General features: G+C 38.7%; 3 protein-coding genes across 5 annotated transcripts; 2 read left to right on the top strand and 1 right to left on the bottom strand.

Moving 5' to 3' along the window:
* Positions 1–13,380: 13,380 nt before the first annotated feature.
* Positions 13,381–17,296, bottom strand: LOC137197428 (D(1)-like dopamine receptor). The gene has a single exon (XM_067610830.1). It carries the CDS (start codon positions 15,257–15,259, stop codon positions 13,760–13,762), a length of 1,500 nt encoding a protein of 499 aa, XP_067466931.1. The 5' UTR covers positions 15,260–17,296; the 3' UTR covers positions 13,381–13,759.
* A 20,699-nt stretch (positions 17,297–37,995) lies between these two features.
* On the top strand, positions 37,996–42,874 carry LOC137197426 (G-protein coupled receptor 4-like). Its single transcript, XM_067610829.1, has 4 exons — positions 37,996–38,075; positions 39,750–39,966; positions 40,517–40,701; positions 40,836–42,874. The coding sequence occupies exons 2-4, from the start codon at positions 39,796–39,798 to the stop codon at positions 41,341–41,343; spliced, it is 864 nt and encodes a 287-aa protein (XP_067466930.1). The 5' UTR covers positions 37,996–38,075; positions 39,750–39,795; the 3' UTR covers positions 41,344–42,874.
* A 7,813-nt stretch (positions 42,875–50,687) lies between these two features.
* On the top strand, positions 50,688–67,781 carry LOC137197425 (ovarian cancer G-protein coupled receptor 1-like). Of its 3 annotated transcripts, none has more exons than XM_067610827.1 (4): positions 50,688–51,171; positions 64,817–65,054; positions 65,626–65,810; positions 65,945–67,781. In XM_067610827.1, the coding sequence occupies exons 2-4, from the start codon at positions 64,863–64,865 to the stop codon at positions 66,450–66,452; spliced, it is 885 nt and encodes a 294-aa protein (XP_067466928.1). In that variant the 5' UTR covers positions 50,688–51,171; positions 64,817–64,862; the 3' UTR covers positions 66,453–67,781. The 3 variants fall into 3 exon arrangements, with proteins under 3 accessions (XP_067466928.1, XP_067466929.1, XP_067466927.1); XM_067610826.1 differs by lacking the exon at positions 50,688–51,171 and adding an exon at positions 63,654–63,870; XM_067610828.1 differs by lacking the exons at positions 50,688–51,171; positions 64,817–65,054; positions 65,626–65,810 and adding exons at positions 52,657–53,063; positions 53,722–53,906.
* Positions 67,782–72,089: the final 4,308 nt, after the last annotated feature.

Raw genomic sequence — 72,089 nt, 5'->3', positions numbered from 1 at the left:
ATGTGGTGTATGTGCAGATTTAAGACATATGATAATACATGGAGCAGGGGTTTGTTTGCTGGTGGCTCAATTGCAACACCTACTTCTCCCAACATCTTCTCTTCTCTTAACTAGAGATGAAAATGTCTCCCACCAGACTGAGAACCTGACATAGTGTCTGCAGGGTCACTATGTTGTCTGTCTATGTGTGTGTGTCTCAATTTTTATGTGTGTGTGTGTGTGTGATGAGCTAGTGATGACTCGGAGTCCTTGACAGCGAACAGAGGCGTCCACTTTCTAGTTTTGAGCGGTCGTTGAGAGGAGGCCGCAATCAGCGCTCCATCGTGGCCGTCATCTCTTCTGCCGTGATTACCATGGTGATTATGACACCACGACCTCCAGTGTGTGTGTGTTTTTGTGTGTGTGTGTGTGTTTTAGAGAGACAGAAGGGCAATAGACAGAAGGTGAAATAGAAAGAGAACGGGATGAGACTGAATAAGAGATGACTGTCATCGAAAAACCATTTAAAGCTGAGAGCCGGTCTCTGTTGGCATGTTTAAACTGCTAATGGTGTAAAGGATGATACATGTGTTAGCTGGAGAGCAGGTTTTCATACATTTTTTGTCTTTTATATGCACAGTGGTGGAATAAGTACTCAGATCATTTACTTGAATAAAAGAACCAATACAGCAATGTAAAAATACTCCATTACAAGTAAAAGTCCTGCATGAAAACCCTACTTAAATTAAAGTACGTAAGTATTATGAGCTTGATGTAGTTAAAGTATTGCAGTAAAAGTACATAAGTATTATGAGCTTGATGTAGTTAAAGTATTGCAGTAAAAGTACATAAGTATTATGAGCTTGATGTAGTTAAAGTATTGCAGTAAAAGTACATAAGTATTATGAGCTTGATGTAGTTAAAGTATTGCAGTAAAAGTAGTGGTTTGGTCCCTCTGACTGATATTATATATGACATCATTAGATTATTAATAGTGAAGCATCAGTGTTAGAGCAGCATGTTACTGTTGTAGCTGCTGGAGGTGGAGCTAGTTTACACTACTTTATATACAGTTAGCTAGTTTAGTCCAGTGGTTCCCAACCTAGGGGTCGGGCCCCTCCAAAGGGTCAGCAGATAAATCTGAGGGGTGGTGAGATGATTAATGGGAGAGGAAAGAAGAAAAAACAAAGTTCTGATACACAAATCTGTTTTCAGTTTTTTGACTTTTTCTCTGATCTTTGATTTTTGCTGAAATATTGGATCATTTGAACATTTATTGAAATGAAAGCATGTGAGAAGTTTAGAGGGAAAAATCACTATTTGGTGGAGCTGTTAACAACTCATAGACATGTGAAATGTGACCCCGACTACACACTGCTTTTTGTAAGATGACAAAAGCCAAAAAGGTTGGAAACCACTGGTTTCATCTTTAAGAATGTGTTGTATTTTAAAAGCTTGTTATATTATCCATTGTGTCAAATCTGCATCTGAAAAGTAACTAAAGCTGTCAAAGCCCAGAGTTGCAGCGTTTGGTTGGCTCCATCTTTTCCGTTCGTTGCCAGGTCCTTCCAAACAAGGAGTTCAGGGTGTTGCCTTTCATGCTCTGGAAACACGCCCTGCTACCTCAAACCCAAGCTAACGCTAGCTTACTGGGAACACAGTGCGCTTCATAGCCTACTAGCGCTAACGTTAGCTACTTAAACTAAACTGTGCTAAGAGGGCAGGTATCGTAATCAAGTAACACTACACTTAGTGTAATATTGCAACAATAGTCCAACTCAGTACGAGTACAATCAAAGTTACTTGAGGCTTTTTGAATGAGAGTCAGTTGGAGCATCTAGCGGCCGTTGGTGGTACACAAGATTAAAACTACAAAACACACAAAACACTGGATAATTATTTGTTTTCTTGGGCTGCAGTATATCATTTAGTGAAGGATTAGAAATGCTGATCTCCTGTCTCATGTCTGGTAAGATATGGACCTGACATTTTATCATCTTAAAAAGCTGTGGCTAACATGTTAGCAAACATTTGTCTTTTTATACATCCAGCAGGCACAGAGCAACATTATTACGCCATTAGAGCTGTATTTGTCCCAAAAAAAAAATCTTCACCAGCTAGTTGCTAATTTTGTCTGTGTGCTGTTAGGAGCTGAGCAGAGAGTGTAAAATGGGGGATTTTTACAGTTTTTTCCCCTGAAATTAGCTGTCTGTTGCAGCTGGAAATGGGTTTGGTGACACTGAACCATGCAGTAAATGTGTTGTAAAGCGAAAACTATGAGCTAAAGAGGCTAAAAAGCTTAAGATCACTCACACTACAGCAAGAGACCCCATTTGATTCATTGTTATTATTGAAAATATTGGTTAGGTGAGCTTTAAGTGGTTGTTGTTGTTTTCATTTCTGGTGTTTTGTGTGCAAACAGTAGATGGCATTTCACTCATATAGACACATGCAGAAAAATATGAATGGCTTAGAGATTAATAAGTGAAGTATAACTGTTCATGCTGAGGATCTGATGAATCGTTTCTATGACAACTGTCTAACTGACCCTCACTGCCTGACAGATCTCTGATGAGTTGGTTCATTGTGTGTGTGTGTGTGTGTGTGTGTGTGTGTGTGTGTGTGTGTGTGTCATGTGACTGAAATACTAAATTAGCACAGAAATGTTAAATCAGGGATGAGGGCTTGGTGGTTACAGAATGTCCTGATAAAGATTCATTATCAGCTGCCAGCAAACCTGCAGCCAGATGTATCCTTTCTAAAGTCATTCTGTTCACTTTTCCATTTCCATCTTCTATACTTGCAGATGTTCTGATATTTATCTATAACTTCTGTTGTAGGGGGTAAGATAAATAAAAAATAGCTTTGCTGCAAAATAAATGGATCAAACGAGGCTTCTGTAGCAGCCTGTGTTGTAGGAGTCTCATAAAGAATATTAACAAGAATAACAAAAAAGAGTCTTCTCCTTTGAACAAAAGAACATTGTGAATAAAGCCACTGATGCTTAAAAATGACGTTTTATTAAAGTTTATTTTTAAAAAATTAGTTTCACAAAAGTATTAATCCCTTCTCGTCTCATCTGGCCGACAGGTGAGATGTTAAAACCATCTGACAACATTGACTGCAGGACGCATAAATCAATAACATTGAAGAGGCAATGACATGTTTTAAACTCTGGAGATAAAGGTGTGTGTGTGTGTGTGTGTGTGTGTGTGTGTTCAGCCCAGTCTCAGAGGAATTAAGGTCATATTGAGCGATTCTGCAGCCAAAAGATTCAGTATTCAGTATAAAAGACAAGTCATGTAACATTCATAAAGCAGCAGTGAAAAGTAAATCCCCATTTGGATGGGATTAGAGTCCAACTGAAATCACATTTTAATCATCCCCCTTGCAGTTAAAAATAATATATTTTTTAATGTTTTGCTAATAGTGTCTTTTTTTTAAAATGAGGAAGAAAAAAAAGTCTTTGGAAAAATATCTGAACTGCTTTCAACCAATCAGAGGTGCGTGTCGGTGTCTGTGTTTGATTGAAAGCAGCTGACAGGCTACTAGTGTACCGGGCTAGCTATAAGTCATGAACAGACAATGTGTCACTTACAAGGATCTGAAGAGCAATGATGTGAAGTGACATCTGCAGGTATGATTACATGCTGTTTAATGTGCTGCAGCTGAGCAGCTAATTAGCCATCTAGCCTGCTAACTGATGTTTGCGATGCACTTTTCCCCTTGTGAATGTTTGCTTTGTGGCTCGTTCAACAAGCTAAGCTGCAGGACGAGACATGTGTTCGTGTTTGTAATTTAGATAAGAAGGAGACTTTAGCAGGTAAAGCTAATGTGGGCTGTTGTTCAGAGTCTTGTGTTGCGTAGCAGGATGCAGTCAGGCTCAGTGCGACCGTCTGCTCTGCCTGTGATAGAACAACATGTTATCACTTTATGCAAGATTTTATTGCTGTATGGAAATAAGGACTCCAGCTACATAAGCAGATGATGGAACAATATTTAATCTAAATAATAAGTAAAACTAGGGGGCAACATCATGAAATCTAAAAATTTAAAACATTTTTTTCAAAGGAGAACCCAGGACAAGTGACTTACAGAGCAGATATGTTGCTGTAGTTGACAAAAGAAGGTAATTTAATTTCAGATGGACTTAAACATAACGGGGGGGGGGGTGTGTGGAATAAAATATGCACTGTGCTCTGTAATTTAACTCATCATTCTAGGTGGCGTTTCAACCATTTTGAAATTACAAAGCCAAAAGAGAAAGCCAGTATATACCGACCTGTAGCTGACGTCACAACAGCTTATTTGATGATCGACATTGTCTTGCTCTCCTGGTGGCTTAATTTTTGTTTGTTTTGTTGTTGTATCGCTTCCCAAATAGGCCTAGATGTTGGCATTTGGCTTGTTTCCCTCTGTCAGATTTATGATTCATCACAACTCATCATCATTTTCACCTGAAAGTCAAATTCAACACCAACCTGATACGATGCAGTAAATGGAGAAGCAGAAAAATTAAGGAGATCCACTTCAGACTTGATGCAAATTAACAAAGGACAAGCAAGTTCATGGAAAACAATAGGTTATTGCAGCTGTAATTATTACTGGGGTTGGAAGGAAAAATTACCCACATAAACACTCCAGGTAACCTCCTCTAGAGACATAAATCCAGTCTGAATGTAGACTGTATGTTATACAAGGTTATTTTAGGAATTATTAATAAAAAAAAAACATGAAAAAAACAGTATTTTTGCAGAATCTTCCAGTGTCGTCGTTCTGTTTGGAAAGATTGATGTATAAACACGATTTTGATCTTTGCTGTGTCACCAAAATATAAAGTCTGACACACACACACACACACACATTTCCTGTTGTGGCAAGACTTTGGTGTCACCTTCGGGTGTAACAATATGAAAGTCACATATTATTAATGCCATTCTTTCAGCTGCAAGAGATGGAGACGAAAAGAAGAATACCTGGAGCAGAAATCAGGAGAAAGAGAGACCATGAAACAAAGAATAATCTCTGTGTTTAACCAGATTTGGGAGATTTGTTATTCTATCTGCTTGTCCATATAAAACCTTGTCAAAACTTTCTCTTTACAGGGCGTCTTGAGAGAAAGTTTTGCTGTTTCGACTAGTTGTTTAAAGGCAACTTTGACAAAGCTGATGACTGAGTGATGAAAGTAAAGAGTAGCCTAATGTACCACACCTGTCAATGTCATTTCTTTTATAATGTGCAATGTGTAATATGTACAATTTTCATGTAACTAACCCAACAGCGGTCTCCTCCTGTAATTCCACTCATAAGTTTTGAATTGTTCCTCCCCAAAAACAGAATTAAACCAGCATGTGGACAGTGCAGACATGGAGGCTAGGGATGTGCAGAGGGTCCAGTATTTGTATTTGTATCTGTATTTGTTGAGGTAGCAAAATTATTTGTATTTGTATTCTAATTCAAAGTGGAAAGAGTTTTTGTTTTTATTACGCTTTTAATTTTAGAAAATTAAAGTGTTACAATAAGTGTTCATGAAGTGTTCCCTTCATTTGTGTCAGTAGTTCAGCTTTATCTCTGGGGAACACCCCCAACTCTGGGAGTGATGTCCAAATTAGGAAATGTGCGTCATGTAGCAGGTGGATGTGACTCCCCTCGTTGAGATCTGCTGATAGACATCACAGCGGAGCAGAGGAGAGAGACTGAGGTAGTGATGTAACCGACCTGTGCGCTGGTATTTAATTTTTTTTTTTCTTCCCGAACACAAACAATTTTTAAAATATTTGTATGAAACAAATATTCATAAAAAAAACCCACTATTTGTGCTTTGCCGAATGATATATTTGTATTCGGGCACACTCCTAATGGAGGCTGCAGACAAACCCAGGTTTAAATGCAGGGCAGTGACCTGATCATCAGCATTTTAACACCAGGAGTAAAAGGGTTATGTAAATGTAAATGAACAGAAAAAGGGAGAGAGATGGTGTGAGTGTGTGAGTGTGTGTGGGGGGGGGGGGGTTGAGCTAGAGGGAGAAAGAGCTTGTTCTTGTCCCGGTGTCACGATTCAGAAGATAATTATAGAGTCTTGAAAATTTAACATCAGAATTGGATTATTCATTGTTACTGCAGTCAAAAATAGCAGCAGAGTGGGAGTTACATAATAGTTTTAAGGTTTTATGCTCGACCTCCAAATGTACCGGCGTGCTAGCAGGAAGGATAACAGTGTTCATCAACAGTGTGTGTGACATCTTAGGAGAGATTTTACGTGAGTAATGTAGACAAACGCTAGAATGCTGTTTGTGTTTTTAACAGTCACCTCTGCACCAGAGAGATCACTGATATATTTATGTCTATGCTGTTTGAACAATAATTGGTCTCAAAAACCAGCCTGTTGTTTAAAGCAGTACGAAGAAATTTTGCAATTATGTTTGATCCCCAAATCAATTATGAGCTCCATTATGGTTCAGGCTTTTTTTTTTTTTAGCTGATTGACGATGTAAAAGTCAGATCCTTGCTGCCTGCAGAGTTTCAGAGAAGACAAGTTAGTACACATTAAAAAAAAAGAATATTAAAACCCAATTTTCCCACATTTTCATTGGCATTTTGGCAGGACAGGCTGATGAAAAGGAACTTTAACAAATCAACACCCAAACAAAACAGCCAGTGAGGAGAAAGATGCTCAGATCTCTACTGAAAATTCAAACTCTTTGACTGCAGGATTTAATTTCAAGTGAAAACACCTGTTGTGACATCACTGATTGTGGGTGTGGCCACAGATACAAGTTTGATCCAGTAGGGAGCAGTGTAGCAGCAGTTTGTGTCAAATCGTTTTAGTTAAAATTACTTTTAAAATATATAGTTTATATAAAATAGAGTTTAGAGTAGAAGATACAAGTTTGAAGAGTAAATATAAGACGAAAACACTGAAACTGAGGTTGAAGAGAAGAACTTTTTAGATATATAAATGATTCCTAAATAATGCTGATAAACATCTGTATGTTACAGTAATGATGGAGGGGTCAGCATCATTTATTTTATTTTTTTATTTTTTATGATGATTCAGACTTAGTTTAAACAATGTTGGTTTAGATCAGCAACCTTCAGCATACAAAGAGCCATTTGAGCCCATTTCCCACCAAATAAAACCCACCTGGAGCCGCAAAATCAGTTTGATCCCTAAAATGACGATTACACCACTTATAGTTACATTACACTTATGAGTGAATATCTATTTAGGGGTACATATTTGCGCATAAAGTTTAGAAATTCTCCATCAGTGAATGGCTTCCTGTGCTTGGTGATCTCCTGAGCTGCCACAAAACCAGCTGAAGTGTATGAATTTGTAGACTTCATCCACCTCTTCAAAGTGTTTTAGCTACGGTCAGTTTTCCGCAGCAGTTCCGATCATCTCCAGCTGGGTATTTTTCAGCGAAAGCAGTGTGTTTCTTTTGGAAATGTCTTTCAAGGTTTTTTTTGTTGTTCGCCAATTTCTTCCCACATATTACGCAAACAGGTCAATCATTCTCGTCAACAGTAAAAGCAAATAAATCTGTCCATGAAGCATTAAAAGTTCTATTTTCATCAGAAATCGTTCTATTTTTGGATTTTTCCATCGTTATCTTACTGGGGGTAGACCGCTCAAAAAATGCACTTGCCTGTTGCCCGGCAACAGCCCAGCAGAAGACGTATATTTCGATCGACAAAATATTAAAACACATTTTATTTTTATTTTACAAGATCACCTAACTCTGCAAAATAACAACTATTACATTAAAATAAACTAACTAAATAAAATAAAATAAATTAAAATTAAATAGCCATTATTTATTGATATTTTGTTTCAAAGCCACAGGGAGCCGGGGCAGAGGATTGAAAGAGCCGCGGGGTGCCGACTCCTGGTTTAGATGAATGTATCATTAAAGCTTTTTAAAGCTTTAAAGCTAAGTTCTTCCCTTGCTGCAACACATTTGACTTTGCACCACTGGGGAATATTTCTTGCTATTTTGTACTGCCAGTGTAAACATATATATATTGTATATAGTAAGTACAAGATAAATATTGCCTCAGGTCTGCATCAGCTTTTGCATTTAATGTTGCAAATGTGTTAGAATATAAAATATCCCAAAAGGCTTCTTCAGTGGAAGAACATGACACACAAACACTGAGACGGCAGCAGGAAGGAGCTCAAGTGTTGGAGTCACAGAAGAAATATGCAAGTGTGCACAGACAGAAACAAGTTCATCCTGTCCTCTTTGTAATAATTATGGAGTTGAAGTGGGATTCATGCGTGCTTGTTACTCTGCATGTGTGTGCGTGCATGCACTCCTGCTGTTAAGTGTGTGTATAATTGCCTGGTGTGTTAATTGTGAAATATCTCTGAGCCTCTGGAACAACAGCAGATGTCCTGCAGTTACAGCCATGACCTTCAGTTTCCTGTCCTGTTGCGTGTTTTATTTTAACATGCACTAACTCTGCCTTGTTTTTTAGAGTTTCTAAGGTGATAACGTGTTTTTAGGGGATTACTCTCTGGATTCTTGCTGTGGGCGTCATGTGACGTCAGGCAGCAGAGAGTTGCATATCAAACTTCTTCTGTCTTTGCAGAGCCAGCCCTGTTGTTTCAAGTCTGCTTCCTGCCCGAGATCCTCACACAACGTGTCACCTGCTCCCCAGCAGTCATTAGTATATATACATATATACCTCCAGATCTGCCCTTTGCCATGTCGTCCATTACTCTGTCTTGTTTGTTCTAGTTGCCTCTGCTTCCTTGTGTCATCTCCCTCTTGAGAAATTTTCTGATCATTTACCATGTGAAGACTGTTCCCTACAACCTTTAACCCTCACATTTCTTACAGTACATACAGTATGTGTTGAATATGTGGCTCCACTGTTTCTGAGCCGCAGCCTAAACCAACAACACACAGAAACGCTGTGATGATGCACTCAGCTACTGAACCTGAAGAGGACACCTGTGAGGATCAGGGTGTCGTCCCCTCTGTGGCCCCTGGGTGCCTCCTCACTGTTTCATCACCACTACTGACTGAAGATGAAAGGAGCAAGAAGGTACATATTGAAAAAGAAAAACTGAACCCTGGGAGAGAAAATAGAGGTATGAGACACACAATAAGAGGAAAACCCAAAATCCCACCATGCTGTTTCATTATCAAGCATTTCTGAGAGGTGTTGCTGTTAGTGGCTGAAGATTTGGAAGCTCATTCAGTTGTATGACAGTGTTTCAGACATGTTTTCTTGACATTGACTTGCTTGCACAATCAACCGACTTTTTTTCCTTCAAATAGTTTCTTAAACCAAATAAATAGAAAAGTAGTGGCAACCCTTCCCTTTGCCACAAACTAGACTTGTACATTTGATATACTCTACTTCACTGATCAATATTTATTTTACATGTTGCAGCTTTTACTTTCATTCAGCATCCACGTTGTTTTTTCACTGATGTTTCAAAAATTCATAAATTGTGTGCATTTCTCTGCCCTTGCTAGTATTGTTCTTGTTGAATATTGTAGGACATGATGGAAATGCTGCATTCTGTATGTAAACACCTTACTGAAAGTATTTTGGCAACACTACAAGAGAAAATTTTCTGTTTTTTGATTTCTTTGCAGCATCAAACTAAACAGAATCTGCATCAGAATATAAAGGAAAAGTAAAATAAAGGAACGTCAGACAGTCTTGGATGTAGTGCTCTCATTACTCTTGAGTCCTTTAATTTTGGGGGGATGGTAAAAGATGTCGTGCTCACAAGAACAGCAGGAAGTCAGTTTGACGTATCTGCGGATGGAGGCAGGCTACTCATGAGAGATTTCCTCAGAGATTACCTGACCAGACTTTCTCAACTTCCTGCACAAGCTCAGCAGAAGTAAAACCCCTTCTTATGCAGTTTGAGAAAAACTTGTATAACTGCGAACAAGTTTCTTTTTTCTCTGAGGTGCCTGCACTTTATACATCTGCATTTACCTGTACTCAAAGGTCTGACCTTTGACCTCCTTACTGTATCTGCAGTTTTCACTAAGCATTGTCAATGTCAGAACTGTGGTATTTTCTCATTTTTATGTTCTATATTAAATCCTTGGATGAGCGTTTTGAGCTCTGGCTGCATTTATCATCCAAACACCTATAATGAAACACTTTCAGCTTTGTTGCAAATGCAAATCTTCTCCCAGAAGGTTTGTTGTGCTTTCTAAACCTGGCTGATAGCTTGACAGGTTTTTGGTTTTTTTTGCCTGCTTTTCCGCAGACGCCTGTAGTGAAACACATTTTAACCAGCTTATCAGCACTTATTGTTCTCTGCTTAAATATTAAAACTCTGCTTTCACACTAATTCCTTATTAATGACTTTCATTTTTTTTCAAGACCAATCCAACAAACATTGAGGGAGGGTGGTGAGGTGATGGAGCAGCTCAAAATGCTCAAATAAAAAGCTTTTCTAAACTGCAACCTCAGTAATCATGTCATGCAGCGAGAAGCTTCAGCTGCAACCAATAAACCAACCTTGTTGCAAACCTAATGAATATTTTAAAGGATGCTGCATTTCAGCCCAATAACTACAAACAGCATATATGTTTATTTCAATGTATAGGTCTAACAGTACAGGCTGTAGTTACATTCACACCATCTAGCGGCTGTAGTAATGCTCTCCAGCTTTCCAAAACGGTTACAAATCACTGTTAAAAATAATTATGTTTATGGTATAACAACGCTGTGGTTAAGGTCTGGTTAGATTTAGGCACAAAAACCAGTTGGTTAGGGAAAGATCATGGTTTGGGTTAAAATGATCACTTGAAATGTGGTTTATACTTCCTTAAAGTTATGTAATCTTCATCGTCATGGCAACAGTAAACACCAAAAAGTTATGTTCATTTAAAAAATGTCCCGACTCTCAGTTGGAAATGGGGAGCGAACGGTGGTCTCCTGCAGCAAGGTTCACCATCTATCTAGCCATCCACCCAAACCGCCTCCTCGTAAAAAGGTAAAATCATCTTATCAAGTCACCTTATACTGACGTCTGAACTGCGTCACTTCCCCGGGGTCATAATTACTGTGGCGGCTAGATGGCGTAAGCGTAACTATAGATTGTTTTTTCTTGTGAGGACGGGCTGGAGAATCGATAAACGGCTACCAAAAAGATTGCATTGATGAATTACGTTGAAAGAAAATCAAAACAAGAAGACAAACATGCAGAGAATAATGTAAATCTGGGCATCTCTTAATGCTCAGATGCTGGAGCGTCCAGCATGTGATCGCCCCAACCTGCAACTCTTCAGCAATAGTGTAAAATACTCCATCCATCCATTTTCCGCCGCTTATCCGGGACTGGGTTGCGTTGGCATCAGACTGAGAAAGGAAACCCAGACATTCTTCTCCATAGCAACATCCTTCAGCTCCTCCTGGGGGATCCCAAGGCGTTCCCAGGCTAGGAGAGATATGTAATCCCTCTACTGTGTTCTGGGTCTGCCAACAAGTTGGAGGTGCCTGGAACACCTCCAAAGGGAGGCGTCCAGAGGGAAATAAAATACTAAATCTGGAAATCACTCATTGCAATATTACCTGGCTTTACTAAGTCCAACCTTGGGTTTCTGCAAATTTTGAGTTAATTGATTTGATGACCTTCTGGACAGAAGAAAACCGCTTGAAAATATTATGGTGAAATACAGGCAATTTGTAGTTAAAAGGCCAAAAGAACCAAAAACACTGACATTGTCTCTTACAGCTGCATCTTAACTGTCAGAGCTCCGCTTTATTTATTGCTTTTAATCCTGTTCAAACCAATGACATGGCTGCAAACTCTTCACCTTTCAGCAGTTGGCGCCATTTTGAATGAAATTTTGAATTCTGAATGAATTTTTTAAAAATGTCCATGCACCTTTTGGGCCAATCACAGACAACTTGAAGCAGGACTGTTTTCACTTGCTGTCACTTGAATTTATGCTATTTAAGTGAGCTACAGAACGTTAGCTTGTCCTAATCAAGCTAAATTTAGCTTTGTTTGTCCCAACTTGAGCGGTTCACTTCTGAGCCCAATCTGCTGATTGGTCAGCTTCAGGAAGCTTCCTTCAACTCCAGAGGCTACGTAAACAAACTGTAGTAGCAGGATTTCACTACTTTTTCTTGTTCTTTACTCAAAATGTCAACTTCTTAAATCCATCTGTGCACGCTGGGAGCTTGAATTCGATCCAAAGTATGAGAGTGGACAACGTGAACCAACCTCAGCAACAAAGATTACAGAATGGACGGACGTTTACGAACATGTGCAACAACCCGACATCACCTCATCAGCAAGATAGAAAAAACAATGAAGGCACCAGAGTAGCGTCCCCAACACAGCCCGAGGTTATCAACCCGCCTCTGCTGGCCAAGAGAGAGTGTAAACAAACAGGGGAAGAGAGAAGGGCTAAGCTAAGGCTAACTCCTCATCGGCTATCTCTACGCAGCAGTTTCCTCGCCAATGTACAGTCTCTGGTGAACAACATGGATGAACTGCGACTGCTGATCACCACTCAAAAAAGGATTATGGACTGCAGTGTCATGATTTATACAGAAATGTGGCTTAACAACAATATTCCCAATAGCGCCATTGAGCTACCGGGGTGCTACATCCTCAGGGTGGATACAACAGCTAATGACTCCACTAGATCCAGAGGTGGGGAGTGGGGGACTGTGCATTTATGTCAATAAAACTTGGTGTAAGGACAATGCCATGCACCAATACCTTTTTATCTGCCCAGAGAGTTTACATCTACTGTTGTGACTACAGCATACATCCCCCGGATGCTAATGCTAGGCTTGCAATGAAAGAATTGCATGCTGCATTTAGCAAACTACAGACTCCACACCCAGCTGATGCTAAGGCGCTCTAGTTCTTATATAAGTTAGGGGAGGGGTCATTCTAGTATGACTCCATTACATTATGGAGCCACTATTTCAGGCCCGCCCAAAAAATCTTGAACACAGAAACAGTGAAAAACAGTTTAACAGTCTAACTACATAATTCACTATTATATAGTTAAGTCTTTTCACGTTTTCAGAAATTATTTTCTAATATATAATGTGTTTAAAAAGTAATATCTGATTTTCCTTTACATGGACTTGAACACTTCATCACAGTTTAACAAGGCCTGTCACAGTGTCACAGATGCTAGACCTTCACGAGACAGTTCTTCAGAGGAAGTAGAGCCTGAAACAACACCGATTAATGTCACACTTGTCTCAGAGATTGAATTTACTCAACCTTAAACTTCTCTCATTCATGACTAAACTGGACTAAATGATGAAATCAGTGAGGGATCTGAGCTTCACCTTGATTCACCTCATCAACCGTTTTCATGAAAAAAGCAGAAACCATTAAAACATTCAAAGATTCAGCTTAACAAATTACATTTAATGTCTGACAAAACATTGTTTTTCTAAAAATGATCATTTGTCTACAACCTTAATGTGTCAAGCAGGTCTAGAAACTAAATCTGTTTCCATTTAGATAAGTAGCAAACACAATAATGAAACAAACAATCCATCAGTCACATAGAAAAATTCAATAAACTCTGAAGCTAAATGCTTGAGTCTCTCTGATATGTTGTGTGTCTCCAGGCTTTAAAGAGCAGCTGAGCGATATAACCCTGAAAGTCCTGTTTGTTATTCCAAACCAATCAACAGCAAACATGATGAGGGACAAACAAGACAAGAAGAATAGAAGTTCATGCTTTCATTTTGAAGGAAACACTCCATAACTTCCTGTACAGTTATGGCTGACAATCAGCTCACTGCAGTTTGTGTTCTATCCATCTTGGTGGACTTGTCCAGGTATGAGTGCATCACTCTCCAGCCCCGCCGCCGACGTGAACGGTGTGATCGTCTCCAAGGAGATCTCCGGGTCGTCTTCCAGCTGCATGGTGGCAGGAAGCAGCATCAGTCTGTTGTGGCTCTGTGACCGATTCGAGATGAGCGACTCCTCGTCAAACTGTGCGCTCATGTCCTCCAACTGGTCGGACCCGACGTTAATGGTGCGAGGATGTTGCTGCGGCTGCACGGGGACCAGCGTCTCCTTGTGGAGCGTCGTGTCATGGTGGTAAGAAACCATCTCGTTGCTGAAGTTCACGGCTTCCACCGCATTGCTCGAGCAGATCCTGTTGCAGCCCAGAATGGTGGTGAAGGCCCGGCGGAAGTCGGCGTTGAAGGCGTAAATGACCGGATTGAGGGAGGAGTTGGCCCAGCCGAACCACACGAAGACGGTGAAGGTGGTGTCGCTGACACAGGGCGGGTCACAGAACGGGACGGTGCAGTTGAGGACGAAGAACGGCAGCCAGCAGAAGACGAACACCCCCATGATGATGGAGAGCGTCTTCAGGACTTTGGTTTCCTTCTTAAACGACGACTTTAAAGACGCTTCATCGTTGTTCCTGTGCTGCTGGTGCTGGTTCCTGTTCACGCCGTAGCCTTGGTTCTGCGCCTGTTCCGCTGCCCGCTCCAAAGACGTGATCCGGCGGATCTGGGTCTGAGCGATCCTGTAGATACGGGTGTAGGTGGCGATCATGATCACCACCGGGATGTAGAAGCTGATGAGGGAGGAGGAGATGGCGTAGGTTTTGTTCAAGTTGGCGACGCAGCTCTTGGCGGCGCTGCTGGTGTTGACGTTGCTGCTGTTGGTGAAGTTCCTGCTCATCATTTCCACCAGCTCCTCCATCACCTCCTCCTCCTCCTCCTCCTCCCCGGCCCGGTGCCAGTTGAGCTGTACTGGTATGAAGGAGATCAGGATCGAGAGCGTCCACGCCACCCCGATCATGACAAACGCCACCCGGTGAGTCATCTTCCGCTCATACTTGAACGGGCTGGCGATGGCCCAGTAGCGGTCCACGCTGATGATGCACAGATTGAGGATGGACGCTGTGGAGCACATGATGTCAAAGGCGATCCAGACACCACAAAATCGGCCAAACAACCACGTGCCGGTCACCTCGGTGATGGCCTCCCACGGCATCACCAGCACGGCCACGAACAGGTCGGACACGGCCAGAGAGATGACGAAGAAGTTGGTGACTTTGGAGCGCAGGTGGCGGAACTTCACCACGGCTGCGCACACCAGCGTGTTCCCGAGCAGCGTGGACACGATGAGCAGGAAGAGGACGCAGCCAACGAGGACGCGCAGCCCGCCGCTCCCTCCACCGCTCCCGGAATCCCCCTCCTCTCCCTCCCCTTCCTCCTCCTCTTCCTCTCCACCTGCCCCGTCCAGCTCCGACAGAACTTGAGTGAAATTACTCCACATCGTGTAGTTTTCCATTTTTTCCCCCCACAAAGAGAGTAATTAAAAGTAGAAACAGGCGATTAATATCCACACAAACCGCTTCTCCTCTTCCCAGCTGCTCCTGACGCACAAACCATCATCTGTTCTCTGAATGAAGAGTAAAAAGAGTGAAGGAAAAGTCGCTTTCTTCAATAAAAATCCTATTTCCTCTTTATATGCATGCGTCTTCTTATAATGAGATCCTTATCCCGGACAGTCGAAGCGCAAACAATATCCAGAAAAATGTTCCGCGTGTATTTATTCTCAGAAATTCCTCTAATATTAAACATAACACATAAAAATTGTGACAGTAAAATAATAACAGTGGTGATAATAAATCCAGCCGGCAGCTCAGCGTCTCACGGGGGTGAATACAGGTCTCTGTCCCGGTGTTTCACTCACCTCTCGGAGTGTGACGCGCTGAGATGGAAGCCGCTGCGGGGCTCGTTTACCTCCTCAGCACAGGTAGTAGATTACTGTGATCCACTTCACTGTAGCGCGTTACAGTTTTCACTGACAAAAAAAATCATATGTAAAAATTATAAGTGAGTTATTAGATCATGTTGATTCATGTCCGCGGAACTGAACCATGAGCGTTACGCGCACAGCTCGCCTCTTTCTCACAAGAGAAATATCACCTGTCATCATAAAATAACGGAATTGTTATGATGTCATTTAAAGCGACAATTTATTTCCATTAGATCTGACATAATTTCTATTTGTTTGGAGACATAATGACCTCAAGCTGTAGGAGAAGATAATTACAGACGGATGACATCATTATTGCTTTAATGTTTATTACAATTACTCAGTGGTCAGTTTATTACAGTCACCTAAATAAAACGAATGCAACAGCTGTGCAATAAATCCATGAAAGTTATAATGTTTAGTTTTTTTTGAATCTGTTTTAAAGAGATGTTTTATTTTATAGTCATGTTCAATTATATCACAATTCATTCACAGGATGGACAAACAACAGCACCACACTACAAAAAAAATCACTGGGTTAAAATTTATATATAATATTCAAAAGATACAGAAGTTTTAAACAATCAATCACAGGTAAGTTTAGAAAGAATACAGCAGATAATAAAGCTTAAGTTTGCAATAAAATAACAAATAACACTAATACTGGGTCAAAACAGCCGCTTGTCCTGAGTGGCATTCTGGGTAACATAACATAGTATTGTGTTGGTGCTTTATTGACCCTAACTGGTTAAAATTTACCCAGTGATTTTTAGAAACAAACAAACAAACCAACACCTCTCTAGAATAAAAACTGAACATTAGGCAAGTGTATTTGCAGAGCACATTTCATACATAAGAGCAATTTAAAGTGCTTTTCATAATGCAGTAAAACATTTTAAAAAGCAAGAAAAACAACATAAAAACATTTAAAATACCATTTAAAAGAATAAAAAACATTCAAAATGAAGATAAAAAAAAGAACAGAGAAATAAATACAAGATAAGCTGATGACTAAAAAAACAGTTACATTGAATAATAAGCTCTAAGTCTAATGTTGAGTTCACACCGAACACAAAGCAAATTTTTTCACACGATGAGATTACATACAAAGTCAATGCAAAAATGCACATAAATGTAAACTCACACAAGGCAACGCAAATGACACGACGCAAATGGTGCATTGAAAATATTCAACTTGAGTGACAAATTTGCATGTCACTGTGCCGTTAAAGTCTGTCAGTGTTGAGGTTCTCCTGATATCTTGACGTCCTACCTGGTAAATTCTGAAAATATGTGTCTGTTACTTGATTCCAGCTATTAGTTGTACTTTACTCTGGACCAAGTTGCGTCAGTTAGCATAACCGGTCAGAGCTGTCTTTCCTGCCATTCTTGTCTGGCTTAGTAGCCATTTAGATTGAACAGTTTATGTTTATGTGTGTTTCTTATTTCTGGTAGTTTTATTTTTTCCAACATTGAATCAAAGTAGATTTCTTCTGAGACAGAAACAGAAAAGGACCCTTTATATTCACAGTGAAAACAGACCTCTACAAACTGATTAAAATTCATTAAAATATACAAAAAAATGTAAAAAATATAAAATCCATAATCTTTTTTACTTGTAAAATGTAGATCTGAAAAGTAGTTCGTAACTATAGCTGTGAAATGAATGTAATGGAATAAAAAAGTACAATATTGGCCTCCAACTGTAGAGGAATAGTATAAAAAATACTCTATAGTACCCCAAAATTGTACTTAAACACAGCATTTAATTAAATGTACTTTGTTACATTCCACCACTGGTTATTTTCCAGTAAAAAAAAACCCATTAGGAAGACCATAAAACACTTGATAGAAAACATGTTTTTAATCAATCAGTTTCAAATTAGATTCAGTTCTCCATCTTTTTTGAGAGCATCTGCTGCTTATATGGAACCATTAATGAACATTACAATCAATGTTCCTTTAAGCCAAATGACAGATCACTTTGTAGGTTGTAATGAGGACCTCTGCTGGCTGAAACAGTTTTAACACAGCTGAGAGTGAAGAGAAGTGAAGGAACGAAAGTATTATGAGATTGATGTAGTTAAAGTATTGCAGTAAAAGTACATAAGTATTATGAGCTTGATGTAGTTAAGGTATTGCAGTAAAAGTACATAAGTATTATGAGCTTGATGTAGTTAAAGTATTGCAGTAAAAGTAGTGGTTTGGTCCCTCTGACTGATATATTATTATATATGACATCATTAGATTATTAATAGTGAAGCATCAGTGTTAGAGCAGCATGTTACTGTTGTAGCTGCTGGAGGTGGAGCTAGTTTACACTACTTTATATACAGTTAGCTAGTTTAGTCCAGTGGTTCCCAACCTAGGGGTCGGGGCCTCTCCAAAGGGTCAGCAGATAAATCTGAGGGGTCGTGGGATGATTAATGGGAGAGGAAAGAAGAAAAAACAAAGTTCTGATACACAAATCTGTTTTCAGACTTTTTCTCTAATCTTTGATTTTTGCTGAAATATTGGATCATTTGAACATTTATTGAAATGAAAGCATGTGAGAAGTTTAGAGGGAAAAATCACTATTTGGTGGAGCTGTTAACAACTCATAGACATGTGAAATGTGACCCCGACTACACACTGCTTTTTGTAAGACGTCAAAAGCCAAAAAGGTTGGAAACCACTGGTTTCATCTTTAACAATGTGTTGTATTTTAAAAGCTTGTTATATTATCCATTGTGTCAAATCTTCATCTGAAAAGTAACTAAAGCTGTCAAATAAATGTAGTGGAGTAGAAAGTACAATATTTCCCTCTGAAATGTAGTGGAAGTATAAATTAGTCGTAATTGAGTAAATGTACTTAGTTACTTTCAACCACTGATGAGCAGATGTTTTCTGTATCTCATGATGTGTTAAAGTCTTTGTATTTCTGCAGCTAGTGGATGTTTCTTTTTGTTTATTTTTTTTGTGGCCAACCAAAGAAGATGTAACATCAGATGAAATATTATCAAAGAAGAAGAAGAGTGAGTTTGTTTATACAGCAGCCTTCTGAAAATCAATGAGACCTGCAGTCTCAGAGGATCATAGACATTAAAATTTGTACATGGGAGATTTTTCTGCTTGTCCAGTGACAGAGAGTCTTTAAAAATTCAGACATTTATCTACTTTTTTTCCGAACTGTCAGAAAGTCATAAACAGAATTAACATTTATTGAAGTAAAGGGCAGAGTTTGCTTTGAAGAAAGGAAGGCGTTCGTTTTCACGCACCAAAGTTAAAAAGGCTTGCGACTTGATAAAATAATGTCCTCACATTTACACATAAAATACAGGCTTCACTTCTGTATGAGGGAACAGTAACTCTGAAAACACAGAAGTTTGACTTTAAGTTAAACCTTCCAGACTGAATGTAAAGAATGTCCAAAAACGTTACACAGATATGGATCTAGAGTGAAGTCTGGATTCATGGCCTCAGGATTTAATGGATGTTAAAAAAGAAAAGTGATGAAACTTTGATGGTTATTATTCCAAATGAAGACACTCCCATTTGACTTTAAATGCATATTCACACATTTCAAGCATCCCTCTCTGATCAGTGAGATATCCTCGCTTTTTATACACTGTAAAAAAAAAAAAAAAAAGTTATTTCACAGAAATTTACTATATTATTTTATAGTTTTTTTGTTTTTCTACATCAAGTGTAAATGCTATAAAAACACAGTAAATTATTTTTATTAAAAATATTCACCATAAAATAAAGGCTGTAATCTGTAAATTAATATAATGGAATATTATTGTTTTTTAACAGGATTTTTCAATTACTTAATGGTCTTGAATATTACATTACATTGAATTCTATGTAAAAATACAAATAATACACATCCTATTACTGAATGTAAAATCAAGGCAACTTTCTGTTTTTTTTTACTTTAAATTTCATGTAAAAAAAAAAAAGTTAAAAAAAGTTTTTAAAAAAACACTTACCGTCAAATTACAGTAAAAAAACCTTTAGTTATTCTACAAAGAATTCTTTTTTAAATACAGATATTTACTGTAGACATTATCTGCATTTTTACAGTCCAACTGTTGTAAAATAAAAACAAAAAATATATAAAATATTGCTAGAATGCTAAATAAATGTATAAATGTGCACAAAAAAATGAAAAACATTGCAGAAATACCTTAAAATTCCCTAATTTAGATAATGGCTTGTTTTATACAGTATTCTTTTGTAAATTCATAGAATTATCCAATTTATCCTTAAGACTGCCCCATCAAAGCACAAATTTCTGGATGTAAAACACAAAAAACTATGTACAATTATATTCACATTATCCTCCTTTAACACCCATTAATGGTATCTTGAGAGCTTTAGGCTTTAATTGTATGTGATTATCTCATCTATTTACAGTAAATTCCTGGTAAAAATATTGGTTTGATACTGTACAAAAAATAGGATAATGCGAAAATGGCTTACAAAAACATAATTTAACTAATAATCGACTAATTTAACTAATAATTTAACTAATAATCATTACCTTATATAAACATTATCTGAAAGTAATTACAAGCAACTATCCAATAGATCTACAGACTTTTCCAATTAATGTATGAGATTTACTGTATACAAACACTATTTGACAGTAATTACAAGCAACTATCCAATATATCCATCTGACACTCTTTTTCAGAGGGATATTTTTTATATATTGTATGTACACTGCCATCATTCTTCAGAACCTGCCACAGCTGTGAGTACTGTAGCTCCCTCAATTTGTTTTGGGAATTGCATTGTGGGAGAATATTATCCATCAATAGCACACACAAAAATAAATCAAAAGTCAATTTTGTCACTTTTCCATTATGAACATACTAAACATTTAAACCTGCTGTATACTGAATGAGTGAGTGAGTGTCCACTCTACTGCTGTGTTTTTTAGATATATATTGTATAGTCTGAATATATGTTCATATTTCTATCTCCAGTGGATTGGAAATGTGTTTTACTTCTTTAGGGGAGATGTCAATCAAAGACAGTCTATACAGGCCCACACACTGCTAAGTAGAGGGGCCCTTAAACTGGGAGAAGCAAAAGAATTTAAAAATATATTCTTATGACCCGGCCACAAAAAAAAGGCAGAAACAAGGGATTTTGCAGCCTTTAAATGTTTATTTCATAGTTGTGGTTTCAGGGTGAGTTAAGAGCAAAACAACAAACAAAAGGGAACCAAAACTAATCAACCTAAAATTACCTATTTAAACATATTATTACTTGTATAGTAGCATTCCAACAGATCCCAATTCTCTGCTCTGCTCCATCTATGTCTTGTTCCAGTAGCCCATTTCTCATCAGGGTGTCCTGGTTCCCCAACACCTGACACAGACCTTGTTGACCCGGGCGACGTCCGAGCTGGTCTGACTCTCAAATTTGCGGTTTCAGTCATACTGAGGTAGGCCAGCAGCATCAAGGACCTTGCCTAAGGGTCCACACTGGATACGTGTTACCCCGCCCTGGCCGGGATTCGGACCCCCAACCCCCTGCGCCGAAGTCAGCAGTATATATATATACTGTGTTTTCCCCCTTCCTGATTTCTTATTTTTTTTGCATGTTTGTCACACTTAAATGTTTCAAATCATCAAACAAATTTAAATATTAGTCAAAGATAACACAAGTAAACACAAAATACAGTTTTTAAATGAAGGTTTTTATTATCAAGGCAGAAAAAAATCAAAACCTACATGGCCCTGTGTGAAAAAGTGTTTGCCCCCCCTGTTAAAACATAACTTAACTGTGGTTTATCACACCTGAGTTAAATATCTCTAGCCACACCCAGGCCTGATTACTGCCACTCCTGTTCTCAATCAAGAAATCACTTAAATAGGACCTGCCTGACAAAGTGAAGTAGACAAAACGATCCTCAAAAGCTAGACATCATTCCGAGATCCAAAGAAATTCAGGAACAAATGAGAAAGAAAGTAATTGAGATCTATCAGCCTGGAAAAGGTTATAAAGCCATTTCTGAAGCTTTGGGACTCCAGCAAACCACGGTGAGAGCCATTATCCACAAATGGTGAAAACATGGAACAGTGGTGAACCTTCCCAGGAGTGGCCGGCCGACCAAAATTACCCCAAGAGCGATGTGACGACTCATCCAAGAGGTCACAAAAGACCCTACAACAACATCCAAAGAACTGCAGGCCTCACTTGCCTCAGTTAAGGTCAGTGTTCATGACTCCACCATAAGAAAGAGACTGGTCAAAAATGGCCTGCATGGCAGAGTTCCAAGACGAAAACCACTGCTGAGCAAAAAGAACATTAAGGCTCATCTCATTTTTGCCAGAAAACATCTTGATGATCCCCAAGACTTTTGGGAAAATACTCTGTGGACTGACGAGACAAAAGTTGAATTTTTTGGAAGGTGTGTGTCCCATTACATCTGGCGTAACAGTAACACCGCATTTCAGAAAAAGAACATCATACCAATAGTAAAATATGGTGGTGGTAGTGTGATGGTCTGGGGCTGTTTTGCTGCTTCAGGACCTGGAGGACTTGCTGTGATAAATGGAACCATGAATTCCTGAGGGAGAATGTCAAGCTAAAGCAAACTTGGGTTCTTCAGCAGGACAATGATCCAAAACACACCAGCAAGTCCACCTCTGAATGGCTGAAGAAAAACAAAATGAAGATTTTAGAGTGGCCTAGTCAAAGTCCTGACCTGAATCCTATTGAGATGCTGTGGCATGACCTTAAAAAGGCGGTTCATGCTTGAAAACCCTCAAATGTGGCTGAATTACAACAATTCTGCAAAGATGAGTGGGCCAAAATTCCTCCACAGCGCTGTAAAAAACTCATTGCAAGTTATCGCAAAACGCTTGATTGCAGTTGTTGCTACTGTTGCTAGAGAGGAAACATGCATCATTACATCATTTCTCCTGTGAAATCCTTAATATCAGCTGCTCCTCCTGTGATTGGCTATTATTTTCTGTTATATATCAGTGTGAATGCAGGCAGACAGCAGTGTGAGGCAGAGAAAGCTGCCATCAGCTGCTGTACTTCTACTATCAGTCCACTAGATGGCATCATAAAGCTGCAGTGAAGTGAAGAGCAGCACACATGATGCATGGAGGAGGAATAACATTCACTAACACACTGAATTTGAGGGGAAGCCTCAGTTTCATTAACCTCTTCCACTCACCGAGGACACCGGTTTCACACAGGCAAATTTTCAAAGGGCTTCTTTCACCTCTCACCTCAAGATATCTGAATGAAAATGAGTTGTATCCAAAAAATCAATTCTTATAGAAATCTCCAAATGTCAAACGTTTTTGACACCAAATCACAGCATGAATTTTTCTATGGTGTTCCTAAAGGTCATAGTGTCTTAATGTGGTATTTTGGAGGGTTTTTTAGCCATTTTTATCAATTCTCGACTCGAGTGGTCTATGCAGAATGTTTTCCTCCTCTCCAACTGCTCCTGGTGATGTCACTCCCTCAGTGCTGTGAAACATTCCGCAATACACACCCATTATAAAATCACAGGAGGAGCAAGAAAAGACTTTAAAACTCACACTCTAATATCTCAAAAACGAGGAAAGATAGAAAAAACATGTAAGTTCAAGATTTGTAGGTCAAAGTCTCGTGACTCATTTAAAGTTCAAATGAAGTTTGTATCTAAAACTATGTGGAAGCAGTAAATGTTCAGAAAGGTGTGGGTTCACTCACACTCTCCATTCAAATATATGAGTATTTTTCTGTGTCCAGCTGCAGTTACTTATTGTCTCTACACACCTGACAGTACACATGTCAATCAAACTTTCAAAATAAAAGCACACCACACTTGTAAGAAATACCCTCATTTTTAAAAAGCAAAATGATCTGATCCCGACGGGTCAGAGTACGAGGTCCCGACCAACGCTGCTTGCAGCTTTAATACTATATTGAACTTAAATGACCATCCTCTGACTGTCCCTCAACATCAGTGAATACAATACATTTGATTTTAAAAGGTGTCACAGGAAACAGTACTATACTGTTGTGTCTGACTTTACACCGGTGGAAACAACGTTAAAAAGCAGATTTCAACTCGAGTATTTCACCTGGTTCACTGTCTCTCCTCTGTTTCTCTGAGTGAAGCACATACCCCGGAGGACTCAGCCCCGCCCGCGGTGAAACAGAGGAGAGGGGAGAAACTCAGCGCGTCCTTAAACGATAGCAAAATGCAGTAGACGCTCACACTGAGCTGTAATGGAACGCGTAAATTACGTAAACAACTTAAATAAACAGTCTCTGGTGCGTTTTGATGTCACGCAGAGTGTCTTTCCTCTCCTCTGTTTCACCGTGAGCGGGGCTGATGAGCCGCCGAGTGTGTGTGTGTGTGTGTGTGTGTGCGTGCGTGCGTCGACCAGGTCGACTTGACAACTACAGGCGTTATGTGACTGTAAGTGCTATAAAAGCTTAGTGAATAAAAAGCCAATACGAGTAATTTAATCCATGCAAAAGATGGACTGACGAAAGGGGGTGCGGGAGGGTACTGCTCATCTGCCCAACCCTATCTTCCAACACGAGTTCTCCATACTGTAGCGTCCGCCAGGACGTGTTCAAATAACAGGCAACTGATCGGCACTGTACCGTTTATTTAGCTGAACAGGATGGGTTACTGTTGGCCGTAACCACGCCAAAAAAACAACAACAATAATGTAACTCGAACTCACAGAACTGTAGCTGCTGTCACTCGCGCCTCTCGCTCTCTCACTCACTCTCCTCCTCGCGCACGCGCACACACACACTCACATCCCTGCCCCTCCCCTACTCACGCCCTCTTAACATGTGGCTACCAACAAACGCTTAACAGTACAAGAACATTAACAGGGTCGCTACACTGCCCCCCCCTTACAAAGTCCCTCGCCCCGAGGGGTCACATGCAAAGTCTCTGAGGTGGGCTGGGGGCTTTCTCTGTCTCTGGGGCCGCCTTGAAGTGGGTTGCACCTGCACTCTTGGACTCTCCAGTTGATGAGCAGGAGTTGTGTCTTGAGGTGTGGGGGTGTGTGCAGGGGGATGTGAGGGGGAATGTGAGGGGTCGGTAAGGGAAACAGCCAGAGAATCTGGGGGTGTGGCTGTCTGCTTCTTTTGGGAATGTGCAGAGTGTGCAGGGCGCTGATGAGGGCGTGCGTCACCTCTATACGGGGCCAACCTATCTCTGTGGAGAACAACCCGCCTCCCCCTAGGCGGCAGCTGGACCCTATATACTACCTCCCCCAGCTTCTCCAACACCTCACACGGGCCCACCCAGTGACAGTCCAGCTTGGGGCACCGGCCCTTTTTTCTCCGTGGGCTATACACCCACACCAGGTCCCCAGCCCCAAAGTCTCCCCCTCTGGCCCTCAGGTCATAGTTTCTTTTCTGCCTCATACCCGCCTTCTGCAGCTGGTTACGGGCAAAGGCATGAGCTGACTCCATACGATCCTGAAGCCTCCTAGCGTACTCTGGGCCAGGAGGAGCTGCTGGGGCATCTGGGGGCCTGCCAAAAGCCATCTCTGCTGGCGTGCGCAGTTCTCGCCCTAACATGAGCAGGGCAGGTGTGCATAAGGTTGAATCTTGCACAGCCGACCTGTAGGCCAATAGGACAAGGGGAAGGTGCATGTCCCAATCACGCTGATGCTCTGTAGTGAGGATTGCAAGTTGTTTCGCCAGAGTTCGGTTAAACCGTTCAACTAGTCCATCACTCTGGGGGTGTAAAGGTGTAGTTCGAGTCTTTTGCATGCCCAGCCGGTCACACATAGCAGAGAACACAGCCGACTCAAAGTTCCTTCCCTGGTCGCTGTGGATGACCTCAGCTGCCCCGAACCTGGCGAACATGCCCTCCACTAGAGCATCAGCAACAGTCTCCGCCTCCTGATCTGGTATGGCATAGGCCTCAGGCCATTTTGTGAAATAATCCATGGCAGCCAAAACATACCGATTCCCTTTATCTGTGCGGGGGAATGGGCCCATTATGTCTACTGCCACCCTTTCCATAGGAGCCCCCACCGCCAGCTGCTGGAGCTGGGCACGAGACTGCTCCGGGGGCCCTTTATGTGCAGTACAGAGGTCACAGCGGCGGCAGAAGTCCTCAACATCTCTCCTGAGCTGACCCCAGTAGAAACTCTGCCGGAGTCGACGAAGGGTTTTTGAGACCCCAAAGTGTCCTGCTCCAGTTGTGCCATGAGAGGCTTTTAGCACCGACTCTCTCAGTGCCCTGGGGACTACTACCTGCCACCTCTCTTCTCCTGTGGCTGGCTCTCTCCAGGCTCTTTGAAGCACTCCATCCTTCACTTGGAGAGCCTCAAATTTTGAGACCAGTCCTTTGGTGGCAGGTGAGCATCCTGCAACCTCATTCCACCGCGGCTTTTGTCCTGACTCCACCCACTGCAAAACAGGCTGTAAGTCAACATCCCTTTCCTGCTGTACCTTCCACTCCGTGGAGTCCACAACCTGTGCACCTCTACAGAACAGCCTGTTTCCATTAAGCTCTTCCTCCATACCAAGCTCTTTCTCCCGAGCCTCTCTCTTTTCACAGTACCGGCAGCCATCAGAAGCACAGGGGCGCCGAGACATGGCGTCAGCGTTGGTATGGCGAGCTCCAGCCCTGTACTCCACTTTAAAGACGTACGGTGCCAATTCCTCTAGCCAGCGTGCAATCTGCCCTTCTGGCTCCCTGAAGGACATTAACCATTGGAGGGCTGCATGGTCAGTTCGGACTGTGAAGGGAAGGCCGCAGAGATAGTACCTGAAGTGTCTTATTGTTCTCACAATAGCAAGGAGCTCTCTGCGTGTCACACAGTAGCGTCGTTCAGCTTTGTTGAAAGTTTTACTGAAGTACGCTATTACCTTCTCCCCCTCCGGTCCCACCTGGCTCAGCACCGCACCCATCCCAACATCACTGGCATCAGTATCCAGTACAAAAGGCAAATTGGGGTCTGGGGGGGTGAGGATGGGAGACTCTGTCAGGGCCTTCTTCAAAGAGCTGAAGGCTTGTTCACAGTCAGAAGTCCAGGCAAAATCACAGTCTTTCTGTTGCAGGCGGAACAGAGGGGCAGCTATACAAGAGAAGCCACGCACAAACCTCCTGTAGTAGGATGCCAGCCCAAGGAAGCTTTTCAGCTCTCTCACATTAGCGGGGACTGGCCAGTCCTTCACTGCCCGCACTTTCTCCTCCAATGTGCTGATGCCCTCCTCCCCAACTCTGTGGCCCAGAAACTCTAGTTCTTTTCTCATGAAGCAGCACTTGTCTGGGTGTAGCTTCAGTCCTGCAGCTGCTATTCGATGTAGAACTCGCCGCAGGGCCCCTAAGGCGGTCTGAAAGGAGCTGCCGTGGACCAGGATGTCGTCCAGGTATACCAGACATTCCTGCCGGGGAATGTCTGCCAACACCTTTTCCATCAGCCGTTCAAAGGTGGCTGGTGCGTTGCATAGGCCAAAACAGAGGACTTTAAACTGCCATAATCCCCTCCCCGTACAGAAAGCTGTCTTTGGCCTGGCTGAGGGGCTGAGGGGCACCTGCCAATACCCGCAACGTAGGTCCAAAGAGGAAGACCAGGATGACCCGGACACCAAGTCGAGGCACTCATCAATGCGGGGCAGTGGATATGAGTCCTTCCTGGTCACGCTATTTAGCGGCCTGTAGTCCACACAGAATCTCATTTTTGGACTCTTTTTTTTGTTGACCATCACGACTCCCGAGGCCCAGGGGCTGTCAGAGGGCTCGATGATGCCGGCCTCCAGCATCTCATCTATTGCATCGTCTGCAGCTGACTGATGTGCCAGGGGAAGGCGCCGTGGGCGTGTCTTAATGGGTTGTGCATCCCCTGTGTCAATTTCGTGTTGCACTAAGTGTGTCAGCCCCACTTCTTCCTCTGACAGTGCAAAAATGTCCTTAAATTCCACCAACAGCTGCCATAGCTCTTCCCGCTGATCAGGTTCCAGGTTAACGCTGCTGCGTTCCCACACCTCTTTAACTGCTGCCAGTCTGTCCACCTGCCCTCCCGCTGTTGGTGGCTTGATAGGGGCAGGTGGCTGTATATCAGCTGTGGCATGGGGGGTAGGGGCAAGAGGTGCAGGAAGGGGTGGGGGGCTTGAACGTGCCTCTACTGTTCTCACGGTTGGCAGCTGTGGTTCAACAGTTTGAGCAGGGTGTACCATTGCGACTATGGGACCCCCTGGGAAAGCCAGTGTGTTCTTCCCCAGGTCCAACACACACTGGGCAGCCCGCAGAAAGTCCAGTCCTATTATGCAGGGGTCCTGCACTGCCGCGACCCACACCCTAAAGGTCACCGCTAGCCCCCCCACCTGAATAACCACCACCCATCTTCCCAGCATAGGCGCTAACTCACCAGTCACAGTCCTTAGCCTCACAGCAGTAGGTATCAACTGTGTCCCCACTGGGACCATGTCAGGTCTCAACAGCGTAGCGGTGGAGCCAGTGTCAACAAGGGCAGTGCATGGAGCCCCCGCCAGGGTGACAGGGACATGGCAAAAATCCCCTGCGTGGGTCCAACCCACCACCCTTGCGGACTCAGTGGTGTCATCTGCCTGCAGGGGGTCTAGAGTCTCGCTCCCCCGTTCAAGCTTCTGGGCTCTGTCTACCAGGGAGGAGGTAGGGTGGGACATAGGGGCAGGGGTCTGTGCCGTCCCGCTTACACAGACCCTGGGTCGTTTCCCTGAACATCGATACGTTTGGGGCACTGCACACTGATATGGCCAGCCTGGCCACATACCCAGCAAACAGGGGCTCCTCTGCGAGGACGGGTGTTGCTGTGTGGTGATTGCAGTGACACAGCACGGATCATTTCAGTCAATTCAGCCACCCATGCAGGTTTTTCTTGACCTGGGCCCTCCTGTACCACGGATCTCACAACATGGCTGCCCCCATTAAAGTCGCTTTCAGACGCCCCTCCTACGACCTCTCTCTCCAACGCCAGCTCTAGTGCCTCCTGCAGAGTGCAGGGATGTGCCAGCTGAGTCTGGATGCGCAGCTCTCTTGGGGTTATGGCTCGAATGAACTGGTCCCTTGCCAGCTCGCACTGTACCTCAGCGGGCATGTGGGCATATGCTCTCCTCGCCAGGGTCTCAATGTCATTAGCCAATACACGGAGCGGTTCACCCGGTTGCCTCTGCCTGCTTGACAGCTCCGAACGCAGGACACCAGGCTGGCAGCATTGTCCAAACCTCCGTTGCAGCGCCCCAACTAAGGCTCCGTAGTCAGCTCTCTCAGCTGGGCTGAGGAGCAGCAAACATGTCAGTGCTTCTTCAGTAAGACACATGGCCAGCTGGAGCGCCTTTTTCTTTCCAGACCAGCCTGCAGCCTGTGCTAACAGTTCGAATTGTGCATGGTAGGCCTCCCAGTTCGCCTTACCGGAGTATTTTGGCGTTTTCACTTGGAGCTGGTCACAGTTGCCGCCAATTCCGGTGCGCGCCTCCAAGCCTGGTGAGTCGAAGCCGGCAGCAGCAGCCATGTCTCTCGCTGTCCGTCTCAGGTGAGCGACATGCTCCGAGGTGCGGCCATACTCATTCACATAATTAGGCTCACCGGCACGCCAGCTGTCCATAAGCACCTCCTCCTTGACTTTCGGACGGGTCCCGGTCCGGTCCCGCTGCGCCGCCATCACCTTAGACTGTAGCAGGCAGCCGAGTCCAACTAGCTGCTAACGGTGAGTAGCCAGGGAAGCTCCGGTGGTTTAACTTCTGACACCAAATGTAGCGTCCGCCAGGACGTGTTCAAATAACAGGCAACTGATCGGCACTGTACCGTTTATTTAGCTGAACAGGATGGGTTACTGTTGGCCGTAACCACGCCAAAAAAACAACAACAATAATGTAACTCGAACTCACAGAACTGTAGCTGCTGTCACTCGCGCCTCTCGCTCTCTCACTCACTCTCCTCCTCGCGCACGCGCACACACACACTCACATCCCTGCCCCTCCCCTACTCACGCCCTCTTAACATGTGGCTACCAACAAACGCTTAACAGTACAAGAACATTAACAGGGTCGCTACAATACTTTAAGATGAAGTTACAGCATGCAACTACAAACATAATACAACAAGAAACAAACCAGACTTACAGTTAACAGTCCAAACTGCTGATTCTGCACTCGACGTCTGTGAGCTGTTCACTGGAATGACTCAGGGCCACTGTTATCAACTATGCAACAATGGTAAGTAATTAAAGACACTCATAACCACATCCAGCAAAAGCCGCAGAACCAACTGTAAGGATGCTGAAGGAAGTTGAACTTCCACATATGGTTCGTGGGCTGTCTCACAGAAGAGACCACGCCCAAAACCTGATGACGTTTATTTCAGCCGCTCAGCAGGTATTCAGGCATGTAGGAAAAGAAAAGTTTTTGGGTTTTTTTTTTACAATAATGATTTACTTTATTACACTTATGAACACGTTTACAACGTAACAGCATGAAAATGAACATATGATCAACTTTCCAGCTGGGTTAAAGAGAAGACTTACAGTATAGTGCTGATCCATTAAGTCACATGCAGAAAAACAGAAACAGCAGAAAATATTACAGGAACTATTCAAATATACAGACAGGTGACAAATTAAAGGAAAAACTAGTCCAGGTCTGAATGCCAGACCCCTATAGTGAGGAGATCTGGTGGCTCTGTTATGCTGTGGGGGGCATTTTGCTGGCATGGTTTGGGCCCACTTGTCCCCTTAGAGGGAAGGGTCACTACAAATCAATATAAAGTTGTTCTGAGTGATCACTTTTATCCTATGATGAAACATTTCTATTGCAGTTCAGAAACAAGACCATATCTTCCAAAAGTGGTATATAATATTTTATTTGGAATGAGGAATTTATTAGGGTCTGACCATATATTTTCTGTTTAGATTTCAGAACGAGTTAGTTTTCTTATATGACGATCATTACACATAGGATTTGCAACCAGGTCTCTCCCACCAACTAAGAGCATGGGCATTTCTCCACTCAAAGGGCCATATAACAATAAACTTTGTTCAAAATAAGGGTATGAATATCACATCTATCTCTGTCTTATAAAGGGAATATCACCAAAGTTGCTTTTCCTCAAGTCTTCATATCTATAGAGGTTGCCTCTATCAGTGAGTACATCTAAAACAAAGACTACACCCTTATCAATCCATTCTTTTAGGTATATGGACTTGTTTTTGAACAGTACATACTGACTGGTCCATATTATACATGACTGTGGAGAAAAAATATGCTTGAAAGCAATCATCCAAGATTCAAGCACTTGTTTGTGAAAATTGGCAAGTTTGAGGGGCAGTTTATCACACTTGTAATTACAGGACAGGAGAAATCTTAGGCCACCACACTTGTCAAATAATAAATTAGGAATCTAAAACCACTGAGAATTATTTTTAGACAAACATTGTTTAATCCCATTGATCCGGAAAATTTGATTGTTTGAAAATCTAAAGCATGAAAGCCCCCTTCAGAGTAGCTTCTAAAACATGTTTTTCTTTTAAGATAGGCCAACTCAGTTGTACTCACATGTCTTTGGATCAATATAAAGTGAGATGGCTAGTTATACTATCCTTGAGATACCTTCTGCTTTTGACAGTACAGTACACGGTCCTGTATGGTAAGGTCTCTTTGCAACCAGCAGTAAGCCGTAAGATTTTTTTTGCTTTCTCTATCTTGGGTGAGAAGTTAGCAGATAAGACACTGACTTACCTTTTAAATCAGAATAATCTAATATGTCTAGGATTAAACAAATATTATTACTTATGTATCTGTCCTTCATAAACCCAGATTGAGTTGGAGATATAATTTCGTTCAGATTTCATTTAGCATAAAGTGAAGTGAACAATTTATAGTCCGAATTTAATAATGATATTGGATTTTATCTAATATAAACGATCTTTGTTTGGTTTAGGGATTAGAGCAATGAGGCCATGATTCATTGATTCAGTTAGCTCTCCATTCTCAATACATTCTTTAAAAAAAGCCCAAATCTCATCTTTCTGTCCTCCCAGAAAGTTCTGTAAAATTAAAATTGCAACCCATCGGGTCCAGGGCTTTTGTTGGAGGGGGCTTTTTTGATAACAGCATCAAGTTCTTCAATAGTTAACGGACTTTCACATAGTTCAATACTGTCTTTCTTATTTTAGGAATAAAAGAACAGACTTAATCAAAGAAGAAGCAAGATTGAGAGTCAAAAGAAGTAGTATATAATTTTTATACAAATAAGAAATAATAGCTGAGAGTATTTTCTCGTCAGTGGTAAGAGTGTTACTGACGTATAATTATGAAATCTTTTTCATTTCCCCGCGCTTTTTTCCAAACTAAAAAAGTACGATTAATTTTTTCCCCCAAATTCCAACCATTTTGACCTTGATCTGATAAATGCCCCTTTTGATTCTTCAATATAAAGCATATTCTTCTACTCTTGTAAAGAATGCAGTATTATTTTATCTTCATCATTAGGAAGTGGTATATTTAAAATATAATTTAATTTTCTTAAAATGTTAGCATATCTAATCACTGGTTTTTGAATATTGTTTGCCAAACTTGGTGGATGGAAAATTTCCTACATTCAAATTTAAATAATTCCCACTTTGATATAGAGGAAATATCATTCCTGTTTTTGAAGCTATTTATAATCTCTCTATATAAAGCAAGGAATCTCTGTCTGTGTGTCTGTCTGTATGTATGTATGTATGTAGGTAGGTTTGTCCTTCGTGTATCTCAAGAACCGTTCATCCGATTTACTTTTTACCTGGCGGATGGATTGCTGGGGAAACAGGGAAGTGCTGTGTTGATGTATGAAGTTGTTTGGATGAGCGGTTCTTGAGAAATATATTTTAAAAATACCTCATAAATTACGTTCATAACGTTGATTTGTGTCTTCTTCTGCCCATGGAGTCAACAAACAGAAATACAGGCAGCGCCAATCTGCTTTTTAAAGGGGCGGTGATGTCATGGCTATGTCATCAGGACACTCTGCTGTGCAGGAGCGTCTCTGCCAATGAGAGACTGTATGTTGACTGTTCCCTGCTGAGGTCTGAAAATCACAAAGCATCCTTGGAAATGGAGTTTGCAATGGACTCCCATTGTCTGTAAGCAGCATTTTGGCGCTATTCCTTTGTTTCGGGGGAAACCCTTGGCGAGGGTCCTGATTGGAGCAGCTCCTGCTCAAGTCAGCCCTCCAATCCCGAGGCTTCAATCCGTGTGCCGAACTTATAAATGTCTGGCCAGCCTGCCAGTCGGCACGGCTGGGACTCAGGGTACAGCCCGCCAGGGTGTCTCTCGTTGTTGTAGTATGAAAACTGGTGTGAGGCTAGTATGAAGCACTCGCTGTTTAACTGTGCTTCTCGAACGATCGCTTGTTGTTAGAAGACTGGGCCAGGAGTAGTTAAGTATCACTGATTGCTCACACACACACTAGTAGTTTGCTTTGTTAGCCTCATTAGGAGCAGGGGTGCTGTTCTTGTGTTTGTTATAAACCACTGACAACTAGACATAGAGTGTGAGGGGTTATTTTTGTTGTTTTCTTTGTGTTAGTAAGTTTAGCTCTGATTTAGGAGTCCTCTTTTGCTTATATTGTTTTTTTGATTTGCTCAGCACCCGCCAGCCCCTCTCCCTCAGTTAGTAGTTTGCCTTTTGTGAATGTGACTTCTGTGAACCACCGGCAATAAATAACTGTTTAACCAATCAACATTCTGGTTTTATGTTGCTTCCCTTTCCCCTAGTGAGACACAGAGAGCATCATATCAAGTCTATAAACTTTTTTCTTCTTTGGCCTCTCAATCACATTATAACTTGTTATTTTTTTCCTACTTATAACTGATGCATCTTTATTGTTTGGGGGTTGGGGAGTGGTTTCGTATTTTTGTGCAAAAAAAATGAACCACATATGATTTACTTTTTTTATTTAATGTAAGTTATATTTTAGGGGGTTTTGTGGTCGGCATGCTATGGCTTAACAATAAATATTAAATCTTATATCACAGTACATTTATAAGAAATTGTACATTTCCTGGAAATTCTATAAAAATATGTTTCTAGACAAAAATGAGAATGTTTCCTTTTTACTAATTATGTGAATTCAACCTGACAAATCAACAAAATATCTGCTTATTGTTTCTTGCATATATCATCATATAGGCTAGCCGAACTCTACTGTTGTGTAATACCATGGAGGCCTTTTGCTTTTTTTTTCAAATTACCAACGTATGTTTATTCTTGTTAAGTTCTCATACCTTTTTAGATAATAATTTGGGGCAATAAATACTTTGGCTTTCTGCAGGGTGACACTTTATAAGGAAAAACATGCATTTTCAGAAAATAACTTATGATTGCTAAGAGCTTAAGGTTACTACTTGATTAGTTGTATAGTGTACACAAAAAGATGATAAATTATAGTAGTTGTAATTTATTTAATCATATGTGATTAAAGAACAGTTTAAAAAACAAGTATTGAGTCATTTCAACTCCATTCAGAGCACACATCTGTCATTTTACTCTCCCCAGCCCAAAATACCTGTTTGGTTAGTCCACAGATACCTTTGGAACTGAAATCTTGTATTTTAAGGTTTTCTCTCTGACTTTTTAGGCATTACTGTTACTGAATTTCATCAACTCTGCACACTTTATGTGCATTGCAATGGCAGAACTGAAAAGGTTTTGGCTAACCTGAAGGATAAAAACTCATTTACAGCAACAAACAGTCCTGATTGTCTGCTCATATGAAAAAAAACAACTAAAAAGCCAAAAGCAGAACAGACTAATATGAGCTACATGACATATTTCCATCCAGCCTGAAGGATACCTTCATATAACTGATTAGATGTATAGGTTAAAAGGTTATGGAGTGAGTTGTCCTATGACCAGCTTCTCTAATATTACACTGTATAAAATATTGCTCAGTAGGCCCAAGTGGACGAGATAAGACTTGTATCTGTACCAGTTTTGTTTGAGTATCTCTTGTAGTTTACGTTCAGATTTGCATTTATTCATGTGGGAAACACTTTTATCCAAAGTGACATACAAATGAGGAACATGCAAAAGTTCAACCCTACATGCTTTTCACAGTCTGTACAGTGAAACAGGAAACTGCTGCAGTGACTGAGTGACAGCTTAACAAGATCTGCAAAACTTTGAGGGAGTTAACCAACAGCTTTTACAGATATGGACATGATGAAACCAAATATCAACTTCATATTAATAACAGGAAAGGTGAGTCATATCTTAGAAGTACAAGTTGTTATCTGTTCAGAATAAGATTTAGTTCAACAGGCAGCTAATGTGCATCATTAAGAGAAAAATAAGTTAACAGCAATGTCCCGACATGTCAGTGACATGAGTCCATATATCTAGAAAATACTGTCTGAGGTTTTTATTAAAAGTTGTTCTTTCTGTTATGTCTTCAACAGCCTCTTTGGTAACAGCTAAGGCTATTAAAAAGAGTTGGTTGTGATGTGATAATATGTTTATTGATAAAAGGTTTCCTACTAGCAACAGTATAGAGATGCTATGTCACCCATAAGTTATGATGAACAGCATCTGTGTTTATCAGTCCTTTATGAAACTTATAACATTTATTCTAAATAGTAATATATGGATAGTGTTAGTAAGACATGGTGAATGTGTCAGTACACATTCTATTCTACTCTTTTTAAACTTACATGTCAGGGTTTTTTAATTATTGTTAATAACCTGTGTATCTTGAATGTCATTTTGTATCAGAACCAAAACATTTATAACAGTTTTTAGCAGTTTCAGCTTGTTGTGTGTGACACTATTGCTACTGAGTAAAGTTAACATAATGTTGTATTGGTGCAATATTGAACCAAACTGGGTACAATTTTGCCACAGTGATGTTTAGTGTGTAAAATCTGTCTTATAAAAGTTGTTAAGCAACATAACTTAAGACAGGAGAAGATGATATGATGAAAATGAACCTATAGAGTAGCTGATGGTGTTTTTTGTTGTTGTTTTTTTAAATTATGTTGATGTTTATACATATTAGCCATAGCTTTCATTTTTAACAACTGATATCATAAGAAATATAAATTATAATAAATGACATTACAAAAAGTCATTTGTCAAATGAAAGAACTTAAAATTAAAACATTTCATACTGTTTACAACAGTAAACAGTATGAAATGTTTTAACAGAATATAAAAACAACAACATAAGAAATATCAAGTGTCACTTCCTCCTACCATCACCCAGCAGGTTTTCACTTCTGTAATTCGTTGTGAAATACTTCATGGTCCTTTTTTCTCTTTCTTATCACACAAGAAACTATTATTGACTTAATTATTTATTATTGACCTCATTGGAAAGAATTACCCTCTGTATTACCCAAATATGTTCTCTTTTTTTCAAGGAATTTGAACATTATATCAGAAATACTGAATAATGTAGTAACCAGACACAAAATTGTCTGACAGTAACACTTTTAATTTCATTATTTTGTTTTATTAACTATCATTATTTTTGTTACCCCCACATGTTCTGTATTTTTGCAAATAGCAAAAAAAAAAAAAAAAAAAAAAAGGAGGAAGAGGTTAAATTATGCAATAACTTCTCCTGAAACTGCTGTACAGGGGCTGTTCAGAAGCAGATAACAATCTGCAGTATTATAAGTATTTTACTATTTAGCATAAATACAATTTTAAGCAGGAACTTCTTGAACATGTTTATATTTTCCTGTTAGGCCTTCTGTATTTCCCTACTTTAATTATCATCATTAGTTGTAGCAGTAGTAGTAATGATAGTAGTAGTAGTACTCCTGCTGCTTTTCATTCTGTGTTCACAGTACTTTTATTTGTGAGTTGAGTTTTCATAATCAGGTTTTGCGTTCCTCTCCATGCCTCCATGTTTTCTCCAGTTCCATTTTGTGCATTGTCACCATGTTTGTGTGAAACTTTTGGGAACATTGTGATAGTAGAAATAATTGTTTTGGTAGGAACAGAGATTATTAGATGCTAAAAAACCGTGTGAAATGTGAGAAATAAAGCATGAGATATATACTGATATACAGCTGGGGAACAGGAGATGTGTATCTGTGTCTGTGTGTGTGTGTGTGTGTGTGTGTGTGTGTCTGTCAAAGGCTACTTTTGAGGACAAATTTCAGATTAATTTTATTTTGAAGTCTGATTAATTAGACTGAACGGCACAAAATACTAACGACTCATTCATTACTTATCAGCATCTCTGCAGCTCTCCTCGGCTTTACGGAGCTTTATAGAGAGTTTCAGCTCATTGTTTATCTGTCACCCTCTTGATTCACTCTCTGCACTCTTATAGCTTCATTTTCAGCCACAGCAGGCAGCTGTTATCAGAGAAAAAGCTCTAAAAACCCACTGTACACTACCTGCTCAGCACCAACAGACAGTTAGCTGTAGACTAGCTGGTGAACATAGTGGAGCATTTAGCAGCTAAAGATCCAGATATTTCCCTCAGGAGTTGGTAGAGAACAAAAACAGAGCTAAAAGAGAGTGAATATTGGACTTACATTCACCAGGTGAATGAGACTAACCTTTGTCCTAATATTCATGCCTTTTTTAATGCTCCTGCATGCTTTATAGCAAGAATGCCAATCGCAACAATCTTGAAATAGAACAACTTCTCTATTCTTTAGAAGTCTAAATAGAGGAACCTCCTGTGTCTCATACTCACCACTCAATCAGGTTGAGATCCTGCAGCTTTCAAAAGTAAATTTTGTGCATTTCCTTTGTACTTTTTTTGTTTTACTGTCATACAGCGTAGAAGCAATAATGGTGTCACTCTATTCATAATGTAGCACATAAAAACTGTGAATTTAGTGATGCAAAACAAGAAAACAGAGATGCAAACAGTCATGAAAACCAACATGCAAACAGTGACAGTTTACTGCTGTCCAACCAGTAAGTTTCTCCCTCTCTTCCCTTCTGTACAAATTTCACATGTGAGAAATACAAGTATATGAGTGTCTCATAAACAAACAATATGACAACTCAGAAAATATACAGTATTTTGAAAAACAAAACTGTGGGAAAGTAAGACGAGTAGAAATACAGAAATGATAAAAGCTGAGTTTTATAATATTTTCATTTGAAATGTTGAAATTTTTCTGAGTTACTTTCACAACAAAGTTCAAACTCTCAAAGGAAGATAAAACCACAACCCTGTATGTGACATCTTTGAGGATGTTACATATCCTGTGTTGTTTTGGCCAATCAGAGAGTGATGTGATCTGAGATCAGTTAATTACAAATGTGTTTCAGTGCTTTAACTCACCATATTTACTGTAGACTGTTTGGATGCAGACGACCAAACATCAACCTCTGTGTAGGGAACTCATCCAGGTGTGGTCTTGCAGCTTTCAAAGTAAGTTTTGTGACATTTTTCACTTGTGTATGTAGAGATTGTAAAAATGACATTAGAACTGCAAACAGTCATGATAATGAGTATGCTAACTGTGACAAGCAGACAGCTTTGGACTGTAGGTGTACAGAATACTTTGGTTAAACCAACTGTGTTTTATTTCATTTGTGTTTTTTCCCGTAAATACCATTTTGATGTGTAAAAGTTGTGTAACAAAGACAAAAAAAGGTGAGAAAATAACTAAAAAGATAATAACATTCAGAACTTTTCACTATTTTGAATGAAATAAAATGAGCTAAATAAATAAGAATGAAGAAACAAATATTCATTATTATATTTCTGTATTTCTTGTATTTACTGAATGTTCTGAGCCAACATTGATCCACATAGAGGTATTTATAGTGATATTTGCAGTTTTGATGACAGCTGAGATATAAAAGAGTTTCCTCTGCTGTGACGATATGAAAAGAAATAAAATAAGATAAAAAATAAAAGTCTAACAGAGGGATAGAGTTACACAAACCAAGATAGATTACAGTCAATTAATGATTCCATCTCATAAGTGTTTCTTTTGTTTGTTTGTTTTATTTGTTGGTTATTTTTGGTGATTTGGTACATTTTATCCTTTATTGAGAGGAGACAGTAGAGTCAGACAGGAAATGTGTAGAGAGAGAGAGAGATGGGGATGACATGCAACTAAGATCTGCTAGAATCAAACTGGACATAAATGTTGTAGTTTTGTGGTATGAGTCTTAACCAGTACGCTAAAGGGATGACCAGTATGTTAGTGTTGTTAAACATGGTGAATGTACCAACCTGCAGTTGTTTCCTCCAACTTATTTTCATGCTAACTCCAAAACATAGTCAGAGTGCACAATCTGTAAACAAAATATAAAATATGCAGATGATTCATAAAATGGTTTGGTCAGACATGCAAACCTCCTTGTCCAAAATCAGAGAGCACAGAGTTATTCAACTGGTGGGATGTCAAGTGCAGAAGACAAACCATCCTAGACCAATGTCTCTGTACCTTAAATTACTGAAAGAACTGTATGAAATTCTGTAGTAATGACCTCACATCATCATGTAAAAATATTTATATACATCACAAGGACTTGTATTATCTGACAAGTTATTTTTTGATGAAATATAGAACTTCAATGATTAGTCGATTATTCTCATTGCTACTTTATTGCTTTATTGTTTTTTCAAATTATTGTTTCAATCATTCTTCGAGCAAAAAGGCCAAATATTCTCTGGTTTCAGCTTCTTAAACATTATGATTTGCTCCTTTTCTTTGTCATATGCAACAGTACATTAAAAATCTTCAGGCTTTGGATTGTTGGTCAGAAACAAATAGTAAGCTGAAGACATCCCCGCAGGCTCAAAGAAATCATGAGTGCCATTTTTACAGTGTATAAAACACTACATTTTATAAACTAAAAGGTTAATCATTTAATAGGGAAAATAATCAGCAGCTTAATCAATGATGAAAATAATTGTTAATTGCAGCCTTGAAGAAATATTATTAGGAGAAAATGTAACAAAGACACCTTTTTTATGGCTATAATATACACTGTATTTGTGTGAACTTGCACCTCAAGACTTTAGTGATGTCACTTAAAAATGTTATGTAGATATTAAAAAACTTCCATAACCTGATCTCTCATACAACAGGTTTCATTCTGAAGAAGAAGAAGATTTCTACATCAACACCTCACAGATGGAAAGCAATAATTACAGCAATGTCACATTCGACTATGATTATAGTGATGCAAGCAATGAAATCTACCCCGACTTTGCTGAACCATATTTTATGTATGTGATGACATGCATAATCATTAGTATCGGCCTTCCTTTGACTGTAGCGGCCATCTACTCTCTTTATTCCCAGGTGAGTACTTTATGACTAAGATTTATTAATTTTAGGTCATGTGTCTGTCATACAGTCTGTCTGTAATGAATCTTCATCCTGCTTGGGGGCTGGAAGGAAGTCTTGTAATGACCAATAAATTTAAGCTAATTGGACCTTAAACACATGCAGTTAACATGTGTAGCTTCAATCCAGCTTATCTTAAGGTGAAGTTAACAGCATCATTAACTTGTAGAGAAGAAATTGTCATAAAAGATTTGTCAGGACAATTTGTACAGCATTATTTGAGCTCATTATTTTGGGACTTGATTTTAACAATCAAGAAATATATATATATATATATATATATATATATATATATATGTATATAGAATTGGCCAAATGTGACACATTGGTCGATGCATGAACTTTCTGACTGCAATTGCTGAGCAGAGCAAAATGACGTATTTATCATTACTTAGAATTCCATCCACTTGTATTTTTGCACATTTTGTGCAAAGGTCCTAAATTAAAATTGAAAAAGAAAATGTTTCCAGCTGCTTTTATTATTTCTACCATTGTTTTCTTGCAGGTGCAAAATAACAATGTTGCTCCAATCTACATCATCAACCTCTTCATCTCTGACATCATTCAGTTCTGCTGCATGATCGTCTTAGTGGCAAAACCTGACGGGAAGATCTATGAAATCTTCTTTTATATTAACTTCTTTGGTGTGATGGCCAGTGTTGGCTTCATGGTCTGTATCGCCCTGGAAAGGTAGCTATCTGTCTATACTGTATGTTTTTAGCTACTTCCATGTGTATGACCATTATATTACCATATAAATCTGAATCCCCTTAAAGTCAGGAATATTCTGTATCTGATGATAGACTGTGTATTTTGTGTTACAGGTATTTGGGCATTGCATGGCCACTGTGGTACCGCTTCAGAAGCACCATCAAGATCTCTCTTGCAGTCTGTGTCGTGGTCTGGACCCTTCCTCTTGTTTATGTCCTTCCTTACTATTACTGGGTTGATCATAGGGTCAAAAACACCATTTCCTATGTCTTCCTCCTCGTTCCTTTCCCACTGCTCATATTCTTCCTGGGTGGGACCCTCAAATCGCTGTCTGCTGCCATCTCGGTCTCCTCTGATGAAAAACAACGAATTGTGGGAATGTTGGTCCTGGTGCTGCTCATCTACACGCTGCTGTTTCTACCCAGCATCATCTGGTACCTGGTAGGAGAAGACAGACATAATGATACCTTCAGCAAACTGACTTTCATTCTTCTCAGATTCAGTCCTCTTGCAGACTTGATTCTGTATATTTTCATTAGGAAAGGGGCCATAGACAAGCTTTTGGCCTCTCTGTGTTGTTGCAGAATGGACAGTGATGATAAAAGCAGATCATCAGCATGAAAGACAAAAACATGTACACAGTCAGCTCCATGCAGGCAGAGAAAGAGGGAGAAAGAAAAGGGAGAAAACAGATGTTAACTGTAATGTGTCTGGATGTTAACTAAAATGCACTTAAACTAGCAAACAAAAAATAAATGAAGTGTTTGCTGTATGACAACAAAACTACTAACACTGTTTGTTGTCAGCCAGTGGTGTGACCATCACAAGTAGATAAAAAAGAAGCATTGTCTTGATTATGTTGTGAGAGAAGTGGTTGGTGGGAAATGTTTGTCCATGCAGGTTAACTTTTTCTGGTTCACTGTTAGGGCTTCAACAAATGTGCATTAAGTTGATGTCTCATTATTCTCCTCTGAAGGGGACATAACATGCTTTTTGTGATTTTCTGTCATTTATATTCATAATTTAAGTCTGCCGAGGGGCAGCTTCCTGGAGCTGGCCAATCAGAACAGAGTAGGCTCATCAAGGGGGGGCCTTAAAGAGACAGGAGCTAAAACGACCTGTTTCAGACAGAGGCTGAACTGAGGGGCTGCATAAAGGGGCAGTATTAGATAAATAAGGAGTTTTTTGAACTGGAAGTCATGCAGAAATATTCCAGTAGAGTCCCAGAATAAAACTATAGACCTGGAAATGTGCATGTTATGTCCCCTTGAATCAAAGAAGCAAAACAGATATTATTAGTTGATCAACTGAGCTGTTCAACACCATGATCACCCTGTTATTATAGCTGCCACTCCGTCTTATTTCTACACAGAGATCATCATATCAAGTCTATAGACTTTTTTTCTTTGGCCTCTCATTTACATTATATGTTACTTTTTTCCTACCTATAACGGTGTATGTCTATTATTGTGTGGGGGGGGGGGTATTTTTATGCACACAAGTTAAACAACATATGATTTACTTCTTTTTATTTAATATAAGTTATATTTTAGGGGGTTTTATGGTCGGCATGCTATGGCTTGACAATATAGATACAATCTTATATCACAGTACTTTTATAAGAAATTGTAAATTTCCTGGAAATTCAATAAAAACACGTTTTTAGACAAAAACATTTGCTTTTGACTAACTGTGTGAATTAAATCTAACAAATCAACAAAATTTCTGCTGGTTGTTTCTTGTATATATCATCATATAGCCCAACTCTACTCTTGTGTAATACCATGGAGGCATTTTGCTTCTTTTTTTTTCCAAATTACTGAATTGTGTTCTCATTCTTTTTTAGATAATAATTTGGGGCAGAAATTATATCATATATTTCACTATAAGTTACAGTAGTGAGGCCTACTGTACATTTCCCCCTTCTATAACTTGTTGATTACCAACTGTTGCACTAATCAGCTGACACTGCAACAGCAGAGATCCAACAAAAACATATTTCCCACAATCTCTTTAAATACTTTGGCTTTCTGCAGGGTGACACTTTATAAAGAAAAACATGCATTTTCAGAAGATAACGTATGATTGCTAAGAGCTTAAGGTTACTACTTGATTAGTTGTATAGTGCACAAAAAAGATGATTAATTATAGTTGTTGTAATGTATTTAATCATATGTGATTAAAGAACAAGTATTGAGTCATTTCAACTCCATTCAGAGCACACATCTGTCATTTTACTCTCCCCAGCCCAAAATACCTGTTTGGTTAGTCCACAGATACCTTTGGAACTGAAATCTTGTATTTTAAAGTTTTCTCTCTGACTTTTTAGGCATTACTGTTACTGAATTTCATCAACTCTGCACACTTTATGTGCATTGCAATGACAGAACTGAAAAGGTTTTGGCTAACCTGAAAGATAAAAACTCATTTAGAGCAACAAACAGTCCTAATTGTCTGCTCATATGAAAAAAAACAACTAAAAAGCCACAAGCAGAACAGACTAATGTGAGCTACATGACATATTTCCATCTAGCCTGAAGGATACCTTCATATAACTGATTAGATGTATAGGTTAAAAGGTTATGGAGTGAGTTATCCTATGACCAACTTTTGTGATATTACACTGTATAAAATATTGCTCAGTAGGTCCAAGTGGACGAGATAAGACTTGTATCTGTACCAGTTTTGTTTGAGTATCTCTTGTAGTTTACGTTCAGATTTGCATTTATTCATGTGGGAGACACTTTTATCCAAATTGACGTACAAATAAGGTACATGGAAAAGTTCAACCCTAAAAAGGCAGCTTTCTCATGCCATTGTTAAAGTGTATGCAGCAGCTGTTTCCTCCTGAGAGTTTTGGCTATCGACCTGTCTCTGCCCCCCAGTGGAATGTGCCGGTGGTGCATGAGGCCCTAGTGAGTGATCCCTATGAGCTTCTGGAGCGCTCCTCTCTGAAGGCGTTGTCATTCAAAACAGCTCTGCTGCTTGCGTTGACCTCAGCTATGAGAGTGAGCGAACTGTGCGCCCTGTCATTTCACCCTAGCTGTTTTGTGGTGACCACAGCGGGGCTACTCTCAGACCGCCTGACTGATTTTTATAACTATCAGATTTATAGTTTCTAACCCTCTGACACTGCAGAGATCCAACAGGACACTCATACAAGTCAAGAGGTTATTTTGAAAGCCATGATCCTGTAAAAGGTCACAGGGCTGCTAAATGTCAGTTTTATTCCTTTTCAGTGTCTAATACAGATATCCAGCGTCCATTGTTGGCTTTCATCATACTCTTCCAATATCAAACTAACAAGTGGCAGTTTTTGCTCTGAGCAAAATATTGTGAGGTTTATTTGAGTCCTGTCTGCTAACATCAGTGTTGAGCTGAATATTAGAAGAAAAAAACAATCATTTAACTTAGATATGACAAGAATTAATTATCATCTATTATGCATGCTATTGTTATGCTAATATGTATCAAACCTGCCTTGACCCCCGAAGTGATGAAATGTATGGAAATAACTATGGTGAGCAACCTGCAGTCTGAGGAAGGCCCACAGTTAGACCCATACCAATTTGCATACAGACACCACAGAGGAACTGATGATGTAATCACTAGTATAGTGCACATGGTCACTAAACACCTGGAGAATCCCAGGGCCTATGCCAGACTATTGTTTGTTGATTTTAGTTCAGCATGTAACATTTAATAACCCCATATATTACTTGAAGGATATGTTCACATTTTTTCAAGTCTTAAAACAACAGTCAGTTGCTCAAATGAACATTGAAATAGCTCGCTGTAATCATTCCTCCTGTTCACACTGACCATTAGAAGATCCCTTCCTAATGTGCTTTTAATGTAAGTAATGGGGAACAAAATCCACAGTCATTGATTTCTGCATGTTTTGTGCAAAAATGGATTCAAATGTTTATCTGAACCTACAGAGAGGTGACAGACATCCAAATTAATCAAATTAAGTGCATATCTTTATTTTAATATAAAGTTCCCTTGTTGTGTTTCCTTAGACTTTGTTTCCCTTATGTTAAATAACTCTGATGTCCAGGACTAGATGTATAAGTCTAAAATACAGAACTTTTTTACAGTGGTGTGATGAACATCATCTCACCCTCAACACAAAAAGTTGGACTCTTTCAAGTACCTGGGCATCCACATGGATAATAAACCAGTATGAAATGTATCTGTCAGAGACGTGAACTGTCTGATTGAGAGCACTCAGGGAGCAGAACTATGCACTCTAAAGCGGTTAGAGACTTTAAGCATCCAATGTAGAGCCTGCATGGAGTGAAAACATGCCCTTTGAAGCAGTCATAGACACAAACTGTCATATCTAGAGTGCACACGGAGCATAACTTTGCGCTCTAAAGTGGTCATAGACATAATGCAGAAGAGGAGTGAGATGGTTAGGGTTAGGGTAAGAATATCAAAGCCAATCAGAGGCACAGTAGGGGCGGGTCTTCACAGAATGAGGGTGGGAAAAAAAATAACACAAACTGGAAAATTGTTTGAACTCTCTTCCTGGTTCTGTAGTCCAAAACTACGGTGGCCCCTAAGGACAAAGCATATACAAGAGTGAAAGCACAAACATTAAGAAGAACACGCTCCAAATCCTCCTAGCAGCCTGGAGCACTTCATGTGTTTTTCCTTTTTTATAAGTATTTTGGTATTTGTAGCATTTCTTGATTTGGAGCATGCTTTTGTATTAATGTTTGTGCATTCACTCTTGTATGTGCTTTGTCCTTAGGGGCCACCATACAAAACCCTTTCTAATGAATCAGGAGTCAAACCTGTTATTGTTGTTAGTTTGGAGATGAGTGGATGAAGCCAGTGCAGCACTGCACCATCAGCAATGTGGCTTGGCAGCTTGCCAGTTATTCCATATGTAAGAGATTATACAGATGGTTTTATGTTTGGCCACTAGATGGTAGCATGAAACATGAAATGACACAGTGGTTGCATGAGTCAGTGCTGAAACATCAATGTTGAGGTGCAGATAAAATGAAGATCACACTCAATGTCGGGAGTTCATCAATTTAAATATGACAAAAGTTACAATTATCACCAAACACATTTAATGTCACTTAAAACTTAACAAACTACAAGATAATCTTAAACTGGACTGATATACTGTATATGCTTGGGAGTATATTATTGGCAGAAAGAATATTCCTGTTGATGTCAGTTGTTTTCTGCCTTATTCTCTTTGTTTATTTTTACCAGGCTGTGACTCAAATGTAATGCTAATAAATGAGAAGCACAAACTGTTAAGTTTGGTCATAACATTTATATTGAAGAAGTTATGTGTTAATGTTGTTAGAAATGGAGATGTGTCAGCCTGCAGTTGTTTCTTCCAACCAACACTTTACAATACGGTACACAAAATTTATCAAAGTTACTAAGGGTGTGCCTGAATACAAATACCTTATTCAGCAAAGCACAAATAGTGTTTTGTTTTTTTTTTTTTTGTTTTTTTTACAAATATTTGTTTCATACAAATATTTCAAGACTATTTGTTTTCGGGAAGAGTAAAAAACATGTCAAATATCAGCGTGCAGGTCAGTTACATCACTAGTGCCATCGTCCCATTTTAGCTTCCCCAAAGTTATAAATGGAACCACGTTCCAGCTAGTTGTACTAATGTACTTTACATATTCATGTCTGTCTACTTTTTCCTCTCTTCCGTAGTATCAGGAACCTACTGCATGTTATCACTCACCATATTTACTGTAGACTGTTTGGATGCAGAGGACCAAACATCAAACTTGGTGTAGGGAACTCATCCAGGTGTGGTCTTGCAACTTTCAAGGTAAATTTTGTGACATTATTTTTCACTTAAGTAGGAAGGGAGTGTAAAAATGACATTAGAACTGCAAACAGTCATGATAATGAGTATGCAAACTGTGACAAGCAGACAGCTTTAGACTGTAGGTGTACAGAATACTGTGGTTAAACCAACTGTGTTTTATTTCATTTGCATTTTTTTCACCTAAGTGTAATTTTGATGTGGTTGTGGTTTCATCTTCTCTTTGAGAGTTTGAATTTTGTCATTAAAGTAACTCAGAAAATTTTGAACATTTCAAATGAAAATCTTATAAAACTCAGCTTTGCATACATAGTTGTTTGTTGTTTATATTTTGTTGTTTGGCACATTTTATCCTTTATTGAGAGGAGACAGTAGAGTCAGACAGGAAATGAGGAGAGAGAGAGAGAGATGGGGATGACATGCAACTAAGATCTGCTGGAATCAAACTGGACATAAATGTTGTAGTTTTGTGGTATGAGTCTTAACCAGTACACTACAGGGATGACTAGTATGTTAGTGTTGTTAAACATGGTGAATGTACCAGCCTGCAGTTGTTTCCTCTAATTTATTTTCATGCTAACTCCAAAAGTTAGTCAGAGTGCACAATCTATAAACAAAATATAAAATATGCAGATGATTCATAAAATGGTTTGGTCAGACATACAAACCTCCTTGTCCAAAATCAGAGATCACAGAGTTATTCAACTGGTGGGATGTCAAGTGCAGAAGACAAACCATCCTAGACCAATGTCTCTGTACCTTAAATTACTGAAAGAACTGTATGACATTCTGTAGTAATGACCTCACATCATCATGTAAAAATATTTATATACATAACAAGGACTTGTATTATCTGACAAGTTATTTTTTGATGAAATATAGAACTTCAATGATTAGTCGATTATTCTCATTGCTACTTTATTACTTTATTGCTTTATTGTTTTTTCAAATTATTGTTTCAATCATTCTTCAAGCAAAAAGGCCAAATAATCTCTGGTTTCAGCTTCTTAAACAGTATGATTTGCTCCTGAGCCCCAAAGGGGCGAAGACCCTATTGTATTTCATGTGTTTGTTGTCTTCTTCTTCTTCCTCTTCTTCTTTCTTTATTATTACGCCACTTCAACCCTTAATTTGACCCCCTAAACATGCTCAAAAACTCAGCACCACCTATGTATCTGATATGGCTGCCACGGCCCATAGGAATGTCGTAGAGAGATCGAACCAAAACTTAATTATTTGTCTCATCAAGACCTACAAATCATGCACTCACAACCCTGACCTAAATCCAACAGGAAGTCCGCAATATGCCCATCAAAGTACAACTTTGCACCAATTTTGGACCCCCGAGAAACGCTATCTCCTCCCTGGGCGTTAATGGTATTGGCTTCAAACTTGAATACATGACTTATCACACTGTGCTGAACAAAAGTTGTTAAAAACTTTGTAATAACTCGAACAGTTTAGATATTGTAAGTCCTGAAAGTTGTAGTACCACATCACACCTTACAATGTAAACCAATGGGGAGGCCATCTCTAGGCATGGACTTTGTGTCAAACAAATGGTTCTGATGTCTAAACTATAAGTCTGACCACTTTGAAACCTGTATCAATGGATTCGCAATGAAATTTCCTACAAAAAACTGTGTTTTTTAATGTAAGATTTGGCCAAAGTCATGGGATTTATGAGGATATTTCACAAGAAGAGTGACATTCTCCTCTCCAACTGAGAGGGAGAGAGAGAGAATAGGAGGGGGGCGTGTGGGTGTGGGGGTTGAACGGAGCTCATTGAGTGCGAGTGACAGTTTAGTGATAAAGTGCTGCAGAAAAATAAAGTCAAAACTAAAATTTGTAGCTCTGTACTGCAGTTTTTCCTTTATTCGGGCCCAAGCACCTAGCGGTTCGCTCACACTCTCCATTCAAATATATGAGTATTTTTCTGTGTCCAGCTGCAGTTACTTATTGTCTCTACACACCTGACAGTACACATTTCAATCAAACTTTGACCAGGTCATGTGGGTTTAAAATCTTTACTTTTCTAAAAATAAACTTGATGAAAATTAGGAAATTAATTTGCTTTACACACAAACTCATCAAGAGTTTTGTTTACTCATTGAAATTCAAGTGAATGGGCCCAAAACTTGCATAACTTTGATGCCACAGGTGTGAGCAAGACAGACATGTCTCACCCTGCAGAAAATTCTCATCCTCGCACCATTGAGATTTGATGCTTCGCCATGACAGAGGAAGTTGCTATAACTTTATTGTACATGCTCCAGTCTGCACCAAACTTTACATGTTTGATAAGAGTCCCGGCCTGAACACGTCGACATGACAATATTCCATCAGTGATGCAAACTGGCTGAATAGCGCCCCCTACGAAATTTCAGCAAAGCAGCCCCAGCAGCAGGCAAAACAGTGGACAAAGGAAGTGATGTTTATCTCCTTCTTGCATTTTCTGAAAACAGCCCGGGTCTGAAAACATCTACATGCCCGTGACAGAAGACCTTCGATTGCGTCATGGCCCGACGTGCATGGAGGCACAAGGGCCCGTTCAACGCTGCTTGCAGCTTTAATTTATTATTGACCTCATTGGAAAGAATTATTCTCTGTATCACCCAAATATGTTCTTTGGAGCCACGTCTCATATAGATGGTTACAAACTTTCTAAGAAAAACCTGTTTTCTTGGAATTTGAACATTATATTAAATATACTGAATAATGTAGTAACCAGACACAGAATGGTCTATAAGTATTTGAAGTAAGCAAAAAAAGGGGAAGAGGTTAGATGTGCTATGAGTTTCCTGAAACTGCTGTACAGGGGCTTTTAAGAAGCAGATAATCTGTGGTCGCTGATACATTCAACACATCATAGTGGTGGAACAGCAGCACGTTACCAGGAAGCTTTGAAGTATTTTACTATTTAGCATAAATACAATTTTAAGCAGGAACTTCTTGAACATGTTTATATTTTCCTGTTAGTCCTGCTGTATTTCCCTACTTTAATGATCATTATTATTTGTAGTAGTAGTAGTAATGATAGTAGTAGTAGTACTCCTGCTGCTTTTCATTATGTGTTCACAGTACTTTTATTTGAGTTGAGTTTTCATGATCAGGTTTTGCGTTCCTCTCCATGCCTCCATTTTTCTCCAGTTCCATTTTGTGCATTGTCGGCATGTCATGTGTGAAACTTTGGGGAACATTATAATCATGGAAATAATTGTTTTGGTAGGAACAGAGATTATTAGATGCTCAAAAACCGTGTGAAATGTGAGAAATAAAGCATGAGATATATACTGATATACAGCTGGGGAACAGGAGATGTGTATCTGTGTCTGTGTGTGTGTGTGTCTGTCAAAGGCTACTTTTGGGGACAAATTTCAGATTAATTTTATTTTGAAGTCTGATTAATCAGACTGAACGGCACAAAATACTAACGACTCATTCATTACTTATCAGCATCTCTGCAGCTCTCCTCAGCTTTACGGAGCTTTATAGAGAGTTTCAGCTCATTGTTTATCTGTCACCCTCTTGGTTTACTCTCTGCGCTCTTATAGCTTCATTTTCAGCCACAGCAGGCAGCTGTTATCAGAGGAAAAGCTCTAAAAACCCACTGTACACTACCTGCTCAGCACCAACAGACAGTTAGCTGTAGACTAGCTGGTGAACATGGTGGAGCATTTAGCAGCTAAAGAGCCAGATATTTCCCTCAGGAGTTGGTAGAGAACAAAAACAGAGCCAAAAGAGAGTGAATATTGGACTTACATTCACCAGGTGAATGAGACTAACCTTTGTCCTAATATTCATGCCTTTTTTAATGCTCCCGCATGCTTTATAGCAAGAATGCCAATCGCAACAATCTTGAAAAACTACAACTTCTCTCTTCTTTAGAAGTCTAAGTAGAGGAACCTCCTGTGTCTCATACTCACCACTCAATCAGGTTGAGATCCTGCAGCTTTCAAAAGTAAATTTTGTGCATTTCCTTTGTACTTTTTTGTTTTACTGTCATCCAGTGTAGAAGCAATAATGGTGTCACTCTATTCATAATGTAGCACATAAAAACTGTGAATTTAGTGATGCAAAACAAGAAAAACAGAGATGCAAATAATCATGAAAACCAACATGCAAACAGTGACAGTTTAATGCTGTCCAACCAGTAAGTTTCTCCCTCTCTTCCCTTCTATACAAATTTCACATGTGAGAAATACAAATATCTGACTGTCTCATAAACAAACAGTATGAAAAAGTTGTGATGACAACTCAGAAAATATACAGTATTTTGAAAAACAAAACTGTGGGAAAGTAAGACGAGTAGAAATACAGAAATGATAAAAGCTGAGTTTTATAATATTTTCATTTGAAATGTTGAAATTTTTCTGAGTTACTTTCACAACAAAGTTCCAACCCTCAAAGGAAGATAAAACCACAACCCTGTATGTGACATCTTTGAGGATGTTACATATTCTGTGTGGTTTTGGCCAATCGGAGAGTGATGGGATCTGAGATCAGTTTCCTTACAAATGTGTTTCAGTGCTTTCACTCACCATATTTACTGTAGACTGTTTGGATGCAGACGACCAAACATCAACCTCTGTGTAGGGAACTCATCCAGGTGTGGTCTTGAAGCTTTCGAGGTAAGTTTTGTGACATTTTTCACTTGTGTATGTAGAGATTGTAAAAATGACATTAGAACTGCAAACAGTCATGATAATGAGTATGCAAACTGTGACAAGCAGACAGCTTTGGACTGTAGGTGTACAGAATACTGTGGTTAAACCAACTGTGTTTTATTTCATTTGTGTTTTTTTCCCGTAAATACCATTTTGATGTGTAAAAGTTGTGTAACAAAGACAAAAAAAGGTGAGAAAATAACTAAAAAGATAATAACATTCAGAACTTTTCACTATTTTGAATGAAATAAAATGAGCTAAATAAATAAGAATGAAGAAACAAATGTTGTTTATTATATTTCTGTATTTCTTGTATTTACTGTATGTTCTGAGCCAACATTGATCCACATAGAGGTATTTATAGTGATATTTGCAGTTTTGATGACAGTTGAAATATGAAAGAGTTTCCTCTGCTGTGACGATATGAAAAGAAATAAAATAAGATAAAAAATAAAAGTCTAACAGAGGGATAGAGTTACACAAACCAAGATAGATTACAGTCAATTAATGATTCCATCCCATAAGTGTTTCTTTTGTTTGTTTGTTTCATTTGTTGGTTATTTTTGGTGTTTGGTACATTTTATCCTTTATCGAGAGGAAACAGTAGAGTCAGACAGGAAATGTGTAGAGAGAGAGAGAGATGGGAATGACATGCAACTAAGATCTGCTGGAATCAAACTGGACATAAATGTTGTAGTTTTGTGGTATGAGTCTTAACCAGTATGCTACAGGGATGACTAGTATGTTAGTGTTGTTAAACATGGTGAATGTACCAGCCTGCAGTTGTTTCCTCTATTTTATTTTCATGTTAACTCCAAAACATAGTCAGAGTGCACAATCTGTAAACAAAATATAAAATATGCAGATGATTCATAAAATGGTTTGGTCAGACATGCAAACCTCCTTGTCCAAAATCAGAGAGCACAGAGTTATTCAACTGGTGGGATGTCAAGTGCAGAAGACAAACCATCCTAGACCAATGTCTCTGTACCTTAAATTACTGAAATAACTGTATGAAATTCTGTAGTAATGACCTCACATCATCATGTAAAAATATTTATATACATAACAAGGACTTGTATTATCTGACAAGTTATTTTTTGATGAAATATAGAAATTCAATGATTAGTCGATTATTCTCATTGCTACTTTATTGCTTTATTGTTTTTTCAAATTATTGTTTCAATCATTCTTCAAGCAAAAAGACCAAATATTCTCTGGTTTCAGCTTGTTAAACATTATGCTTTGCTCCTTTTCTTTGTCATATGCAACAGTACATTAAAAATCTTTAGGATTTGGCTTGTTGGTCAGAAACAAATCGTAAGCTGAAGACATCCCCGCAGGCTCACAGAAATCATGAGTGTCATTTTTTTACAATGTGTAAAACACTACATTTTATAAACTAAAAGGTTAATCATTTATCAGGAAAATAATCAGCAGCTTAATCAATGATGAAAATAATTGTTAATTGCAGCCTTGAACAAATATTATTAGGAGAAAATGTAACAAAGACACCTTTTTTATGGCTATAATATACACTGTATTTATGTGAACTTGCACCTCAAGACTTTAGTGATGTCACTTAACAATGTTATGTAGATATTAAAAAACTTCCATAAACTGATCTCTCATACAACAGGTTTCATTCTGAAGAAGAAGAAGATTTCTACATTGACACCTCAGAGATGGAAAGCAATAATTACAGCAATGTCACATTCGACTATGATTATAGCAATGCAAGCAATGAAATCTACCCCGACTTTGCTGAACCATATTTTATGCATGTGATGACATGCGTAATCATTAGTATCGGCCTTCCTTTGACTGTAGCGGCCATCTACTGTCTTTATTCCCAGGTGAGTACTTTATGACTAAGATTTATTAATTTTAGGTCATGTGTCTGTCATACAGTCTGTCTGTGAAGAATCTCCATCCTGCTTGGGGGCTGGAAGGAAGTCTTGTTATGACCTACAAATTTAAGCTAATTGGACCTTAAACACATGCAGTTAACATGTGTAGCTTCAATCCAGCTTCTCTTAAGGTGAAGTTAACAGCATCATTAACTTGTAGAGAAGAAATTGTATAAAAGATTTGTCAGGACAATTTGTACAGCATTATTTGAGCTCATTATTTTGGGATTTGATTTAAACAATCAAGAAATATATGTTCTCTCTCTCTCTCTCTCTCTCTCTCTCTCTCTATATATATATATATATATATATATATATATATATATATATATATATATATATATATGTATATAGAACATATATGTTCTTGTTGTTCTGAGTCTTGTAACACTGATTGGCCATTGTGTCATATTTGATGACACATTGGTCGATGCATGAATGTTTCTGACTGCAATTGCTGAGCAGAGCAAAATGACGTATTTATCATTACTTGGAATTCCATGCACTTGTATTTTTGCACATTTTGTGCAAAGGTCGTAAATGAAAATTGAAAAAAAAAATGTTTCCAGCTGCTTTTTTTATTTCTACCATTGTTTTCTTGCAGGTGCAAAATAACAATGTTGCTCCAATCTTCATCATCAACCTCCTCATCTCTGACATCATTCAGTTCTGCTGCATGATCGTCTTAGTGGCAAAACCTGACGGGAAGATCTATGTAATCTTCTTTTATATTAACTTCTTTGGTGTGATGGCCAGTGTTGGCTTCATGGTCTGTATCGCCCTGGAAAGGTAGCTATCTGTCTATACTGTATGTTTTTAGCTACTTCCATGTGTATGACCATTATATTACCATATAAATCTGAATCCCCTTAAAGTCAGGAATATTCTGTATCTGATGATAGACTGTGTATTTTTTTGTTACAGGTATTTGGTCATTGCATGGCCACTGTGGTACCACTTCAGAAGCACCATCAAGATCTCTCTTGCAGTCTGTGTCGTGGTCTGGACCCTTCCTCTTGTTTATGTCCTTCCTTACTATTACTGGGTTGATCCTAGGGTCACAAACACCATTTCCTATGTCTTCCTCCTCGTTCCTTTCCCACTGCTCATATTCTTCCTGGGTGGGACCCTCAAATCGCTGTCTGCTACCATCTCGGTCTCCTCTGATGAAAAACAACGAATTGTGGGAATTTTGGTCCTGGTGCTGCTCATCTACACACTGCTGTTTCTGCCCAACATCATTTGGTCCCTGGTAGGAGAAGCCAGAGATAATTATACCTTCAGCGAACTGACTCTCATTCTTCTCAGATTCGGTCCTCTTGCAGACTTGATTCTGTATGTTTTCATGAGGAAAGGGGCCATAGACAAGCTTTTGGCCTCTCTGTGTTGTTGCAGAATGGACAGTGATGATAACAGCAGATCATCAGCATGAAAGACAACAACATGTACACAGTCAGCTCCATGCAGGCAGAGAAAGAGGGAGAAAGAAAAGGGAGAAAACAGATGTTAACTGTAATGTGTCTGACTGTTAACTAAAATACACTTAAACTAGCAAACAAAAAATAAATGAAGTGTTTGCTGTATGACAACAAAACTACTAAGACTGGTTGTTGTCAGCCAGTGGTGTGACCATCACAAGTAGATGAAAAAGAAGCATTGTTTTGATTATGTTGTGAGAGAAGTGGTTGGTGGGAAATGTTTGTCCATGCAGGTTAACTTTTTCTGGTTCACTGTTAGGGCTTCAACAAATGTGCATTAAGTTGATATCTATCATTATTCTCCTCTGAAGGGGATATTACATGCTTTTTGTGATTTTCTGTCATTTATATTCATAATTTAAGTCTGCCAAGGGGCAGCTTCCTGGAGCTGGCCAATCAGAACAGAGGGGGCTCATCAAGGGGGGGCCTTAAAGAGACAGGAGCTAAAACGACCTGTTTCAGACAGAGGCTGAACTGAGGGGCTGCATAAAGGGGCAGTATTAGATAAATAAGGAGTTTTTTGAACTGGAAGTCATGCAGAAATATTCCAGTAGAGTCCCAGAATAAAACTATAGACCTGGAAATGTGCATGTTATGTCCCCTTGAATCAAAGAAGCAAAACAGATATTATTAGTTGATCAACTGAGCTGTTCAACACCATGATCACCCTGTTATTATAGCTGCCACTCCGTCTTATTTCTACACAGAGATCATCATATCAAGTCTATAGACTTTTTTTCTTTGGCCTCTCATTTACATTATATGTTACTTTTTTCCTACCTATAACGGTGTATGTCTATTATTGTGTGGGGGGGGGTATTTTTATGCACACAAGTTAAACAACATATGATTTACTTCTTTTTATTTAATATAAGTTATATTTTAGGGGGTTTTATGGTCGGCATGCTATGGCTTGACAATATAGATACAATCTTATATCACAGTACTTTTATAAGAAATTGTAAATTTCCTGGAAATTCAATAAAAACACGTTTTTAGACAAAAACATTTGCTTTTGACTAACTGTGTGAATTAAATCTAACAAATCAACAAAATTTCTGCTGGTTGTTTCTTGTATATATCATCATATAGCCCAACTCTACTGTTGTGTAATACCATGGAGGCATTTTGCTTCTTTTTTTTTCCAAATTACTGAATTGTGTTCTCATACTTTTTTAGATAATAATTTGGGCAGAAATTATATCATATTTTTCACTATAAGTTACAGTAGTGAGGCCTACTGTACATTTCCCCCTTCTATAACTTGTTGATTACCAACTGTTGCACTAATCAGCTGACACTGCAACAGCAGAGATCCAACAAAAACATATTTCCCACAATCTCTTTAAATACTTTGGCTTTCTGCAGGGTGACACTTTATAAAGAAAAACATGCATTTTCAGAAGATAACGTATGATTGCTAAGAGCTTAAGGTTACTACTTGATTAGTTGTATAGTGCACAAAAAAGATGATTAATTATAGTTGTTGTAATGTATTTAATCATATGTGATTAAAGAACAGTTTAAAAAACAAGTATTGAGTCATTTCAACTCCATTCAGAGCACACATCTGTCATTTTACTCTCCCCAGCCCAAAATACCTGTTTGGTTAGTCCACAGATACCTTTGGAACTGAAATCTTGTATTTAAAAGTTTTCTCTCTGACTTTTTAGGCATTACTGTGACTGAATTTCATCAACTCTGCACACTTTATGTGCATTGCAATGACAGAACTGAAAAGGTTTTGGCTAACCTGAAAGATAAAAACTCATTTAGAGCAACAAACAGTCCTGATTGTCTGCTCATATGAAAAAAACAACTAAAAAGCCACAAGCACAACAGACTAATGTGAGCTACATGACATATTTCCATCCAGCCTGAATGATACCTTCATATAACTGATTAGATGTGTAGGTTAAAAGGTTATGGAGTGAGTTATCCTATGACCAACTTTTGTGATATTACACTGTATAAAATATTGCTCGGTAGGTCCAAGTGGACGAGATAAGACTTGTATCTGTACCAGTTTTGTTTGAGTATCTCTTGTAGTTTACGTTCAGATTTGCATTTATTCATGTGGGAGACACTTTTATCCAAAGTGACGTACAAATAAGGTACATGGAAAAGTTCAACCCTAAAAAGGCAGCTTTCTCATGCCATTGTTAAAGTGTATGCAGCAGCTGTTTCCTCCTGAGAGTTTTGGCTATAGACCTGTCTCTGCCCCCCAGTGGAATGTGCCGGTGGTGCACGAGGCCCTAGTGAGTGATCCCTATGAGCCTCTGGAGCGCTCCTCTCTGAAGGCGTTGTCATTCAAAACAGCTCTGCTGCTTGCGTTGACCTCAGCTATGAGAGTGAGCGAACTGTGCGCCCTGTCGGTTCACCCTAGCTGTTTCGTGGTGACCACAGCGGGGCTACTCTCAGACCGCCTGACTGATTTTTATAACTATCAGATTTATAGTTTCTAACCCTCTGACACTGCAGAGATCCAACAGGACACTCATACAAGTCAAGAGGTTATTTTGAAAGCCATGATCCTGTAAAAGGCCACAAGGCTGCTAAATGTCAGTTTTATTCCTTTTCAGTGTCTAATACAGATATCCAGCGTCCATTGTTGGCTTTCATCGTACTCTTCCAATATCAAACTAACAAGTGGCAGTTTTTGCTCTGAGCAAAATATTGTGAGGTTTATTTGAGTCCTGTCTGCTAACATCAATGTTGAGCTGAATATTAGAAGAAAAAAACAAGAATTTAACTTAGACATGACAAGAATTGATTATCATCTATTATGCATGCTATTGTTATGCTAATATGTATCAAACTTGCTTTGACTCCCGAAGTGATGAAATATATGGAAATAACTATGGTGAGCAACCTGCAGTCTGAGGAAGGCCCACAGTTAGACCCATACCAATTTGCATACAGACACCACAGAGGAACTGATGATGTAATCACTAGTATAGTGCACATGGTCACTAAACACCTGGAGAATCCCAGGGCCTATGCCAGACTATTGTTTGTTGATTTTAGTTCAGCATGTAACATTTAATAACCCCATATATTACTTGAAGGATATGTTCACATTTTTTCAAGTCTTAAAACAACAGTCAGTTGCTCAAATGAACATTGAAATAGCTCGCTGTAATCATTCCTCCTGTTCACACTGACCATTAGAAGATCCCTTCCTAATGTGCTTTCAATGTAAGTAATGGGGGACAAAATCCACAGTCATTGATTTCTGCATGTTTTGTGCAAAAATGGATTCAAATGTTTATCTGAACCTACAGAGAGGTGACAGACATCCAAATTAATCAAATCAAGTGGATATCTTCATTTTAATATAAAGTTCCCTTGTTGTGTTTCCTTAGACTTTGTTTCCCTTATGTTAAATAACTCTGATGTCCAGGACCAGATGTATAAGTCTAAAATACAGAACTTTTTACAGTGGTGTGATGAACATCATCTCACCCTCAACACAAAAAGTTGGACTCTTTCAAGTACCTGGGCATCCACATGGATAATTGGCAAAACAGTGGACGAAGGAAGTGATGTTTATCTCCTTCTTGCATTTTCTGAAAACAGCCCGGGTCTGAAAACATCTACATGCCCGTGACAGAAGACCTTCGATTGCGTCGTGGCCCGACGTGCATGGAGGCGCAAGGGCCCGTTCAACGCTGCTTGCAGCTTTAATTTATTATTGACCTCATTGGAAAATGTTCTTTGGAGCCACGTCTCATATAGACGGTTACAAACTTTCTAAGAAAAACCTGTTTTCTTTTTCTTTTTCAAGGAATTTGAACATTATATTAAAAATACTGAATAATGTAGTAACCAGACACAAAATTGTCTATAAGTATTTGAATGTGAGGTTGGATGTGCAATAGGTTTCCTGAAACTGCTGTACAGGGGCTGTTCAGAAGCAGATAACAATCTGTGGTCGCTGATACATTCAACACATCATAGTGGTGGAACAGCAGCACGTAACCAGGAAGCTTTGAAGTATTTTACTATTTAGCATAAATACAATTTTAAGCAGGAACTTCTTGAACATGTTTATATTTTCCTGTTAGTCCTGCTGTATTTCCCTACTTTAATGATCATTATTATTTGTAGTAGTAGTAGTAATGATAGTAGTAGTAGTACTCCTGCTGCTTTTCATTATGTGTTCACAGTACTTTTATTTGAGTTGAGTTTTTCATGATCAGGTTTTGCGTTCCTCTCCATGCCTCCATGTTTTCTCCAGTTCCATTTTGTGCATTGTCAGCATGTTTGTGTGAAACTTTGGGGAACATTGTAATAGTGGAAATAATGGTTTTGGTAGGAACAGAGATTAGTAGATGCTAACAAACCTTCTGCCTTTTGTTATTACAAACAACAGGTTGCACTGTGAAGAACGGCACCGTTCTACAGCGACTACATCTTTGACTACAATGACACCCTGTATGACTACGTGTTTGAAGAGTTTGTCTTTCTATAAAATGATTTTCCAATATTCTTACACGTGATTACGTGGACTGTGATCTCGATAGGTTTTCCACTGACCTTACTGGCTATCTACGCACTGTATTCACTGGTACGTAAAGAATTATCAAGTTTTCCTGTATGTAGAGATACAATAGCCTTGAGAGGCATTTAACTAATTTAACTAATACATTTATAACAAATCAAATGATACATCTGAAGCTGAAAAAATTGACACTCCTGACATTAACATTCAATAATAAGCTTTTTATTCTGACTGGATTAACATCATTACATCAAGTCTTTAACCTTCCTAATTTAGTGTCGGCAGGTCAAATTTGACCCGTGTTTGAATTCATTAACAAGCCCTGAAAAGAACACTAATTATCATCCAGTAAAATGTTGTATCTGCTAAGCGACTTATTATTCATCAATAACCATAATATATATATACTTACTTTGATATTTTATGTACCTTAGACCACCTTTTAGCTTTCAGCTTTATAGAGAGGTTCAGCTCATTGTTTATCTGTCACCCTCTTGGTTCACTCTCTGCGCTCTTATAGCTTCATTTTCAGCCACAGCAGGCAGCTGTTTTCAGAGAAAAAGTAAATTTAGTGATGCAAAACAAGGAAAACAGAGATGCAAACACTCATGAAAATGAACATGCAAACAGTGACAGTTTACTGCTGTCCAACCAGTAAGTTTCTCCCTCTCTTCCCTTCTATAAAAATTTCACACATCTGTCATTTTGCTCTCCCCAGCCCAAAATACCTGTTTGGTTAGTCCGCAGATACCTTTGGAACTGAAATCTTGTATTTTAAGGTTTTCTCTCTGACTTTTTAGGCATTACTGTGACTGAATTTCATCAACTCTGCACATTTTATGTGCATTGCAATGACAGAACTGAAAAGGTTTTGGCTAACTTGAAGGATAAAAACTCATTTACAGCAACAAACAATCCTGATTGTCTGCTCATACGAAAAAAAACAACTAAAAAGCCACAAGCAGAACAGACTAATGTGAGCTACATGACATATTTCCATCCAGCCTGAATGATACCTTCATATAACTGATTAGATGTATAGGTTAAAAGGTTATGGAGTGAGTTGTCCTATGACCAGTTTCTGTAATATTACACTGTATAAAATATTGCTCAGTAGGTCCAAGTGGACGAGATAAGACTTGTATCTGTACAAGTTTTGTTTGAGTATCTCTTGTAGTTTACGTTCAGATTTGCATTTATTTATGTGTGAGACACTTTTATCCAAAGTGAGGTACAAATGAGGTACATGGAAAAGTTCACCCCTACATGCTTTTCACAGTCTGTACAGTGAAAAACAGGAAACTGCTGCAGTGACTGAGTGACAGCTTAACAAGATCTGCAGAACGTTGAGGGAGTTAACCAACAGCTTTTACAGATATGGACATGATGAAACCAAATATCAACTTCATATTAATAACAGGAAAGGTGAGTCATATCTTACAAGTACAAGTTGTTATCTGTTCAGAATAAGATTTAGATTAACTAGCAGCTAATGTGCATCATTAAAAGAAAAATAAGGTAACAGCAATGTCCCGACATGTCAGTGACATGAGTCCATATATCTAGAAAATACTGTCTGAGGTTTTTATTAAAAGTTGTTCTTTCTGTTATGTCTTCAACAGCCTCTTTGGTAACAGCTAAGGCTATTAAAAAGAGTTGGTTGTGATGTGATAATATGTTTATTGATGAAAGGTTTCCTACTAGCAACAGTATAGAGATGCTATGTCACCCATAAGTTATGATGAACAGCATCTGTGTTTATCAGTCCTTTATGAAACTTATAACATTTATTCCTAATAGTAATATATGGATAGTGTTAGTAAGACATGGTGAATGTGTCAGTACACATTCTATTCTACTCTTTTTAAACTTACATGTCAGGTTTTTTAATTATTGTTTTATTGTTTATCTAAGTAATGATAAATATGTCATTTTGCTCTGCTCAGCAATTGCAGTCAGAAACATTCATGCATCGACCAATGTGTCATCAAACATGACACACTGGCCAATCAATGTTACAAGACTCAACAACAAAAACATATATAGCCTATATATATATATAATTTTTAGCTAAAGCTTGTTGTGTGTGACACTATTGCTACTGAGTAAAGTTAACATAATGTTGTATTGGTGCGATATTGAACCAAACTGGGTAAAAATTTTTCCACAGTGATGTTTAGTGTGTAAAATCTGTCTTATAAAAGTTCTTAAGCAACATAACTTAAGACAGGAGAAGATGATATGATGAACATGAACCTATAGAGTAGCTGATGGTGTTTTTTGTTGTTGTTTTTTTAAATTATGTTGATGTTTATACATATTAGCCATAGCTTACATTTTTAACAACTGATATCATAAGAAATATAAATTATAATAAATTACACACAAAAAGTCATTTGTCAAATTAAATAACTTAAAACTAAAACATTTCATACTGTTTACAACCTAAACAGGATATAAAAACAACAACATAAGAAATATCAAGTGTCACTTCCTCCTACCATCACCCAGCAGGTTTTCACTACTGTAATACGTTGTGAAAGACTTCATGGTCCTTTTTTCTCTTTCTTATCACACAAGAAACTATTATTGACTTAATTATTTATTATTGACCTCATTGGAAAGAATTACTCTCTGTATTACCCAAATATGTTCTTTTTTTTTCAAGGAATTTGAACATTATATCAGAAATACTGAATAATGTAGTAACCAGACACAAAATTGTCTGACAGTAACACTTCTAATTTCATTACTTTGTTTTATTAACTATCATTATTTTTGTTACCCCCACATGTTCTGCATTTTTGCAAATAGCAAAAAAAAAAGGAGGAAGAGGTTAAATTATGCAATAACTTCTCCTGAAACTGCTGTACAGGGGCTTTTAAGAAGCAGATAACAATCTGCAGTTGCTGATACATTTAACACATCGTAGTGGTGGAGCAGCAGCACGTAACCAGGAAGCTTTGTGGTATTTTACTATTTAGCATAAATACAATTTTAAGCAGGAACTTCTTGAACATGTTTACATTTTCCTGTTAGGCCTTCTGTATTTCGCTACTTATACTTACTAATGATCATTATTATTTGTAGTAGTAGTAGTAATGATAGCAGTAGTAGTACTCCTGCTGCTTTTCATTATGTGTTCACAGTACTTTTATTTGTGAGTTGAGTTTTCATGATCAGGTTTTGCGTTCCTCTCCATGCCTCCATGTTTTCTCCAGTTCCATTTTGTGCATTGTCAGCATGTTTGTGTGAAACTTTGAGGAACATTGTAATCATGGAAATAATGGTTTTGGTAGGAACAGAGATTATTAGATGCTAAAAAACCGTGTGAAATGTGAGAAATAAAGCATGAGATATATACTGATATACAGGAACAGGAGATGTGTATCTGTGTGTGTGTGTGTGTGTGTGTGTGTGTGTGTGTGTGTGTGTCTGTCAAAGGCTACTTTTGGGGACAAATTTCAGATTAATTTTATTAATATTATTAATATTATTATTATTAATATTATTATTTTTATTATTAAGTCTGATTAATTAGACTGAATGGCACAAAATACTAACGACTCATTCATTACTTATCAGCATCTCTGCAGCTCTCCTCAGCTTTATGGAGTTTTATAGAGAGTTTCAGCTCATTGTTTATCTGTCACCCTCTTGGTTCACTCTCTGCGCTCTTATAGCTTCATTTTCAGCCACAGCAGGCAGCTGTTATCAGAGGAAAAGCTCTAAAAACCCACTGTACACTACCTGCTCAGCACCAACAGACAGTTAGCTGTAGACTAGCTGGTGAACATAGTGGAGCATTTAGCAGCTAAAGAGCCAGATATTTCCCTCAGGAGTTGGTAGAGAACAAAAACAGAGCTAAAAGAGAGTGAATATTGGACTTACATTCACCAGGTGAATGAGACTAACCTTTGTCCTAATATGCATGCTTTATAGCAAGAATGCCAATCGCAACAATCTTGAAAAAGTACAACTTCTCTCTTCTTTAGAAGTCTAAGTAGAGGAACCTCCTGTGTCTCATACTCACCACTCAATCAGGTTGAGATCCTGCAGCTTTCAAAAGTAAATTTTGTGCATTTCCTTTGTACTTTTTTGTTTTACTGTCATCCAGTGTAGAAGCAATAATGGTGTCACTCTATTCATAATGTAGCACATAAAAACTGTGAATTTAGTGATGCAAAACAAGGAAAACAGAGATGCAAACAGTCATGAAAACCAACATGCAAACAGTGACAGTTTACTGCTGTCCAACCAGTAAGTTTCTCCCTCTCTTCCCTTCTAAATAAATTTCACATGTGAGAAAAACAAGTATTTGTGTGTCATAAAATATACAGTAAAATATACAGTATTTTCAATAATAAAACTGAGTTAAAGTAAGACACATAATATAGAAACATAGAAACAGGGACGAATGAGAATAAAGGTAGTGGCACTGCTTAGAAATGTCTTCCAGGAATTCCTGGAAATGATGAAAGCTGAATTTTGTATTTTCATTGGAAATATTCACATGAAGTTACTTTCATGACAAAGTTCAAACTCTCAAAGGAAGATAAAACCACAACCCTGTATGTGACATCTTTGAGGATGTCACATATCCTGTGTGGTTTTGGCCAATCGGAGAGTGATGTGATCTGAGATCAGTTGATTACAAATGTGTTTCAGTGCTTTCACTCACCATATTTACTGTAGACTGTTTGGATGCAGACGACCAAACATCAACCTCTGTGTAGGGAACTCACCCAGGTGTGGTCTTGCAGCTTTCGAGGTAAGTTTTGTGACATTTTTCACTTGTGTATGTAGAGATTGTAAAAATGACATTAGAACTGAGTATGCAAACTGTGACAAGCAGACAGCTTTGGACTGTAGGTGTACAGAATACTGTGGTTAAACCAACTGTGTTTTATTTCATTTGCATTTTTTTCCCGTAAATACAATTCTGATGTGTAAAAGTTGTGTAACAAAGACAAAAGAAAATAGCTAAAAAGATAATAACATTCAGAACTTTTCACTATTTTGAATGAAATAAAATGAGCTAAATAAAGAAGAATGAAGAAACAAATGTTGTTTATTATATTTCTGTATTTCTTGCATTTACTGTATGTTCTGAGCCAACATTGATCCACATAGAGGTATTTATAGTGATATATGCAGTTTTGATGACAGTTGAGATATGAAAGAGTTTCCTCTGCTGTGACAATATGAAAAGAAATAAAATAAGATAAAAAATAAAAGTCTAACAGAGGGATAGAGTTACACAAACCAAGATAGATTACAGTCAATTAATGATTCCATCCCATAAGTGTTTCTTTTGTTTGTTTGTTTTATTTGTTGGTTATTTTTGGTGATTTGGTACATTTTATCCTGTATTGAGAGGAAACAGTAGAGTCAGACAGGAAATGAGGAGAGAGAGAGAGAGATGGGGATGACATCACAAGGACTTGTATTATCTGACAAAACACTACATTTTATAAACTACAAGGTTAATCATTTAATCAGGAAAATAATCTGCAGCTTCATCGTTGATGGAAATAATTATTAGTTGCAGCCCTGAAGAGATATTATTAGGAAAAAATGTAACAAAGACACCTTTTTTTGTGGCTATAATATACACTGTATTTGTGTGAACTTGCACCTCAAGACTTTAGTGATGTCACTTAACAATGTTATGTAGATATTAAAAAACTTCCATAAACTGATCTCTCATACAACAGGTTTCACTCTGAAGAAGAAGAAGATTTCTACATCAACACCTCACAGATGGAAAGCAATAATTACAGCAATGTCACATTCGACTATGATTATAACTACACCGACAATGATTATAGCAATGCAAGCAATGAAACCTACCCCAATTTTGCTGGACCTAATATTATGTATGTGATAACATGCGTAATCATTAGTATCGGCCTTCCTTTGACTCTAGTGGCCATCTACTCTCTTTATTCCCAGGTGAGTACTTTATGACTAAGATTTATTAATTTTAGGTCATGTGTCTGTCATACAGTCTGTCTGTAATGAATCTTCATCCTGCTTGGGGGCTGGAAGGAAGTCTTGTCATGACCTATAAATTTAAGCTAATTGGACCTTAAACACATGCAGTTAACATGTGTAGATTCATTCCAGCTTCTCTTAAGGTGAAGTTAACAGAATCATTAACTTGTAGAGAAGAAATTGTCATAAAAGATTTGTCAGGACAATTTGTACAGCATTATTTGAGCTCATTATTTTGGGATTTGATTTAAATAATCAAGAAATATATGTTCTATATATATGTATATGTTCTTGTTGTTGTTGAGTCTTGTAACACTGATTGGCCATTGTGTCATATTTGATGACACATTGGTCGATGCATGAATGTTTCTGACTGCAATTGCTGAGCAGAGCAAAATGACGTATTTATCATTACTTGGAATTCCATGCACTTGTATTTTTGCACATTTTGTGCAAAGGTCGTAAATGAAAATTGAAAAAAAAAATGTTTCCAGCTGCTTTTATTATTTCTACCATTGTTTTCTTGCAGGTGCAAAATAACAATGTTGCTCCAATCTTCATCATCAACCTCCTCATCTCTGACATCATTCAGCTCTGCTGCATGATCGTCTTAGTGGCAAAACCTGACTGGAAGAACGAAGAAATCTTCTATTGTATTTACTGCTTTGGTGTGATGGCCAGTGTTGGCTTCATGGTCTGTGTCGCCCTGGAAAGGTAGCTATCTGTTTATCATGTATGTTTTTAGCTACTTCCATGTGTATGACCATTATATTACCATATATATCTGAATCTCCTTAAAGTCAGGAATATTCTGTATCTGATGATAGACTGTGTATCTTGTGTTACAGGTATTTGCTCATCGCATGGCCACTGTGGTACCGCGTCAGGAGAACCATCAAGATCTCCTTTGTAGTCTGTGTCGTGGTCTGGACACTTCCTCTTGTTTATGTCCTTCCTTACTATTACTGGGTTGAGTCTGATGGTTCAGAAACCATTTCCGCTGTCTTTCTCCTCGTTCCTTTCCCACTGCTCATATTCTTCTTGGGTGGGACCCTCAAATCGCTGTTTGCTGCCATCTCGGTCTCCTCTGATGAAAAACGACGAATTGTGGGAATTTTGGTCCTGGTGCTGCTCATCTACACACTGCTGTTTCTGCCCAACATCATTTGGTCCCTGGTAGGAGAAGCCAGAGATAATTATACCTTCAGCGAACTGATTCTCATTCTTGTCAGATTCAATCCTCTTGCAGACTTGATTCTGTATTTTTTCATGAGGAAAGGGGTCATAGACAAGCTTTTGGCCTCTCTGTGTTGTTGCAGAATGAACAGTGATGATAACAGCAGATCATCAGCATGAAAGACAACAACATGTACACAGTCAGCTCCATGCAGGCAGAGAAAGAGGGAGAAAGAAAAGGGAGAAAACAGATGTTAACTGTAATGTGTCTGAATGTTAACTAAAATACACTTAAACTAGCAAACAAAAAAGAAATAAAGTATTTGCTGTATGACAACATTAATTAAATGTTTGTGTTAACTATGCTAAAAGAAAACTACTAACACTGTTTGTTGTCAGCCAGTGGTGTGACCATCACAAGTAGATGAAAAGGAAGCATTGTTTTGATTATGTTGTGAGAGAAGTGGTTGGTGGGAAATGTTTGTCCATGCAGGTTAACTTTTTCTGGTTCACTGTTAGGGCTTCAACAAATGTGCATTAAGTTGATGTTTATCATTATTATCCTTTGAAGGGGACATAACATGCTTTTTGTGATTTTCTGTCATTTATATTCATAATTTAAGTCTGCCAAGGGGCAGCTTCCTGGAGCTGGCCAATCAGAACAGAGTAGGCTCATCAAAGGGGGGCCTTAAAGAGACAGGAGCTAAAACGACCTGTTTCAGACAGAGGCTGAACTGAGGGGCTGCATAAAGGGGCAGTATTAGATAAATAAGGAGTTTTTTGAACTGTAAGAAATGAAAAATATTCCAGTAGAGCCTCAGAATAAAAATATAGACCTGGAAATGTGCATATTATGTTCCCTTTGATCAAAGAAGCAAACCAGATATTATTAGTTGATCAACTGAGCTGTTCAATACCATGATCACCCTGTTATTATAGCTGCCACTCCGTCTTATTTCTACAGGGAGATCATCATATCAAGTCTATAGACTTTCTTCTTCTTTAGCCTCTCATACACATTATAATATGTTACCTTTTTTCTACTTATAACTATGTATGTCTATTATTGTGTGTGGGGGGGGTATTTTTATGCATACAAGTTAAACAACATATGATTTATTTCTTTTTATTTAATATAAGTTATATTTTAGGAGGTTTTGTGGTCGGCATGCTATGGCTTGGCAATACTGATAACATCTTATATTATTATATGCAGTACTTTTATAAGAAATTGTAAATTTTCTGGAAATTCTATAAAAATATGTTTCTAGACAAAAATGAGAATGTTTACTTTTTACTAATTATGTGAATTAAACCCTACAAATCAACAAAATATCTGCTGATTGATTCTTGTGTATATCATCATATAGCACAACTCTACTGTTGTGTAATACCATGGAGGCATTTTGCTTCTTTTTTTTTTTTCAAATCACCAACGTATGTTTATTCGTGTTAAGTTCTCATACTTTTTTAAATAATAATGTGGAGCAGAAATTATATCATATGTTTCACTATAAGTTACGGTAGTGAGGCCTACTGTACATTTCCCCCTTCTATAACTTGTTGATTACCAACTGTTGCACTAATCAGCTGACACTGCAACAGCAGAGATCCAACAAAAACATATTTCCCACAATCTCTTTAAATACTTTGACTTTCTGCAGGGTGACACTTTATAAAGAAAAACATGCATTTTCAGAAGATAACGTATGATTGCTAAGAGCTTAAGATTACTAATTGATAAGTTGTATAGTGTACACAAAAGATGATTAATTATACTTGTTGTAATGTATTTAATCATATGTGATTAAAGAACAGTTTAAAAAACAAGTATTGAGTCATTTCAACTCCATTCAGAGCACACATCTGTCATTTTACTCTCCCCAGCCCAAAATACCTGTTTGATTAGTCCACAGATACCTTTGGAACTGAAATCTTGTATTTTAAAGTTTTCTCTCTGACTTTTTAGGCATTACTGTGACTGAATTTCATCAACTCTGCACACTTTATGTGCATTGCAATGACAAAACTGAAAAGGTTTTGTCTAACCTGAAGGATAAAAACTCATTTAAAGCAACAAACAGTCCTGATTGTCTGCTCATATGAAAAAAAACAACTAAAAAGCCACAAGCACAACAGACTAATGTGAGCTACATGACATATTTCCATCCAGCCTGAATGACACCTTCATATAACTGATTAGATGTATAGGTTAAATGGCCATGGAGTGAGTTATCCTAAGTGATGTACAAATAAGGTACATGGAAAAGTTCAACCCTAAAAAGGCAGCTGTCTCATGCCATTGTTAAAGTGTATGCAGCAGCTGTTTCCTCCTGTCATGAGAGTTTTGGAGTTCTGTCTCTGCCCCCCAGTGGAATGTGCCGGTAGTGCACGGGGCCCTAGTGAGTGAACCCTATGAGCCTCTGGAGTGCTCCTCTCTGAAGGCGTTGTCATTCAAAACAGCTTTGCTGCTTGCGCTGACCTCAGCTATGAGAGTGAGCGAACTGTGCGCCCTGTCGGTTCACCCTAGCTGTTTCGTGGTGACCACAGCGGGGCTACTCTCAGACCGCCTGACTGATTTTTATAACTATCAGATTTATAGTTTCTAACCCTCTGACACTGCAGAGATCCAACAGGACACTCATACAAGTCAAGAGGTTATTTTGAAAGCCATGATCCTGTAAAAGGTCACAAGGCTGCTAAATGTCAGTTTTATTCCTTTTCAGTGTCTAATACAGATATCCAGCGTCCATTGTTGGCTTTCATCGTACTCTTCCAATATCAAACTAACAAGTGGCAGTTTTTGCTCTGAGCAAAATATTGTGAGGTTTATTTGAGTCCTGTCTGCTAACATCAATGTTGAGCTGAATATTAGAAGAAAAAAACAAGAATTTAACTTAGACATGACAAGAATTGATTATCATCTATTATGCATGCTATTGTTATGCTAATATGTATCAAACTTGCTTTGACTCCCGAAGTGATGAAATATATGGAAATAACTATGGTGAGCAACCTGCAGTCTGAGGAAGGCCCACAGTTAGACCCATACCAATTTGCATACAGACACCACAGAGGAACTGATGATGTAATCACTAGTATAGTGCACATGGTCACTAAACATCTGGAGAATCCCAGGGCCTATGCCAGACTATTGTTTGTTGATTTTAGTTCAGCATGTAACACTTAATAACACCATATATTACTTGAAGGATATGTTCACATTTTTTCAAGTCTTAAAACAACAGTCAGTTGCTCAAATGAACATTGAAATAGCTCGCTGTAATCATTCCTCCTGTTCACACTGACCATTAGAAGATCCCTTCCTAATGTGCTTTCAATGTAAGTAATGGGGAACAAAATCCACAGTCATTGATTTCTGCATGTTTTGTGCAAAAATACATTCAAATGTTTATCTGAACCTACAGAGAGGTGCCAGACATCCAAATTCATCAAATCAAGTGCATATCTTCATTTTAATATAAAATTCCCTTGTTGTGTTTCCCTAGACTTTATTTCCCTTATGCTAAATAACTCTGATGTCCAGGACCAGATGTATAAGTCTAAAATAAAGAACTTTTTTACAATGGTGTGATGAACATCATCTCACCCTCAAAACAAAAAGTTGGACTCTTTCAAGTACCTGGGCATCCACATGGATAATAAACCAGTGTGAAATGTATCTGTCAGAGACGTGAACTGTCTGAATGAGAGCACTCAGGGAGCAGAACTATGCACTCTAAAGCGGTTAGACACTTTAACCATCCAATGTAGAGCCTGCATGGAGTGAAAACATGCCCTTTGAAGCAGTCATAGATATAAACTGTCATATCTAGAGTGTGCACGGAGCATAACTGTGTGCTCTAAAGTGGTCATAGACATAATGCAGAAGAGGAGTGAGATGGTTAGGGTTAGGGTAAGAATATCAAAGCCAATCAGAGGCACAGTAGGGGCGGGTCTTCACAGAATGAGGGTGGGAAAAAAAATAACACAAACTGGAAAATTGTTTGAACTCTCTTCCTGGTTCTGTAGTCCAAAACTACGGTGGCCCCTAAGGACAAAGCATATACAAGAGTGAAAGCACAAACATTAAGAAGAACACGCTCCAAATCCTCCTAGCAGCCTGGAGCACTTCAGGTGTTTGTCCTTTTTTATATGTATTTTGGTATTTGTAGCATTTCTTGATTTGGAGCATGCTTTTTTATTAATGTTTGTGCATTCATTCTTGTATGTGCTTTGTCCTTAGGGGCCACCATACAAAACCCTTTCTAATGAATCAGGAGTCAAACCTGTTATTGTTGTTAGTTTGGAGATGAGTGGATGAAGCCAGTGCAGCACTGCACTATCAGCAATGTGGCTTGGCAGCTTGACAGTTATTCCATATGCAGGAGATTATACAGATGGTTTTATGTTTGGCCACTAGATGGTAGCATGAAACATGAAATGACACAGTGGTTGCATGAGTTAGTGCTGAAACATCAATGTGGAGGTGCAGATAAAATGAAGATCACACTCAATGTTGGGAGTTCATCAGTTTGAATATGACAAAAGTTACAATTATCACCAAACACATTTAATGTCACTTAAAACTTAACAAACTACAAGATAATCTTAAACTGGACTGATATACTGTATATGTTTGGGAGTACATTATTGGCAGAAAGAATATTCCTGTTGATGTCAGTTGTTTTCTACCTTAATTTCTTTGTTTATTTTTACCAGGCTGTGACTCAAATGTAATGCTAATAAATGAGAAGCACAAACTGTTAAGTTTGGTCATAACATTTATATTGAAGAAGTTATGTGTTAATGTTGTTAGAAATGGAGATGTGTCAGCCTGCAGTTGTTTCTTCCAACCAACACTTTACAATACGATACACAAAATTTATCAAAGTTACTAAGGGTGTGCCTGAATACAAATACCTTATTCAGCAAAGCACAAATAGTGGGGGTTTTTTTGTGTTTTTTACGAATATTTGTTTCATACAAATATTTTTTATTTGTTTTCGGGAAGAGTAAAAAACATGTCAAATATCAGCGTGCAGGTCAGTTACATCACTAGTGCCATCGTCCCATTTTAGCTTCCCCAAAGTTATAAATGGAACCACGTTCCAGCTAGTTGTACTAATGTACTTTACATATTCATGTCTGTCTACTTTTTCCTCTCTTCCATAGTATCAGGAACCTACTGCATGTTATCACTCACCATATTTACTGTAGACTGTTTGGATGCAGAGGACCAAACATCAAACATGGTGTAGGGAACTCATCCAGGTGTGGTCTTGCAACTTTCAAGGTAAATTTTGTGACATTATTTTTCACTTAAGTAGGAAGGGAGTGTAAAAATGACATTAGAACTGCAAACAGTCATGATAATGAGTATGCAAACTGTGACAAGCAGACAGCTTTGGACTGTAGGTGTACAGAATACTGTGGTTAAACCAACTGTGTTTTATTTCATTTGAATTTTTTTCACCTAAGTGTAATTTTGATGTGGTTGTGGTTTCATCTTCTCTTTGAGAGTTTGAATTTTGTCATTAAAGTAACTCAGAAAATTTTGAACATTTCAAATGAAAATCTTATAAAACTCAGCTTTGCATACATAGTTGTTTGTTGTTTATTTGTTGGTGTTTGGTACATTTTATCCTTTATTGAGAGGAGACAGTAGAGTCAGACAGGAAATGAGGAGAGAGAGAGAGAGAGATGGGGATGACATGCAACTAAGATCTGCTGGAATCAAACTGGACATAAATGTTGTAGTTTTGTGGTATGAGTCTTAACCAGTACACTACAGGGATGACTAGTATGTTAGTGTTG

This window comes from Thunnus thynnus, chromosome 14, assembly GCF_963924715.1.
Source record: "Thunnus thynnus chromosome 14, fThuThy2.1, whole genome shotgun sequence".
Taxonomy (NCBI): Eukaryota; Metazoa; Chordata; class Actinopteri; order Scombriformes; family Scombridae; genus Thunnus; species Thunnus thynnus.
The sequence above is the reverse complement of the archived record's forward strand: the minus strand, read 5'-3'. Positions and strand labels throughout refer to the sequence as shown.

Bases quoted from the DNA above. Each gene is read 5' to 3' on its own strand.
- LOC137197428 (XM_067610830.1), bottom strand. From the start codon at position 15,259: ATGGAAAACTACACGATGTGGAGTAATTTCACTCAAGTTCTGTCGGAG.
- LOC137197425 (XM_067610827.1), top strand. From the start codon at position 64,863: ATGGAAAGCAATAATTACAGCAATGTCACATTCGACTATGATTATAAC. The intron at 65,055-65,625 runs GTGAGTACTTTA...GTTTTCTTGCAG, and splicing joins TCTACTCTCTTTATTCCCAG to GTGCAAAATAACAATGTTGC. The intron at 65,811-65,944 runs GTAGCTATCTGT...CTTGTGTTACAG, and splicing joins GTCTGTGTCGCCCTGGAAAG to GTATTTGCTCATCGCATGGC.
- LOC137197426 (XM_067610829.1), top strand. From the start codon at position 39,796: ATGGAAAGCAATAATTACAGCAATGTCACATTCGACTATGATTATAGT. The intron at 39,967-40,516 runs GTGAGTACTTTA...GTTTTCTTGCAG, and splicing joins TCTACTCTCTTTATTCCCAG to GTGCAAAATAACAATGTTGC. The intron at 40,702-40,835 runs GTAGCTATCTGT...TTTGTGTTACAG, and splicing joins GTCTGTATCGCCCTGGAAAG to GTATTTGGGCATTGCATGGC.